This window comes from Kryptolebias marmoratus, linkage group LG10, assembly GCF_001649575.2.
Source record: "Kryptolebias marmoratus isolate JLee-2015 linkage group LG10, ASM164957v2, whole genome shotgun sequence".
Classification (NCBI taxonomy): Eukaryota; Metazoa; Chordata; class Actinopteri; order Cyprinodontiformes; family Rivulidae; genus Kryptolebias; species Kryptolebias marmoratus.
The window spans coordinates 11,129,269-11,201,357 of NC_051439.1; the positions used below are offsets into that span (position 1 = coordinate 11,129,269).

Consider the following 72,089-nt stretch of genomic DNA (forward strand, 5'->3'; position numbering starts at 1 on the left):
GACAACCCCCATCTTACTAACTTCATCCATAGAGTTCAAAGGTCAATCCAGGACTGAGCTAACTGTTTAAAAAATGCAAAAAAAAAACAAAAAAACACTTTAGTCCTATTGAGGGTCCTTAAATCCTCCTCAGCACATTTTGTTATCACGATAAGCACTCAGTTATTCTACAAAGTCTCAATTTCCAAACACTGAACAGGTGTTATTGTTGTCAGCGATGAAAATGTCTCACTGCTGATGTGTGCAGAGGGAAGAGAAGAGAAGTTGGAGATATTTCCCCTGCAGAGCCCCCCAGCTGCAGGCTGCCACCTGAAGCCCCTCCTGCTGCTTTCAGCTGGGGAGATAAACGGGGAGTCGGCGCAGCCCGGTAAGGGAGCTCTGCACCTCTTTCCAGCTCCCCTCAAGCAGTGCAGGTTGGACTGCGATAAAAGTGCTGCAGGATTTTTAAAAAAACATATGATTTCTTTTTCTTTTTACGAGCACGCAGCCTCCCATTGTTCTCCAGATGTGCTCAGTGCGGCAGGTGAATGACTGCATCCTCCACACCAGCGCTTGGAGATGTGTTAACAGCCGGGCATCCAGAGGTTGGAGGTGGTGGATGAGTATAAACCTCCTCTTGGCCTTCATTCACTTATAGATTCAGGCAAATTATGTAAAGTAATAAAAAAAAACACCTCAAATATTTGTTAATGACTCATCTTGTAGGCAGAATTTCATTACAGAGCATGTGTTTATGAGCAGAGTTCATTAAAACTCCTCACTGCAGACACAAACAATGCCTAACATATTGACCAGCTGGGTGATTAATACCTTTTTGCATCTTAAATGTGATGCAACACTTCTTTCATGAGTATTTCACAGGAGGTGTTAGTCTGGGTAATCATTTCTGTCCCCTGTAGTGCAAAAGAAAATGGAAAACAGAACAAAACAGTCGCTCGCCTGCACAAAGTATTAGATACATTTTCTTGCCTCAGTTTCGCTTTCCCATCAGACTATGAAAATATATAACTTTAATAAGGGTGCATCAAATTCCCAAAAGACAGGCTGCAGGATTTGATGTGGGTGCCAACTTAAAAAAAAAAACTACAAATCAAAGCTTTTGCTCATATACTTACAAATGAAACAGTGAAAACAACTACATTTATATCAGTTCAATCCTTCTAAATCTGAGCGAGGACAGAGTGGTAAGGAAAAGGAACATTTTTTCCTCATTTTTATCATAACATTACATTTTGTGGCAGCCTGCGATGTTCCAGATGGCTGCCGGTCTTCTCGGTTTGGAGACACATGTGAGCGAGGCAGGGCAGGTGAGGACGACTCGAAAACAAGTCAACCTTCACTTTCTCAGGGGAAGCAGAGGGCTTTAAGAGAGAGGGGCCGATCCTTCTGATCTCAGTCAGAAAGATTTAATTTTAAGAATGCCTTCTCCATCATATAACATGATCAACCATGAAAATCTAAAGTCCGAGCAATTTATTCTTCTGTTGTGGTGCTGCTTCCTGTTATGAGTTCTTGATACCCATAACATTCCTACTGAATAGACGCATATTGAAGTACTATGATTGATTCTTTAAAGCACAAGTGTTATATAGGGAATTACTTGTATTGTGCTTAAATAATACACAACTAAATTCAGAATTGTTGCCAGTTATTACAAAAGCAATCATCAGCTGCATACAGATACAGTTTCAGATAAATTGCAACAGTAAATTTCTGGTTTTGCATTTAGACTTTACAAAAATATGTACATTTCATTGATAAAACATCCTATTTACATGATGCATTTTATGTTTTGAAGCTTTGGCTCTTTTTTTTTCTTAACTTTTATGTCCCCTCCCCCCAATCTCTTAACTCGCATCACTTTTAATTCAACTGGCCCGATTTGCCTGTATCGAATGGTAGCAAGATCTGCACCGTGTTTTTCGTCCTTAAACAGGAGAAAGCGAGCACAAAGTGATAGAGACACTGGAGTAGAACAAACAGTGCATCATAACTTATTCCTGGAGAGAACAAGGTTAGCAGTTTTAATATAAAAAAGGCACCAAAATCCTTACAAACCAGATTAGCATGAAGCAAACAACCGTTTTGAAAATATCATACCATGCTGGAAATTGACAAAGTTTTAACCTCCTGATACGTGCAGGAAGATAAGAACTTGCCGTTTGTCCTTTTTCATCGTTCACAGATCAATAAAATGTTCTGCCTACATCTGATTGCAGCTGCACAAACACATCTGAGTCTTTACCAGGCTGATGGAGAGCACAACGCGTTTGTCTTTTTATTATCTTGTAACCTTGATATGATCACAATCTTATTAGTTGTTGTAAATCTGGAGGGTCCCTGGGACTAAAAAAAAAAAACAACAACACTTAGATGAGCAAAAACAGTATTCATTATGGTCATTATATATGCATGTCTAAATTAAAGTGTATTAAACCATTTAAATGATAATTCAATTGGTCTTACCTAGTTAATTGAGTAAGCTGGGTTCAACGTTTTAATTGTGCTCGCCAAAAGTGATGCATTAATTAAAAGCAAACCTTCTGATATTTTTCCAGCCACATGCTGTAAGCTTTGCAGGTTTTCAGTTTAATCTTTCATTTTCACAGATTGTGTTACGAGACAAAAGGCTTTAATTAAAACGTGTGTGGAGCGTAAAGGTGGCATGGTTTTGGTCCACTTCAACATCAACACAGTCACTTAAAATTATTTTGACTTTGAGTGATTTCATCTTCCTAAATGATAATGCTGCCATCTGTTGGACAAAAAGAAATTAACAAAAAAAAAAGGTTCATTAAAATAGAAAGAAAAAAAAAATGTTCATATGAATCATGTGCCATAGCCTCAACAATCTTGATCTTAAAATAATATGAGCCATGTTAGCATTTAGATTCATTTAAGTAAATCCTTATAACACCATACAAGTTAGTTTCTTTTTAATCAAGTTGATTTAAACTACTTATCTCAAAAATTGCAAAAGAAAATATTCAAGTTAAGAAAAACAAATGTAAAATATGAAAAGCAGTCAAATGAATTATTTGATTAAGTATCTGTCTTAACTCACTAGAATGTCATGTTGGGTGGAGAAGGAGACGAACCCGGAGCGCAGACTCATTTTCAAAAAGGAAAATACACTAATTTATTCACAATAAACACAAAACAAAGGCTGACGCGGCAGCAAAACTAAACATAACAGACTACAGGAACGAGACGCAAGCAAATCTGAGACTCAAGACGAGAGGGACAACCAGACAGCGCATGCAGCGACAATGAAGCAGCCAGTAAATGGAGGACATGACCGGGTTTTAAAGACTGGAGGTAATTAGGGGAAGTGGGCACAGGTGAGATGATTACAAAACTTTGGGCAGGTGTAGATGTGCGTGGCAGGCAGAGAAGAGAGAGACTGAGGAGAAGTGAATGATGACAGAGAGAACAAGACAAAACGTGAAGACAACAATAAACCCAAACCAAAAGAAACACAATAAAACTGAATCCTGACATAGAATTAATATTTAAGCACATTATTTTAAGTTACATTATGTTACAAAGATGACAAAAAACAATTCACAAATTTAGAGAGAGGGAGTTTAATTTGTTTGCTTGTGTTTATGTCTAAATTTCAGTGCTGTCAAAAGTTTCTGAGTAAAAGTAAATAAAGTAAGAGTTTAGAAAGGTTGTGTAAAACTACCAATACAAAGTCTAAAAACTAATACAATCTTAAACCTACAATCCTGAAGTGAATCTAAATTCAGCCAAAGGTGGTTACTTTCATGAACAGATACAATAAAAGGGAATTGTGTTTGAGGAACCTATGAGTAAAAAGCTGCTGTGAAGAAACTAAAACTGGCAGTAAAATTAGTCCTGAGAGGCAGATGTGTTCAGCAAAAAAAAGTCTCGAGTATCAAATATCATCAGCAGAGTGCTGTTTTGGACCAGGACAACATCAGATAATGACGCTTCCAAACATCCATTAATGCACAATTGAATCTGTCGCCCTCTTGTGTCCAAAACAGAGAACTACAAAAGAATATTTAAAGCGTTGCTGGTAATTAGTTAACTGGAAACAAAACTACTTTGGGTCTAAAAAACACGCAGAAAAAAAAACCTGATTAAATATCTCCAAGCTAGGACCATAATTCCAAATGATTTGAACTAGTTGCATTGTTTTAGGTTTAAATAAAAATGTAAACTATGAAAATTCAATAGATCTGTTGGGTTTGAGAGACACATTCACCGAACTGCAGTTTTTTTCCTGGTATGCTTTTAAAACTAAAACAATCTGACATTAATTAGTCATAAAAAATGGAGAAGCTTTGTGAACTAAATGTGTATTCAAGCCATTTTTTTTTTACTTCATAATTATTTGCACCACTAAATAGGAGCACACAGAGAATGAACAGTAAAAATTAACATTTAGTTATTATTTTTTGATTATTAAAAAGACAAAACAGGAGAAATAAAAGACACTGTGCAACGTCTTTTATTTGCTATTGATGTTTTATTCTGTACAGAGGGACAATTTGTACAAAATTAATCTAGATATATAACACTACATGAAACAAGGTAAATCATATATACAATAATAAATGAATCATATAGTACAGGTCACATACAAAAGGACACTTTTAAGTTAACATGTTTTAGAAATTATATGTTAAAATTAAAAGACCTATAAAGATCTTGTGGTAAGAGAACAAGCCACCAAATTATTTCTAAATCATCTCGTCATGTAACGGATGACTTGTTTTTTTAGCACTAAAAAAACCTCCAACATCTCATAAATTAAATACATTTCTCCCAGCAAGCAGGACTGTTTCATAATCCGACGACCGAGACAACAGAAATCCGTTGGATGGATGGCATTCCTCCAGGGTAAAAGGTACATGTTTAACATGGTAGTCTTAAATTTACATCTTTTTTTGCATTCCAGCAAATACAGTATTAATACAGTTAACAAGCCGAGTCACAATGTCAGTTTAATTTCACATCTGGCATCTTTTTGAGGCCCGTTTTGCACCGGTCCGTTTTCAGTACCGGGGCTTTCTGAGCGGCCACAAAAAACAAAAAAAAACAAATAAAATAAAATAAAATGTCTGTGCTACTAATCAGAGACAAAGAAAAGAAATTCAAAACATCAGATACAAAAAAAATCAAATCAAGCAGACCTTAGTTTAAACAATGGTACTGACTGAAAGAAATAGAGCCTTTGTATGCTTTGAAATTTAGTAATAAATAAATCAATGTTAAATACACAGGCTAGATTAGATTGTTGTTGAAATTATGATGATTTAAAACCTTTTAATCCTGCAACGCTAATATTAAAAAAAAAGGTCACTGTTGGAGTTTCTAATGGATGTAACAGCACAGGGTCTATTCCTCCTCTCCTTAACGCCATAAAAATAACCTTTATTCTATGTACAGAATATAAATTTGCCACTAATCAGAGCAAACTTTAATTTTCCATGGTGCAAAAACACTCACAGCTTCACAGCAAGTACCATTGTTTGAACTGTTTGGGCCCTGCTATGGTCTGGTCTTTGAATGCTGCAGAGCCAAAATATATAAAATAAAAAAAAAGAGTGACATATGGCACAAAACAATAAAATGGAAAGTGTCAAGATGTCCACAGGACAAGCTCCCCTTTCCTCGCCATCTTTCCTGAACAAGGCTAAGAACAGGCCTCAGTTTGGTCTTAAGAGTGCTGGGAAAAAAAAAAAAGAAAAGAAAAGAAACAAGTGACCACAAACAAATGCAGGCGATAACAACATGAATCAAACATAAAGAACACAACAGCCTTGGCACCGACAAAGTGTCTGTACGAGCAAAGAGGACATGAGGTGACAGGGAAGTCGTCTTTTATCTGAACAACCTGCTTCTGTTCCCTTTGAATGAGAAGAAAACCGAGACGAGACCGAGACTCGAGCCTCGGGCGGCCAGTCGGGCCGTTCCTATTTTTCCGTGTCCGGTTTGCTCGCGTGAACAAGCGAACGAAGAACCTGTATTGTGCTGTCTGTACTCCCGGTGTTTCATGTTTACAGCAAGCGCGGGACATGAAGGAGGTGGAAAATGACAAGAAATCACACATTGCATGTCACAGTCATTGTCAATTAAAGGAAAATAAACCTGAGAGAGAGAGAGAGCGAGAGAAAGAGAGAGAATAAAACGGAGTTTCTGCGACGGAGCAGCAGGAATGAAGAAGAACTAAGGAGGAAAACTGATGGTGGGGAGGGGATGAAAAGCCAACATGGTTCACCAGTTTCACCCCGGGCAAAAGATGTCCATAGCTGTCGAGGGTACAGAGGAGNGATCTAGAGCCCATCGTGGGTGGTCAACATTTCTTCAGCTCTACGGTGGGACTCCAAGGCTTTTGTGGTGTAGATATCCTGAGGCAGCTCAGATTTGCGTCTCACCATTTGCCGCTCTTTCCGCTGCTCGTGCTGCAACTGGGAGGCGGAGAAAGAAAAGTTCAGGAGCTCAGCGTTTCCGAGCGGATCGTTCCAGCGAACCGAGAAGAACCAAGATGGAGTCCAAGTTTTAAATACAGGATTAGTAAGACCTTATTAGTCTTTTATTTAGCTGAATCTGACTGATCTATTCAGAAATATTTACCCATGTTTTGTGACTTCTTTAATATAAAGTAAGTTTTTAAGCAGAAAAAAATGTTCTTAATGGCCAGGTTTGTGTCTTATGCTTTTGGGAGTAGTAGAAAATGATGATAATAAAATATATATATATATTTTTACATAAATCATTACAGATTTTATAGCGTCAGCAGCTTGATGGGGAAACTTTGCAAGCTGATCTATCAGTAGACAGAGGAAACAGAGAGAAAGTCAGGTTTACCTGAGTTGCGCCCTCCTCAACTGTCTTTTTTAACCTCTGTACATCTTCTATCAAAGGAACATCCGTCTCCATTGCTACAGGACTATTGAGGTCAGAGGAATGAACATGTGTACAGAACTACGTAGAAAAGAGAGGGTGGAGAAAAGACTTTCAGTTGCATGCAAAGAAGAAGCGACCGAAGAGATCTGATTCTTACTGCAGCTGATGGGCAGAAATGTGACGAACTGACCGTCAAATGACCACTTTTTGACATAAAGTTAAAAAAGTCATCAAGAAATTAATTTCTTTGGTTAGCAATGGGGAGTTTTTTTTTGGTTTTTTTTGCATTGTTGGAGACTAGCTTGGTCATTTTTGTGAGTAAAAGGAAAAATGTCACACGTTAGCTTGGCTCCACTTTAAATATCACAGAAATAAACCCAAAGGTTAAGAAAAGGCAGACTGGAAACATGGAGAATTTAATTACAAGTTACCGGAAGCTCAAGGTTTACAGACAGAAAAGTGGCGTTACTGGTTACGTATAGATCCCTGAATTACCCAGAAGACCACAGCGAGTCTGAATATCAATTTCGGGTAAAGAAAGTTTGTTTCAACACGTTTTCAGCTGTCAACTCAACACCAGCTGCTTCTGTTCGGAGATAATCAGGACAAACAGTCACCAAAACCAAGAAGCTTCAGAGCTGATCGAGTCCAGACAAGATGGAAAGGAAGTAAATCTGATAAGGGAAAAAACTCTTTGTCTAACATAATGATTTAAGAAGTGAAACAAGTTACGGCGTGAATAAAGTCCAACAAACAAAACAGCCTGTGTGATAAACTTGTTTTATCACCTTTAAAAAAAAAAGGATTTATAGGTAACTGATAAACGAGAGGAAGTAAAATCATTAACTTTCATATTTTGTTGAAAACTTATTGGATAAATCTTTAATTAAACTGAAAGTGACTGACTTGAACAGTCAATTTTTTATTTTTCTTTCCATTAAATGGCTTTTTGGTAGCTCTAGCAGCTTGTTTAGCCTATATAGGATGAAAAAAGAAGTGAAATTGTCGTTAAATGTCTGAATCTTTTCTTGTTGTTGTTGTAATAATAATACCTGCCTCGGCCTAAACTTCAGATCACAATCCCCTCTTCTTCTCGATTTCCCTTTTGTCCCCCACATTCTGTTAATTTTCTTCCTTATTAGTCCGCAAACCTTCTATATAGTTCTTTGTTGATAATTTGATTATATCTGAAGCCAAACTGTGGAGAGCCTTCGGACCTGCAGTGGCGTCGTGCAACATTTCTCCTCACGGTGCAAATTTCACTGTCAGTCGTGTTACTTCGCTTAATTACGGCACCTCGTCTTTTGCCGTTTTCACAGCAGGGTGCGACATGCTTGGACATTTATTTAACCTCGTCATCATCGTCCTCACTTTGGGCAAACAACAAAAACAGTGGAAACCTCGACACTCCATCTCTAAAACTTGTGTGAGCTCTTTTCTTCGTAAACAAAAACTAAAAACACGTCACTGCCTCGTAGTCAACTCGGCTTACAGCTAAACCTGATTTATTTGCTATTACTGTCCAATAACTGTCTGTTCTGGATTATGTTGTGGTGGAAAAGCAGAATAAAAATCGACAGAAATCAGTGCAGAAACTGCTCACCTGTGGATTCGATTTGGCGAGGTTCTCGATCTTGATCCAAGCCTCTTCACGTTCTTTAGACTTCACCTTCTCTCTGTTTAACAAAGCGCCACAAATCCTGTCACTTATCTGCTTCACTCTGCTGATTTAAGTGACACTTAAAGACCCATGACTGCATTCATCACTTCATTTATATATAAGAAATAGATTAAGGGAGTGGACTAAAAGTCTTTGCAGCGTACTTGTTTTTCTCCGCTCTGAACTGCTGCGTGCAGTCGTCAAAGAGCTTCTGGTTCATCTCCATGAAAAGCTTCAGAGCGTTGTAGATCAGACCGTGGATGGTCCTGTGGACAAACACGACCAAATGTTGGCAATTCTCAAGTAAAAGGTCTGCAAAGGCTAGTTTTACTTCAAATAAACATTTAAATTAAAATTATAGACCTCAAACTGACAAAATGGTAAGAATATCTGTAGACAATGTATCTGTTGGTGGCAGCATTTTAAAAACATCAGTCTTGTTCGGGTTAGTAGACATAAACAAGTAGAAAAAGACTTCAAAAGACAGATAGGAGGCTATAAAACTGAGACAAGCAGCATATGACCAGCTAAACACAACAGTATGAAACATAAAGTGGACTTAAAACATTTACAGGTTAAAATACCAGATTTCTGAGAAAACTGTAACTTATATCCTTGTACAACTTCAATAAAAATAGTAAAAAAAAAAAATCTGTTGCTGGAAAAATCTGAGAAAAAAAGAAAAAGATGCAATAGGCTGGTTGCATAAGTGTGCACATCCTTAAACTAATGAAATGTTGACGCACACTTAATTTAATCACAGCCTTCAGTCTTGTGTCCTTCAGTGAGGACAATCATCAAAAAGTCCGGAAAATATAGAACATCGGTGGCATCACAGAGAAAATGAATGGAAAAAAAAAAACCTGACAGAATCTGGTCAGGGAGGCTGCAGAGAGGCCTACGGCAACACAGAAGGAGCCGCAGGAATTCCTGACAAGTACTGGACTACATGTGCCAACGATCTCGGGTGTTCCCCGTGTGTCTGAACTACAGGCTGAGGGAAGCCTTTTCTTCAGAAAAAACCCCACAAAAAAACAGCTAAACATCACAGAAATATAGATCAAGTCCTCCAAAAGAATGTGGGAAAACGTGTTATGTTCGGATGAACCAGAAGCAGAACATTTTTAGCCACATGTTTGGTGCGGGAACAAGACACCGTACACACAGTGAAACATAGTGGTGGCAGCTTCATGCTGTGGGGTTGCTTTTCTTCAGCTGCAGCTAGGTTTTAGTCGAGGTGGGTGGAATGATGAACGGTTCCAGACATGCGTTTACCAAATATCACCAAGTCGAAGTGTGGTATGCTGATAGACTCCTTCCTAACGAGGCTGAAGGGTGCAATTAAACCTGGAGGCGCTTCAGCAAGGTATTAATTTAAGGGTGTGCACACTTACGCAACCAGCTTATTGAATCTTTTCATTCCTGTTTTTTTTTTGCTTGTGACAGATTTTTTTCTTTTCCAGTTCAACTGTACAGTACAGCATACGAGATGCAGTAAAGTTGGAAAATCTTTGGAAATGATCAATCAGCGTTTCAAATTTTACGTCCCAAAAACCTGTCATTTTTACAAAGGGGTGTAGATGATGATGATGATGATGATGAACAGCTTCTTATGAACAAACATCTGCTGACAGGACGAGACAGATGAGGACATTCTGTGACTGAGCTCAAATATGTACACACCCCTTTAAAGACTGTGACCCTCCGTTGTTTTTGTTTGCAATGAAACACACACACACACACACTCACACACACTCACACACACACAGAGAGCTTTTACAAAACAGGATCCCAAAGCTGAGCAGCTCACTTGTTCCAGTGCGTCTTCGAGTTGCGGTACAGAGCGGGGAACATGATGGGCAGAATTTTTGCTGCGTTGTCACTGATGAGACTCATGATGTACTCGTTGTTCCAGTAGTACAGCGCTCTCTCTGCCACCTAAAGAAAACATACCATACATCTGTCAGACGTTTGAAGATGACCACGTGACAATCTACATGATGGCAGCCTGGATACAAGCCCTGTCACTCTAAAAATGAATGCTTAACTCAAAATATTCTGCTTTAAATTTAAGTTTAGTTCTTCATCTGTTGTACAAAAACAGGTTCCGCCTTTAAGACGTTAAATAAGCATAACCCTGATTGCTTCACAGCTATCCAAATTATGTTTAATTTAAGTCAGGGGTGTCAAAAGTCATTCCTCGGGGGCCGCTCTCCTGCATGTTTTAGATGTGTTGTTGCTTTAAAACACCTGGTTTAAATGGATGACTTGTTGCCGTGCTCCTGGAGAACCTGATGATTTGGTGAGGAGGTGATTAAATCAGGTGTGTTGGAGCAGAAAAACCTAAAACTTCCAGGACAAGTGGCCCTCGAGGCCTGGAGTTTGACACCCCTGATTTAAGTACTTCAAAAAGGTGGTATCTCACTAGACTGCGACTCTTGGGAGACGAGCTGGAGACTCAAAATTTCAAGAACGATGGGCAAATATTCTGTTTCAGTCTCACTCGATACTGAGGGTTTACAACCCAGCGAGAAGCGAGTGGAGTTGGGTTTTGCGCGGACAGTTTCCGAACGTTTTGAGACATTTCGGCTCCCTCGCGAACGCCAACTAGTCACAGCCCAGTCAGATAGTAGCTTCGGAAACAGACTGTATTTGTATGGGAAATCTGACCCGGTACCTGGAAGTGTGGGCTGGACACGCACTTGGCCAGCTGTCTGAACAGAGGCTCCTGCACCTTAACAAACTCGGAGGGCTCGATGACGTCCAAGATTTCCTCCAGCTCATTGAGGAACATCACCTCCTTGGGACTGTGAGTCTTTGGCCAGTACTTTAGTAGAGCCATAACCACCTGGTGGGACAATAAAAAAAAAAAAAAAGGAGTGATGATGATTATTGATAACAAATCGAGGAGGATTAAGCGACACAGACTTTGGGAAGAGGAGAAACATACCGGCTCAGTTAGAGTGCTGTCCTTTTCCAAAAACTGCACCACGCAGTAGGCCAGCTGCACAACACAAACACAAACACAAACAAGTAAGCAAAGGCAAACTACGAGCGATACTGAAGTGGAGACAAAATGTTTGGAATAAAGATAAATTCTTGTTTTTGACTCAGCTAAAGAGGAGGTTTGGACAAGAATATACAGCACAAAATGCACCTCAGGCTCCAAGTAAAAGGAATAAAAACTCAAATTAAGATTTTTTTTTTCCTTCACTGTAGGGTAAGAAACCTACCTGTGGATGGTAGACACTGAGTGATTTGACTTTGTGCAGAGGCAATAAAACCTTTAACAGGAAAATCTTGTGCTCCTCTTTCAGTGGTAAGGCAAATCCGTTGATTATACTAAACAGAAAAGCGCGCAAAAAATCAGAACATTTGACAGCTGGAAAGATAATTACAGTTGCTCAAATCAGAAAGCTTATTTTTAGGATGTATCAACTAGAAAAATAGTTGTGCAACCTTTGCTTTGCACCTCACCTTCCAAGTATTTCCAGTAGTTCAGCTATTCCATTATGGTGCTCAGTTTCATAGATAAACCTGTGAAAACAAAGACGGTGTCGCTCAGTGGGAACGAACAAAGTCCACATCAACCAAACAGGTGACGTGTGTGTCAGCTGACGTACGTCATGTAAACATGAGTAAAGTGAAGGGCCGGCACTGACCTATAGAAAATGTTATTGATCTGTTTTCGGATGTACGCTCTCAGCCCCAGAAACTTCCCATAGATCCTGTGGAGAGTTGTTTTCAGGAAGTCTCTCTCTCTGGGATCTTCACTGTCGAATAGTTCTAGGAGCTGCAGGCAAGACGTGCAACACAATCACCATGCACATCAGGTCTCATAATTGGACTTTTCTCACTTCACGAGCATTGATGTCCCTCTCATTTTACCTGCATAACGAATTTCTGGTCGATGTATTTCTTTGCTATATTAGGCTGGAAGTCAGGTGATTCTAAAAACCTAAGGAAAAATTCATAGACGAGCTGCAAAAGAGAAAAGAGACAAGGGAAGCAAACGTTAGGGAAGTTAGAGATGCACAAACGCGTGAACAGTTCTTAGACTAGACTTTGTGTTACGGTGGGTTGAAAGGTTAAAACGCCAACCTGGAGGTGGGGCCACGCGGCTTCAAGTGTTGGCTCGTCCTCTTCAGGGTCAAACTCTGCTCCTGTCGGGTTGGACGACGGAGGCAACGTCCTAAACATATTTACAGCAAACTGAAAGAAGACGAACAAAAAGGACACTATGAGCGTTTACTCCATTGGATTTCTTATTAAAGGACAGATCTATTTATTGTTTGGTTCCACTCTGATTTCAGCATGGGTAGAGAGCAGGTTATGGCAATATAAAAGAAAGCTTGACCTCAATATTTTTTTTTCTTTAGGTTGAAGCTAACTTTGTCTTTACTACTAGCCTCCAAAGGTTTGTCCCTTAATAATTTAAGAGTCTTGTGTTTCTGGTGCCTCAGTGTCAACTGACTCCCCCGCGGGCTGCTGTTTTCTACCAGGCAGATCACAGGACGGTGCAGGTGGCCGACTGAAACACTAAAAGCCTTGTTGAAAAAGGATAAAAAAAAAAAAAAGGTAGACAGAAAGATGTGGGCTGCACTGCACTCCAGTCCATTACTTTTTATGAAAATAACTATGCATCGAGCCTACAGCTGGAAATGGAAATGCCATTGCAACGAGTTCAGTCTGAGGTGAAAAGATTAATATTAAAATAAAAGCTTTTTTGTTTCCAAGTTCCCTGATTGTTTTATTTGTGTTGGTGCACACTAATGATAGTGATGAGACAGAAAGTAGGTGTTTCTTAGTCTGATATGCTGTTTTACATGAATTCTCTGGGAAAAAAAACAAATCAGTTTAAAGCAATCTATCTAATATATCTGCTTCTGAATAAACTTCAAAACAAAGAAATAAAGATCTAGCCTTCCTTGAAGGAATGCATATCGCCCACATCACTCCATGCCACAAATCTAAACTAAGATCATGACAAAGATCTCCTGCTCAGAGTATGTGTTGTAAAAGCTGATTAATGAGAACGACTCTCAGCTACAAACACATCAAATTTTAACTTAACATCTGTAAAAATTAACTGAATTACAGCCATTTCTGTGCTTTCTAATGTTACTTAGCTCTGGCAGCCGTCTTGAATTGGGTTAGCTTCAAACATTTATCCAAAAGTTCACTCAATGACATCATTAAAACTCAACTACTGGTTCATGAAATATTTTGCTAACAGAGCTGACGCCATGTGTTGGAGTTCAGTCTGAACTGCTGCCACGTCGATTTTTAACTCGGCATCTATGAAACTGACTGAGTTGCAGCCACTTTTGTGTTTGCTAAGGATGATTAGAGGTGGCGGCCATTTTGAATCAAGTTGGCTCCATGAGTTAATCAGTTGTTTGGGTAAATCCAAAATATGTCCACTGGTTCATGGGTTATTTTGCTGACAGATACAAACACAGGCGAAAAACAACTTGCTCGAGTTCACGGCTACACCTACAGACTTTACTGAAATAAACTATGAATTAGTTTGGCTAGAATTAGTTAAAAATAGCGAACAAGTAAATATGTAAACAAACAAACACATAAAAGTCATGTCTCATTTTTGTCAGTTCTTGGACAAAACTCCCAAAACTTTCAGCTTTTTGAACGTTTTGATGCTATGATGGTAGCATTGTGTTTACCATCATAGAAAAGGAAAAATATTCAGAGATCAAATGTGATTTAACAATAAAGGGGGTGTAGATTTATTAATAGGACAAGTGACCCTTAAAACAGTAACTGGCCCACCCCCACTGTACTGACCATGTGCACCACCTCCGGGTAGATGGGCTCTGTGATGACATTCCTGTTGTGGGTGATGTACTCCACCATTTCGCTCAGGGCCGCCCGCTTTACCTCCTTCCATTTCAGGTCACTCAGCGGGTCGGAGAGGAAGTCGAACAGAACGCAGCACTGCCGCAGCTTCTGGATGAAGAGCTTCTCCTGTTCTGCAGGGGCCACATCTAATCAAAGACAGACACGAGAAAAGAAAGAAAACAGAAGTGAGGTTAGCAGATTTTTAAAAAACGAAGGGGACAAGTGACGGAGAGCTGAAGGTGCAACAATACAGTGCGGAATCTAGAGGATTGCTTCGAAGAGTAAATGTGAGGGAGCTGGAGGATGATGAAAACTGGCAAATGAGGGACGAAGGCTGAGTGCACCGACTGAGAGGCTAAAAAGGTTTAAGAAGATAATGACAGCAGAATTTAGGTGAACAAGAGGGTGCAGAATGAGTTCGCTGGTGTTTGAACCGAGATAAAAGCCGAGCCATTACTCCTACACGGACGATATTTATAAAAAGAAAACATGACCGTTCGCTTTATTTGTCACAACTCCAGGCTGACTTCATTTCCACCGAAAGGCCCACAAACAACCTCTGCCACAGTGAAAACTTCACACATGACAACACAAGAAGAAAACGCCACATTTCTTCCTGCTCGTTGCAGTTTAATGTTTAACGTTGTCCGGTGTTTTCTGTTCGTTGACTCAAAACCAGCGGTCCCAGTCTGAAATGTTTGGTATCACAACAACGACTAGCAACTTTCTTTATTAATTCAGGCTTTCGGCTTCGGGTTGTGCATGCAAACAGCAGCGTTTTGCACAAAATAAACACCAAACGTATTCTAAAAATGGAGGTTATTATTATAATTACAATATGAAGACTAAAGACCATTATTCTGCAGGAAGGGATTTTAAAGCATGTAAATGTCAAAGTTGATATGAGTAAGACATTTAACACTAAATTCAGTGCTTTTTTTTTTAAATTTGCAGCTACACAGAGCTCTTAACCTTCAAGCTCTTTGCATTTAAAAATTCAAATTTGAAAATTCTTCTTATATTTCAAGCTTAGCATGAAACCTTGACTATGCATAACAAGTTTGTGACTTGTGTGTTTCTTTCATCACCCACCAAATAAAACAAACAGAATAAATGTTTCAGAGAAAGAAGGCATAAGAGTTTGCACAAGTGCTTTGTTCAACAATGGTAATAGTGTAGAGCTCAACGGGACAACATACAATATATGATATATTTGTTCAGGAATAAATCAGTTTCATGACATTTGTTTTGACTTGTAAAAGTAAGATAAACACAGGTGAATTAATGAGGACTGCATTCCACAAAAAGAAAGTTCTGCTTCTGTGTATGCACAGGTGCAGAAGTGGTATGCAGCCCACACCTAAACTGGTTCCAATTAGTTGTGACAAAATTCTTAGATTTGTCGAGTTTACTGTTACGGAAACAATCGCTTTAACAATGGTTTCTTAGCTAAACTCAAATCATCATCTTGTATTCATGTGCTGCTTTAATTAAGTCAAGAAATACATGTTGGTATACATTACCACGGAGCTCTAGCTAGTTTTAAAAAGATATAGAAACACCTATATAACTAAAAACCTGATTTAGGCACAATTTGATAAACATTCACAGAAAACCTTCAATAACAGGAAAATGTCTTCAAACAATGAGACTGTTGGTGAACAAGATGAGAAAGTTTTTTTGTTCATATTTAGCTGTGAAAGCATGCAAATAAAACCAGCAATGCGTTTATTCACTAAATCCAGGCGGGACTGAAAGGTACCATCAGGAACAGCTGCACAGGACAAAGCAGAGGTCTGTCAGAACAACGTGCCCTGCTGATTTACCAGACTGAAAACACACCTATGTTTTTCTTATAAAACTTACCGAACCGGCAGAGACGGCATCTGATGGATGATAAGTGAGCTCAGCCACTGACTCTTTCAAGTCAATGGATGTAGAGTCACTGCAGACACACAAGAACTAAGAATATGGCACCCGACACTTTTTCTGGTCTGCAAAAAACCCACAGACCTGTAGCAAAGACATCACCCATCTGTACAAAATTCACATGCATGCCTCTGCATTAGTCATCCCTTTACACAATGCTGAGGCTGCTGAGGCACCCTTTCAAGTTTTGCAAATTTAGCCGATCATATCCTCCATTATCCTTCTCAGCATTGACAGAACATGAACTCATCTAACCACAGAACATGTCCATCATCTCTCTGACCCTCTGACATGAGCCTCCACCCGCAGAAGTCAAGAGTTAAAACTGCTTCCATGTTGCAGACGGTAACAGGTTGCAGCTCTGGATGCAAGAAGCGGAGCTGTGTCGAGCGATGAACTCCAACGTGTCGTGGTATTTATCATGCAGTACCATCTGGAGTTCTGAAAGGTCACCTTCATCCGGCCCTGACCTTTATGCACCGAGATTTCCCCGCAGACTCCCTGAATCTTTACTCAGTATCACACACCCTACATTCAGAAAAACAAAAAGGCATTTCATGTAACTGACCAATCCTGTTTCCTGAGGAGCACAAAGTAGGGAGCCATGTGGAAAAAAAAACATAATCCAGGCTCAAAATGAGAATCTTCTTAAGAGTAAAAGTTTGTTACACTTGTCGACAAAGGAGAGCAAACGCATTGTTCAACAGATTCTTAAAAATCAACACTTTATCTGTCTTATGTTTATCCAAAATTTTCCAAATAAATCAAATAATGTCTCATAAAGGGTAAAGTTGAAGTTTTAAAACCATTCTTTCTCCCTGATGTTATCAAAGTATTGATTTATTTTCATTTTTATTATATTTTACTGTTTGGTTGACTATTTATTATCAAAACTAGGGATTGTTATGGTAAAATAGAATATTCAATGATGTTTGATGCACTTATGTAACCTTTACGAGTGTGTTTATATGTTTTTAAGTAATCTGTATTGACTCAGAGAGAAGTAAAGGCTGCATTTCTCAGGACAGGTCTGTTGGTCAAGGTCACACTGCAGGTCTTAATGCTTAATACCAATTTTTTTGCTCAAACACTATTTTTTTTTTGCATGGTCGTTCACATTACATTTTAAATGCGACCTCTATCAGACTCCAACGTGAACAGTGCTCCCGAAATGACCCGCATGCGCAGAAGAAGATGACATCATCCATCAATACGGACGCTGCGAGTGTCAGCGTGTGTATTGACTTTGAAGTTGCTGTCCAATCGGGGCCAACTGTACATCCAAATGGTAAAAGATAAAATAAGACAGAATAAAAATTTAAAAAATTTCATCCGACGTAAAATGCGACATAGATGTTTGACTTTGAAAAACACTGAATATGTATCCGATTCAGTGCCACATACAGGAAAGACCTGGGTCGGATATGAAAACAAGTGGACTTGGCACGTTCACACTGCTATGAAAAAATCTGATTTGAGTCACATAGGGGCAAAGACATCTGAATCTGCCTGCAGTGTGAACCCGGATAAAACCGGATCCTGTCTCAGGTGTTGCGTCTCGTGGATTAGTCAACCCTGCAGCTACCTGCTCGGATGCAAAGGGGAAGTCCCAGCATCCGATAAATAGACATATTCTGTTAGTTAGAGCACTCAGACTCTCCTTGGTTGACAAATGTAACAAACCTTTCCTCTTAAGAGGATTCTCAGTTTGAGCCTGGATTCATTTTATTCCACAACGAACCACAACCAGATTTGGTGGATGCTGGGGTTTTTTTCCACCCGGTCCTGACATCTTCCCCTGTCACACTTTAATTTGTTAACATTACTGTCCTTCTTTGCTTTTTTCTGGGATCAATGTGTCGACTTTTACATTTTATTAAATACAAGTTATGGTTCAGGCAGGAAGTTTTTCATGCAATCTGCAAAGCTAACTTTTCTGGAAGTGCATCCAATTTTCCTCTAAATGGTGTAACTAACCAATTATGCAATTTAGAGGAAGATTGCATGGATACTTTGACTAAAAAAAACTAAATAGTGGCACTGAGCACATTTATATTACTGTAATTGTTATATAAAAATCGATACAGCAGATGGCATGTTGGATGTGAGGCAGCAGTCCTGGCTCCTTCACATCATACCCAATCATGAAGGGCACTGAGGTGTGGAAACTGCGTGCATGAAATAAGGATATTTATGACATGAGTGACCTGAACGGAATCACGTATCGACATGGAGTAACATCCAGAGGAAAAATTCAATCCTCGGCGGAGAGAACGTGTACAATCACTGAAATATGCAAATATAAATGTTCAAAAAGATGATTTATGACTTTGACTTAGTGATGAGGACAGTAAAGTTAAAAGTCTTTATTTGCCATTTGCATGCAATATCTTGGTCTGGGTATAGAGTAAATACTGTCCCGAGCTTAGAGTCTAGAGAAAACCTAATAATAATATTAAAAAACAAAACAAGTAAGAACAATAAGGAGCAATAAAGAACATTAACTTAAGCAGACAATTGCAAATTTGTTATTAGAACATATAAATATTACTTATTAAGTGAATAATTTGGAGACAAGTTATTTGTGTCAAACTGAAATAAATGAGAAAAATAAAAATAAGCATGCGGGTGAATAACAAAAGATGCTAAAAAAAAGATAAACGAGATGGTTTTGAGTGCAGAACGTCACACAGATCTCAATTTGACTCACCTATTCTCAGCTAGAACATCTCCTATCAAACTGTTTCAACAAGGCAATACGACCCAAGTTTAAATACATTTTAGACTAAAGGATCATTTAGTGTCAGCGACTGCATATGACTTGTCCTAAATTACAACAGATTGGCTTTTCCATAGAGCAAAAACTGGATTTATGAGCAGAAACAGCAGTAAAAGCATCGTGTGCAACAGTAAGTTCAGCTCTTCGTGCCTCATTTGAACAGATTTACAGACAGAACGTCAAAACCCAAGAAATCTAGATAGAGAACGACATGCGTGACATTCTTCCAGCTTCTTAAACTCCAGTTAAAAAGGTCCCGTATTCAAACGAATGGGACTCAACGCACTTCCACACTTCTGCAGCTTTAGTTTATCCCGATGACAGGGCTTATGTTATCTGAAATCTTCTCCAGCGTAAGGTCGGAGTCACAGCGAAACAATGATAATTTGTCCTGGCTGCAGTGGGACACAAGGACAGGCAGGAATGTGGCTCCTCTGACCGTGTCAGACGTAAGTCGCTCCTATTACATAAGTTTACAGCCCGAGTTATAAAGTTGGGGTTTTTTTTGCTTTGTTTTGCTCCAAAAATACCCAGTGGGTTGTTGAGCAACAGATAAAGACCCAGTGTTCTGATGTTTGCCACAATGTGACTTCTATTAATATAATTCATACAAGCCTCAGGTGGGAGTCAGACAGTCTCTCTCTCTTTTTTTTTTTTTTTTTGGTACACAAACTCTAGTGAAGAATAAAGAGGGAGTTATCTTAGTGTTCCCTGTTCCAAACCAAAATAAGTGGAGTCACATTGGGAACAACAGCCTTTTAGTTTTGCTCTCTAAATGGGTCAAACGAACAGCTGATAGTCTGGAGTTGGGACTGGTTTGGCAAGCGGCTTTATCAACAATAAGTCAATCATCACAGTCACCATTGACCGACTACTATTTATAGCCATGGAGAGGAAAAGTCTGTCACCGATTGGAAAGCATGTGAGAAACCAGTTCGGCCACATTGACCGGTAAAAACCTGGCTTTTACATTCATTTTGAGAAGCAGCTGATGATTAAATTTAAGATGAGAGACACATTCATAGCTGCTGTTCCACTGGTCCACGCCAACATGGCTCTGTATGAAAGTAATGACAGGTTGTTCTAAGAAGCAGGTATGTGGTTATGATGAAAAAAGGCCCTCTGGAAAATACTGACGCCTGCTGCTGAAATCAATCTTTGGTGACATGCCGTCTGAAAAAATGGGATAGGATACGAACGCAGATGAAAATATTTGCGCACCCAGAACGTACAGGTGTGAGGAGATCCTAAACCAAAATTAAACACGTGCTTCCGTTGGACGCATTTGTGGGTGCAGGTTTTCAAGTGTATTAGGTCAGGGGTCTGCAACCTTTACAATCAAGAGCCATTTATGCAGCTTTTACCACTGAGTAAACTGGTCCAGAGCTGCTAAACCTACTAAATATTGAAAAAAAGCTAAATATTGCAATACCATAACTCATTATGTGATAAGTTTTATATAAAAAAAATAATAAATATATATATATATATATATATATATATAAATAAACAGCCTGTTACATTCTGAAATTAAAGCACAAACTCTTATGAAACGGGGATAAAATGTAACCACTGGTTTATGGAGGCCTCTGTCAGTCCTTGTTATGGAAAGTTAATAAGTACCCCGCTTTCAAATTATAAAGCACATATTTGCATTCTAGTAAATTATTTGACTTAACATAAAAATTCAGACAGTTTGTTGGATATTTATTTGCCACTCTTAATTTCCTCTCATACCGACCGGCACCTACATTTACATAAACCTTTATTGACCTAAACTTTTAGGTCTTTTTTTCTATTTTTCTCTACTTCTATAATTCTCGTCGTTTCTGCAGAACGCCTGATTTCTGTAACTCAACGGAGTTCACAAAACTGCACTTTGTGTGGGTTTTTTTCCCCTCCGTAACCTGCTGTAAATGTGTATATAAAAAAATAAAAGTTTAATTTTCTAGTGGATTTCAGAGGAAAACCACGCCGTGTGGCTGGAAATTAAATTAATGAGGTGGAAACCTGGCCGACAAACTATCAGGTTTATTAATGTTTGTTTCTAGTCCTTAAAATGGCATTCTGCTACAGAACCTTTATTCACTGGACAAGAGAACTACAACAATTAGCTTTTCCTATTCTGCTTCTAAATATAAGTATTCATTATGATTTTTGGTCAAAGCTACAAAGAGTTGCATGTGGCCCCCGACCCGTAATTTGAACTAATTTTGGAGATGGGGAGAGACTCAGATTGTTCCCAAATCCTACTTGTCATTCCAGGTCTGTACAGCTCAATAAAGTCTAATCAATAATTGCCCGTGGGTTTGTCAATCGCTCAGCTGTACCCAAGTACGGCGGTAACAAGATGGGCCTTTCAGACACGACTGAGGACACCGCGTACACACTTAGAGGCCGAGTCAGATGTTAAGATCCTGAAAGATCTCTGCTCTGCACTGACACACACACAAAAAAAAAAAAAGTGGGGTCACGGAGACACGCACAAGATAAGCTCTGATGAGAAAACTTCTGCAGTTTTTTTTTTGCTCTGAAAACATCTCGAATGTGCCTAAACATGTCACTCACAGGGCGTTAACGAGAAAACAAATAAATAAATAAATTGCAGTGGCGAGAGGAGGGCTGCTGCTTCTGCAGAGAGGTGTCTGTCCTCAGCCTACACACTGTGACCAATTTGTGCTCCGGCGAACTGGAGTGTGACATAAATTCTGGGCTGAGCTGAGCGGCAGGGAGGAAGGTGAAGGCTCACGTCGGGTCCCTCTTCCTCATTGGCTACGACAAATACCTGCACTGTAATAAAAAGGAAACGCTTAATTTCATTGAAAATCACGGAAAACTGAGGAGACCCTTCCCTTTGGCTGTGACCTCACTTCCTTTGACATCACCAGGCGGGGGGGGGATGGGCAGAGAGCAGTTAGCTAGTGAAACCAGATTTTTTATGTAGCTCTTGGTGCTACACACAAATGCCTTACATTTACATTTCAATTTCAAATGCAACAGAGCTGCTCTCCAGACCCAGAAACAGGGACGGTGTACATGAGACGGCTGAGTGCTGACTAACCAATCAGTCACCAGTGGAACAGAAGCACAGGAACACACAGATCTCTCTCTCTCTCTCTCTCTCTCTCTCTCTCTCTCTCTCTCTGGTCTTAATTCTCATGGACGAAACTGGAAGAATAACCACATACCTCTGAAGTGCATAAGAGCCACCGGCTGAAAGGGCCCGTTGGAGTTGGGTGCATCCACAACCATCCTGTCTTCAGATTTATTGCATGTCAACATCTAAACCTCAACCAGGAAGGCGATCCACTCAGGGCGAGAGGCCAGCCTCCATTTTAGCACAAAAGCAGATCAGAAAATGAAGCTCCCTCTGCTGCTGGAGGGAACTGGCTAGTTAGTGATGTAAGCGGCAGAGGAGGCGGCTGATTGGCCGAAATCGTACTGCTCTGGAGCAATGGAGGCACAGACTGCTGTGAGAAAGGAAGAGTGATTGGAAGAGAGAATGAAACAGAGGGGGTGGGGTTTTCACCCAGTTTTTTTTTTTTCTTCTTATTCAGTTCCTCCTTTTCAATCACTACCCTCTGGAGGCGCTCTGCAAGCAAGGCCCTGCTACAGATCCCAGATCAGGTTGACTTAAATCTTTTCCACAGTCTTCACATTAGCTGGGGGGGGTTAGAATAATCAGATTTAGGATAAGCAGCTGGATATAACTTACCGAGCGCGCTCAGAGCGAGAGAGGCCCCGGCTGAATCTTCTTTTATCGTCATCTTTTACTGTTTTATTTTTTTAGTTTAATCAAAGAGAGGTGGAAAAAAGGGGGCTTCAAAGGTATGGATTAAACTAAGAACAGCGACAACATGAACTACATAAGGAAAAAAAAGTGCTAAAGAGTTGAACTCAAGTGGTATCCAGGAAGAAAAAAAGGAATTTAGTCAAAGGTTTGCTTGGATTTTTTACTGCATAACAAAAAAAAAAAAACCTAATGCATAATAAGAATATCTGATCCGGTCTTTTTTGACACTTTGAAATTCAAAGTCTAGCATTCCTCGAAGGAATGCATATCGCCCGCTGATGCATGTGCTGTGAATGACTGCTACACCAAATCTTAGCTCAATATTAGTGACATCCACAGAGTTATAGACAATTTATGTTCAATGAGCTCTAGCAGCAATCTTGAATTGGGTTTACCCCTAAAGTTATTCAGTTGTAGAAGTACATCCAGTGATTACTTTCTGAAAGTTTCATTAACATCTGTTCAGTGGTTCATGAGATATCTTGATGGCCGCGCTCCGAACAAAACGCAGTCACGTTAACCCCCCTCTCTGCGGCGTCGTGAGACGCTTTCGTGACTCATAAATCATTCAGAGCAGCGGTGGAATTTGAAGGCTGATTTTGTTGTTGTAAGTGACGTCGGTGCACCGACAAAAATTAGCTCGAAACAGGAAATGAAAGTGAGTAGACAGAAAATCAAAGAGGCAGCTGCAGCAGCTCGGAGTTGGGCTCGTTTTCGTGTTACGCGTCTGGTTCTGCGTTGGCCGTTTGCAGCTAAATGCAACACTTGAAGACGCCGAGCGATTAAAAAAAAACAAAAGCGTTTCATTGTTGCATAATGATGTAGCTGTGCCTCTTTTCATGTGATTTGTCAAAAGACTTACAGAGCAAAACCATGTTCACGCCGCGAGAACAAAACCCACCTATTATGGCAGAGGCGCTCACAAAACCAGTTTCGCAGTCATTAGGAGGCTGTGCTGCTTTGTTTCAAACAATGGACACAGGCGAACGGTTCATTCAAACCCAACGACGAGCCCAACAAAAAAAGGTTGTGATTAAAAATAATGAAGCAGCTAAAATCACAACCCATCCAGCTCATTATGTACAGGATTATCTGAGAATAAGTTGAACAGCATTAAGATTTATGACCAAAAAACAAAAAATTGTCACCATTTTATTTTCATTTTGCAGTTCGTTCGCTTACTGCTCGCTGTACACAGGCAGTAATGTTTTTGCCTTTTTCAGTCCATGCATCTGTTTGTCTGTTAGCAAAATATCTCATGAACCACTGGACGGATTTTCATGAAACTCCCATGAAGTATTCACTGGATGATCGTCTCCAAATGATTAACTTTTGGAGTCAACCCCATTCAAGATGGCCGCCACGGCTAAATGAACTTAACCAACACAAAAACGTCTGTAGCTCAGTCGGTTTTACAGATATTGAGCTCAAATTTGACGTGGCGGTAGCTGAGAGTCATTCGCAACACACAGTCAGAACACCAACAAATCAGGCGAGACCTCGTGAAATTGTGACATTGTGCATTACGTTATTTTAAAGGTTCGACAAAAATTGCCATACTTGTCATTTCTTAACTCACTGAAGGGTGATCCTATTTTAAAACTCTGGCATGAAGGGCGGGGGATGATACGCATTCTTTTAATGAACGTTAGGCCTCTAATTGTACTGTTTTTAACTTCTGATGACAAAAAAATACACCACACGACACACAGGAAACTGACAAATCAATTAAAGAAACCAAAACAGATTGCACAGCCATGACAACGGGCACAAGCTTACATCTTACTTGAAAATGTATTTAGTACTTCCTTATTAAAAGCTTTTAATCTGTGATATTTGATATTTTGTTGCTGGTGAAATAAATCTTTCTACATGCAAACTTTTCCCACTCATTCCTAATTTTATGACAAATAATAGTTAATACTCGTGGTTGTTTTGCCGTACTTAAGTCAAATGAAAAGTAGGAGGAGATAACGTTGATTTAAATAATAAACAGAAAAATTGCAATACTGTAGTCTACGTGAAGGAAGCTACATCAAATAATAAAATAGATTAAGCCTACAACCAAACGATAGTTCCTGTTTTCAGCCAGCAGGTGGAAGCAAAGGGCCGAGGCCGTTTGAGCGCCGGATATTCTGAAACACAACCCCGTCACTAAATGTTTCACCAACGCCTGACGGAGGAGCACGCAGTTTAATCCTCTTCATCAAACATGCATGAACGTCCCACTGACATTATTTTGTCACGTCAGGCTCGAAACACTCTAAAACTGGAGACACTTGATTTAATTACAGAGGAAGTGGCATCATTCATCCAGACCTGCAGAGCAGATCACTTTCATGCTGAATACTGCAACACTAAAATATCTAATTGAAACGTGAAAGAAAAAAAAACAACTTTAAAGACTACAAACAGAATCCATTTTTGTAGTTTTGTTTGTGGTGACATATTTTCATGTTGCTAACTTGCAGCAAACACAAAAAGGCTGTAACTCAGTCAAATCTACAGATATTGGGCTAAAATCTGATGTGGTAGTAGCTGAGAGTCATCAACAACACATCGTCTGAACACGTCTTGCGAAATGTCACAATTTCACGTGATATTCTGACATTTCGCAAGACGTGTTCAATTTGTGCAGTTGTGTTCTGTCAATCAGCCAGGTGCAGAAGCTCGTTCATCCGCAGACCTTTTTACAGGCTTAGACTTGTGCAGGTATTTCCTTTCAAAATGCAAATTAACCATTTTTTTTCCACTGAGCTAATTCATTTATTTATTTTTGTATTCGTTTGTCCAACATTTGAATAATTAGCTCATCTTTCAGCTCCAGCTCCAGCTCCTACATGCAGAGCAGTTCTTTTTACAAGTTTCAATCATACAAATGGAACATTTTAAGTACTAGAAAGAACTAGCACAGCCACGCTGTGTTATTTATCAGTAACCGAGGTAATGCGTACCTGAAAGCTACCCCTCCAGCTAGCACACCTGCTGCCCTGAGCTCCTCTGACGCTACGAATAGTGTCGCCCAGCAGAACGAAGCTGTGTATAGTTTACAGGAAATCACTTGTGATGCCGAGCGTAAACAGAGGAGGCATGAAAGATTGATGAAAGTGTTCAAACCTCAGCCTCACTGTCTGAACTCAGAAACAGCCTCGGTGTGACACGAAGTGATCAGAGTCCAACAGGACGGTTAACTCAGAGCAACAAACACATCCGGGACGGCTCGGTTCTAACTACAGACATGACGGTTTCAGTGAAACGCTCGGTGCTGAAAGGCTTCACTGACATTTAATGAAAAAGATGAAACTGAGTCGTTAAAGCTAAAAGAAACAGAACAGTAGCAAAAAGCTAGAACCAGCAAAACACTAGCTAAAAGCTAAAATAAGCAAAAGGATAGGAAAGAGTGGCAAAACACTAGCTAAAAGCTAAATTATCAAAGTGCTAGCTAAAAGGGGTAAAACCTTTTGGAATAAATAAAGTTTTTTTAAAAGCTAAAAAGCTACTTTAACTAACAGCTACCTAGCAAAATGCTAACTAAAAGTACCAAAAGGCAGCCTAAAATAAAGTGGCAAAAAGCTAGCTGTAAGCTAAAAGTAGCAGCAGTAGCTAAAATCTAGTAATAGATAAGAAGACAGAAACAGAAATCGAGTTTTAAAAAGGTTGGCTAAAAGTAGCAAAACGCTAACTAAAAGTAGCAAAAGGCAGTCTAAATGCTAAAGTAGCAAAACGTTAACTAAAAGTAACAAAAGGCAGCCTAAAATAAAGTGGCAAAAAGCTAGCTGTAAGCTAAAAGTAGCAGCAGTAGCTAAAAATCTAGAGATGGATAAGACAAAAAAACAGCGATCAAGTTTTAAAAAGTTGGCTAAAAGTAGCAAAAGGCTAGCTAGAAGTTAAAAGTATCAAAGGGCTAGCTGAAATCTACAAGTAACAAAAGGTTACTAAGAGGTAAAAGTAGTAAAAGGCGGTCTAAAAGCTTGAGCCAAGCTAAAAGTAGAACTGGTAGGGAAAAAACTAGAAGTCGCATAAAAAGACAAAAAACATCAAGTTTGCTGAAGCAGGTTTCAAAGAGAACCAGGAACTGAAGAGATCTCAGTGCGTTTCTATGGGGAAAATATTTCTAAATAAAGGTAAATATTTTGACATATCGCTCAAATAGCACAAAGTATGCAGAACTAGTCAGATTGCAAAAAAAAAAACACTGAAAAATAAAACATGCCGACTCAGATTACCAGGATGAAAGAGGTCAGGTCTGTTCGCCGATCGATTCACCAACGGCTGATTTGTGCTGCTGGGAACAGACCGTGTTATAACATCGGCTGTTTGTTTACCTAAGAGGACCGCGGTTCTGTGAGGAGTGTGCCGCCCAGGCTTGATGTGGGGATGCTTTGTGGAGTTATTATTGGATGGCCCAGATTTCCCTACCGCCTTCTGGTCTCCTGTCAATTCAGTGAGTCGGAGAAATCTCTGATGAAAGAGCCGCCTGAGGAGGAGGTGGGTATCTGGTTCTCTCAGGTAAGGATGGAGATGCAGCTGGTTGCACATCATTTGCATTAGAGACCAGGCTGATGGGCAGTTTGTGTTGCTATCAATAATGTAGTGAGCATCCTGAGGTTAAAGGGTGGTTATGAAGATCCACCAAGCCTATGAATTGTTAATGTGACTCCCTTCGTTTCTTCACGCGAGCCAAACGTGGAATATTGGATAAAAATCATCCTACATTATCCAGAGGAGTGACTTCTTAGTTAACACTGATATGCAGATGAGCCACAGTCTGTAAAGGAAGCAGCACTTGGAGAAAAAAAAAAAAAAGAGATCAATAGCTTCTTTTAGCATACCTGCAAGAGCATGAAGTTTCTGCAGCTCTCTGTTAGCGCTGAGAGGAAACGATGAAGTGCTGAACCTCTTCTCCCTCTTCACGGCCGAGTGTGACCCTGGCGGCTTCACCCTCAGCAGCTGAGTGGCAGGGGGCACTTTCTTGCTGGAGGCCTGCAGCAGCACAAATGACAATGGGAGGACTGCTGATTACCGGAGCGAAGTAGGGCAAGGCGGTTCATGCACTCAGGGAAATAACACAGGAAGGGACCTCGAGGAGCGTCGCAACGGAATTTAGGGAAGGAGGTGAAAGAAGAGCGGCGCTCGGGGTCAGGTTCCTTTCCGAATCAGATCGGGTGGTTCTCCGCCAGGCAACACGATCGCAGCCGGAGGTGTACTATACCGCATCTGTTGGACTTCAATGGCCAGAATAAATGAAGACACAGACGGAGCCGATAAAGATGTCACCGGAACAATCAGTGCTCAGGTCAACTGCATGTGATACCCTTACCCTCACCGACGTACACCCATTAGACGTTTCGTAATTTTGGTGGAGGTTTTTTTTTTTAATATATACGTGGCTCTTTCCTTGTTGGCTAAGTCCATTTTTTATACAGAAATAACTCCCACAATGCCAAGCATTATGCTCGGAGAGTGCAGGGCTTTGCAAAGACAATAAAGTCACAAGATCGAGCCACATGTCATATGAGCCACGTTCCCTGTTCTTCATCAAGGGAGACTTAAAAATAAAATAAACATGTGCCAACAAAGAAAAACAGAAGTTAGGTTTGCGTTATGCTGCAGCACAAGCAGCACTGGTTGTGTGAAGATGCAGAAAATGAAGTAAAAACTACTTTATTACCTTGAAAGTAAGAACTGTGTTTCTCAGATTAAAGACCGGTCAACAAATGAGGACTTTTTACATACATTTAAACAAGTGCAATTGAAAACAACAGCATAAAATTACACTAAAATGTACTTATTTCATATAACAACAAAATAAGTACCACAAGATTAGTTTACTTCTATCTTGTGGTACTTATTTGTCTCCCGTTTTTAATAACAAAAACAAGCCATAACACAGAATCATAACCTGAAAAGTTCAACTTACTTCTTGCTCATCTGCAGGCCCATTTTTCCCTCCAGCTTTTTTGGATCTTCCAGATTTGCCGGGCTCCTCCAAAAACAATTCAAGCAAAAAAAAAACAATGAAGTGCAGACGAATTTGAAACTTTTTTTTTTTTTTTTTTTTTGCACATTTACCTTTTCTTTTCCCTTTACCTTTTCCTTTTTGCTCTTGTGGGGCATCCTGGGAGGAGAATCCCCCCCTCGGGAGTCAGCAGGTGGATGGTGACAGGCGGATGATGATGATGATGATGATGCCCGCCCGGCGAGCACGTCTCCTCTCTCTGACGGAGCTCCTCAGCGGCGCTCCATCCGCCCACCATGTGACCGAGCTTCAGCTGCAGGAAGCTGGCATCCGATTTCCGCGCTGCCCGCCCGCCTCGTCCGCTTTCAAACCAAATGGTTCGCAAGTGGAGGAGGAAAGTGGGACAGGAAAAAAAAGGGGGGCGTCCAGTTCCCGCTGTTAAAAATCAACTTACTGCGGCGGCGGCGGCAACTCTTTCTGGGAGCTTCAAGCCGGAGTCACACGGAGCTGCAATACTCGGAGGCTACCACAAGATGGCGACGTTGTCGTAGAAAAGCCTAGCAAAATTAGCACGTTAAATGCTAATTTTGTGCTTACTAACGTAAAGTAAAACATGTAAGTGTGAATTTATCCATAAAGTGTCCAAAACAATAACAAAAATGTGATATAAGGAAGCTCATTCAGCTTCAATATGAGTCCCTTCTTCCTTGCTCTCTGATTGGAGCAAAAGTTTGCTCAGTGTTGCCCCCTGTCGGTAAGAAGCTGTACTGTATGTTCAGCGATGCATAAATTAAATTAGCTGCAATAAAAACTAAATATTTTTTCCCCTGTACTTAACAATTACACTGAACAATTAGATTTTTCTTTTAGTAGCTGTTGAAAGTACAAGAAATCCCTCTAAACAACAATATTAAGTGAGAAAACAACATTAACATGTAAAGTTAGCTTTAATTCTTGACCAAATTACTTTCCCTTGAATTTAAAGCTTTTAGGATATAATTTGTTAGATTGCACCTATTGCGTTTTGTTTAAAATTATTTTTCCTCTTATAATATTGTGAAAAAAGTTTAGCTTTCCTGTTTTATTTAGCAATTCGGGGATGCATGCAGCAGAAATAACACTTGAATTCACTTAGGAAAATTCTTACTAATAAAATGAGTACTTTAATTTTTTTAGGTAAGCCATTATGCTAAAAGCTTCATATTTGCATTTTTTTAAAGTCCTTAAAACAGTTTGTCCTGCATGATTATTACAACAACAAGAAGGAATCACCAACTTCCATGAACTTTTAAAGACACAATTAAACTTTTAACCCCCTACATAATTAATTAAATTTATACTTGTGATATCTACATCCCGTGCCAACAATAGCTGACCAGTTTAAAATAATTACACAACAGTAATATGTTTGATTAAATAATAATAAATTGTGTTTAGTGTCCAATTTTGGCTGCTTTATGTTTCAGCTGTTGTAATTGCTAAATAAAGCCACAGGGTGGCAGTGTTGCATAATTTCTGTATTTAATCCAACATTAATTCGTTTTAATTATAATTTACTTAAAAATAAAGAAGACAAAGTATTTTAACAGTTAGAACGTGATGTAACTTTTTTTGTGTTCAAGAGTTTTTTAATAAATTCAACAATTTTACAGTCTGCTGGTATCCAGTTAATCTTTATTAGTAAAGTGAGATGAAAACAGTACTGCAAATTAAATTTCATCCAGCACCACTGAGAGAAAGATTGTTCCTCTAGCTGATTTTCTCTCTGACCTTTCATGTGTGGGGAAAAAAACAAAACAAAACAAACCAACAAACAGATGAATTCTTATTAAATCTAGAAAGTGATAATAACTCATCTGCGTTGAATCATATCTGTTTCCAACCTGCAGCGAGGACGCACGTTTCATCATGACTGATTGGAGAAGAAAGTACAAATTGACACGGGCAACGACTGCGTGTGTGGGCTGCAAACAGAGTAGGTTTGTTGATGTGGCACTCTGGTGTGTGTATTGATCAGGCTGCGAGAGTGTTCTGCTTTCTGAATCATTGTGTTTGCAACACACCCTATCTATGATCAGAACTCCATCATCCAACTCAGTGTTATTACTGTATGATATGGCTCTCTTCATTTCCTGTCTCACCAACAGCACAGAAATGCAATAGCACAGGGAGGAACTGCTTGGTCTGCTTGCTTTATGTATTTAAATCTCCTGACGTGAAGATAAAATCATAAAAATGTCCACGTCTCTTTTCTTGAATAGTCATTGCACAACTCTTTATGACATTTTTACCTTACATCCTTTTTTTTCCAACCTGTGCTGCAGACTCTGAACCTGTTTCACTCAGGCGCTGTGTGGCACAGTCAGTGAAGCGAGTTGGCAAAACACCGGCTTGTTTTTAGACTAAAAGCTGTGCAGCCAATAGAGGGCTAATGAGTGGGGCAGCTCAACAAGAGCTTGTTTATTTTTCCAGGGGACAGAGATGGGAGGTAGAAATGAACAGCTTGTTAGAATAGAAGAACAAAGGCGAGCTCAGGTGTAAGAATAGCTTGGTTGGCTGTAATCACTGTGGTCTGGCAGGTGCCCGATCACAAATGATAACACCTCAATGTATATGGATTGCGTCACTACTTTCCACGCAGGAGCTGACAATCATGTGTATGTTTACCCTTTTAGAAACGAGAGGTGAGTGCAAAGCAGTCTGTTTCATATAACCTACTTCTTTCTTTAGAAGGATATAATTTTAAATCCTAATAACCAGGTAATAAACGCATTCAAAAAGTCTAAAAAGGATATTAGTTTCATACTGCTCCAGTACTGAGCAGCATTGCTTTAACCAATGATCACTACAGTGTAATCCCAAAGGGGCAATAATCTCTTGTCAAAGTAATGGACTAGTTTTTCCACTTAAAGATTCATAAGTATCCAAATGTAAACAACAATCTGCTCCTCTCAGCTCCATTTTGCTGACCTTTACTAGGAATTGTTTTACACAACGCTAAACAGCTCCTCGGTTTGCAGAAGAGAAGTTGTAAAAGAAAGCTCAAATCCAGTTTTATTTTCTGTACTGCATAGCGAGCTGAGGTGCTGGGCGATCTGGTTTTTATTTCAGGGTTTCCAGTTGATTTTGGCCAGACACAAAAAGCTGCTTTGCTGGAAAAGTTTACTTCTCCTTTCATAATTAATAATTCATTTGCTTTAGAAACACAGATGGGATTATTTTCAGCCATGGATACAAGATTTTCTACAACTGCCATCAGCATATTTATCTCTCTGGAGAATAAACTCCTGTTGGAAGCAGTGAATCCAGTAAAACCAGCCATTTCTAAAAGTATGTTGGCTTCCAGGATGTCTTGTTGTTCCTATTTTCCCTCCACTGTCTGGTTTGTTAGCTGATGAACTCCAGATTAAATAGTTGTGTCTAGCAGCCGTTACACTGAAATAATTTTCTGCTATTGTATTGTGTGGGTTAGGACCAATCAAGTATGGACTCAAATCTATAGGCGAAGTTGTCAAAAACGAGATGCACACAATTATCCATCCATCCGTGTGTCTGTCCATCCATCCGGCATCCTTCATAAGTTTCACTGGCAATATTAAACAGACCTGAAGGACGTAAGCTTGCTTTCTTCCTGGTAATGGGTAAAAAAAAAAAAAAAAGTCCAGTTGTTTGACTCGTGGAGGTCAGCTGGGACAGGAGCAAACTTCTAGCTACAATGTTCTAATATTACCCAACATGATGTACACCACTGCATGTTGACACGTTTATGTTTAACGTGATTAAGTGCTCGCACCGTTTCCTGTCGCCCTTACCTTGCCCCTGGAAAAGCCTTGTTTGATAAGCTTGGGGAAAACATTGCGTTCCACCTGCTTCAGGGTCCTCCTCCTCTGGGACTTAAATTTCCAGTTGCTCCAAGGTGATCTTATAGCTACTCTTTTTTTTTTTTGCCTCTTTTCTGCAGACAGCCTTGCTGTTTTGTGACAACACTATTGAATCTGCAGATCTCCACCTGATTCTCGGCCAACTTCCACCTCTCTTCCGCCCCCCCCGGGGGTGTTGGAGGGCTCCTCCCTGAGCTCTACCCTTGGCTTCTGTTTTCTGCCTTTTACAAAGATGTTTTACTTTCAGACTCCATTTATCCGTCAGCCTGAGAAGTTCACAGACTTGTACATCAAAAGACATTTAGCTTTGAGAGAATAAATGACATCTTGACATCTGCTTTTTAAAACTGGAGTTTTACAAAAATGATTATTTTCCTATATATGTCAGTCAATAGAAAGAAGATGATTTCACTTTCTAACTAATGAAAAAAAGTGAATTCCAGTCAAGGCTTGTCTCTTATATGTAGCTACTACTATCGATGCCTTGATGGCATCAGGAAGGAAAAGCAGAAGGGAACAAGATTTATTTAAAAAATTTTTTTTTTCAATTTTCTCGAATAAAGAAAGTTGCCACTCTGCTGGAGCTGAGCATCCCTCGCCTCATCCCGCTCCGTCGGCTGCAGAAGGGCGCCCAGAAGAGCTTCGCTGTTCCTGGGCTTCTTCATGTGTAGCTGGCTAACTCACACTGGCTTCTTCTGCAAAAGGGGCAGAGGCCAGAGGCAATCAGGTTTGCTGCAACAGCCAGGGGCAGATTAATCAAGTGCTGCCCCAGGAGTGCAGTATCCATTAGATTATATCACAGCCAGGCAGCAGCAGTCACACTGCTGGCCCCCTCTGCTTCACCCAGCGGTGGGTTAGTTCACTTTTTCTTCGCCTGCTCTGCTCTTACTGTCGGGCCAAAAGAGGCAGCAAAGTCCCTGGGCGAAACTGAACTAAAAATGACACACTTGCCGCTTCCATAAGTTATTATTTATTTTAAAAGATTAACTAAATCTGTATCCCAAAACCTCCTCAGACATTTTAGAAAGCAAGACATTGTCAGAAGTATATGAAAAATACGTTTTATTTATTTATTTTTTGCTTTCATTTATCAAGAATAAAGATCACTGTAACTTGCAGATGATATGAACAAATAAACGTAAAAATAATAAACTTTTTCATGCATAAATCAGTGCCAACAATAGTCAAAAAGTTCTGTCGCCTCGAGCCTTTCACGCTGTTTTGGTGCAGAGTTCTGTTTCAACTATTAATAATGTCCATTTAAGGTAACATATCAGTGTAAAAGGGGAATAAATTAGCTTTTTATCAGCTTCAAATTCCTAAAAAGGCATGCTGAAATAAAGCTGTCCTTGGTGGGATTTTCAAGCAAGGCCAGCTGGCTGTTCTGCTTGTAGCATCTCTCAAAAACCTCAGGGCCGATTTTTCATTTGGGATCCAGACTGATCTGTCAAGGAGGAGAGTTTGAAACTACATATTGACACAAAAATATCTCCAAACCTCGTCCCATGGTATGAAGAAGTAATACTGGATTTAATTTAGTTTTTGAGACCTATAGATTTGCCAAAGATTTAAATGAGTGAGGGAATTGGTTGGTGCTTTAAAAAGTCACATTTCTCTGGAGTTTCTTTCTTTCAGGCACCTCATTTCTTTCGAGATAAACTTCTAGTGAAAGGCACGCTCCCAAAATGAAATACCACTCTGTCCTTTAGTCTGTCAGTTGCTGTTCCGAATCTTCGCTTCTGCACCTCTGACTCTCTGAAAGCATCCTTTCCTCTCCCTTTGTCCAATCACATTTCTTCATCCTATCATTTCCCCCCACTGTCCACTGCGTTTCCTTTCAGCCTCTACTCCCTTCCACTCTGCTGTGGAGTTACTCGGGTCAGGAAAGCAGGCCAGCTGCATGCGCTAATCTGGGAGAACAGACGGACGGAGACAGAGGCTGACATAAAGGCCAGGTTTTTCTCAATGATAAAAGACTGCTTCTGCTTCAGATCTGATATCATCCAACTTGACCTATAAATGTACTTGACCGCCACAGAAACAGAAATGCATCCTCGGCGTCTGGAGAGGCTCGCTTGCCAGACGTGGATTTAAATCTCCCTGCAGAAACAGAAATTTAAATTTGACATTAGGTTCACTGAGCGATAGTGCAGAAATTGCCAAATACTTTGTGTTTGTGGATGAAGACTACAAAACATCAGCAGGGGAATAGTATGATTCATTTTTCTTAATCTGCCTGTGAACAAACAGCTTTTTGAATGGATAATTATGCTAATTACTGAATTCAAATGACAGTTTAGTTGGGCTGAAAACCTTTTATCACTGCAGCATTTTGGCTTATTTAAAATGGCAGATATAAAATCGTAAAGTGTAATTTTTTATTTTTTTTTGCTGATGTTGTCCCCTTAAACAAATTTAAAACCAGGGCCATTACTGTAGAGCAATTCAGTAATTTGATTGTCGGGCGGATGGATAAAGTTTGTAGAGTGAAAATCAGCCGTATCCCTGCTTTCTGGAGGAGGAGAAGTCATGAAGTATTTATTGGGGCTGTCACCGGACGGTGTGGGAGGATCACTGTGTCTGCATCATCCTCTCAGCTGTGCAGTTTCAGCCCCACATTACTCTCTGTTCGTGACGTGAACTGAAACTCAAGCAGCCATTACAACAGGCCGACGTTACAAAGAACCTGTTTATGCAAAAATGGGAAAACACGTGTATTGTTCATTCTGCAAATAATAATTATCATGTAAATGGAAGAAAAACAGCACAGAAGAAAATTGCCTCTCGAATTTTCAATCCTTACTCTCCTGGTTGTTTCCTGTTATGTGATTTTCTGAATATTTATATTCATAGATTTTAGGTGTTAGTGTTGTCAAAACTAGCTTTTAATGTGTCCAGTTTCAGAAATAGGGGAGAAATGCAACAAAACTAAAGAGAACAATAGGGTTTTTACATGTTCATATTTTTGCATTAAAAGTCATTTTAGATGAAAATGCGTTTAACTAAAAGACATTAATTGTGACTGAAAATTTTAACCAATTGACAGCTGTAATAAGAGCTCATTAATCATGTTATATATATGTAGATGTGTGTGTGTGAACCTTCTAGGTGGTTTGGATGGGGGATACATCTGAGCTATAAGCCCTGAACGAATAGCAATTTATTCCGCTAGAATTGAGAATTTGAAGGATTAATTTTTGATCTGTAACAAAAAAAAAACTTAAACATTTGCTTTTAGTATTTCTAACAACGGAATATTCCCTGAATAAAGATGATCGCTGTCATTCCATTTGGGTTCAACTGTGGTTCATTGGCTGTAAACTAGATGGATGACTGACTGGAGCAGACAACCCCTGGGCTGTGTGTGTTTCCCTCCCAACGTTCCCTGCCCCCCCNAAAATCTTACATTTTCTCTGCCAGAACCTCCCCAGCATGATGAACGTTGTAGCAGAGTTGTTATGGCAGCCATTTTTCTTTCTTTTTTTCCCCCCCTGTCTGTCTCTGGTTGTATCTGTGCACAGAGGGATTGTGTTGTGGTTAAATATATGTTCGTGCACATTGTGGACAGGCATGTTGGTGTTTTTTTTCCCTAGTGGGAAAAAGTTTTCTTTGGACATTTCTTTTCAGTTACCGTTACAGATTGAACAGGTAATGGGTGGAAAAGAAATTTAAAAGGTTAATATATTCTTTTATAGTGACTGACTGTTTTGTTCATAAAAGGCTGTACTCGCCAGTCAAGGTTTTGCTTATCGCTAAAGCCTTCATGACCAAAAGATTAGGAGAACATGTAACCATCTTTCTTATCCTGACCTTTTCTTGTGCCGCATCTCAAAATTATCCCAAGAGCAGGCTTATTGTGGCATGACAATGCAAAGGCTGCAGGCTCAAACTGCACAGTAAAAATCTAATGGAGCTTCAAGTCTGTGCATCTAAATGCTTTAGAAAATATCTTAAAGTGTATTTTCAACAAAGGTACCCAAAACCGTTGCCTCTGGAGCATGTTTCAGAAAGCTTTCCTTTTATTCCCTGGACTATTTGTTGACAACAAAGGTCCTCCTAAAGGTTCCCACCTTTCCTCAGAAGTCCAGGCTTCATTTATTACATATGGATGCATAAAATGCAGGGATTTCCAGACTGATCAGAAGTGCTTACTATCGCCACGCTGGAAGATAAGAGTACTTTAAAACAAAAGGTTCTCCCCACAGATTTATAGGCTCCTTCACGAAACAGTTCGGCGATGTGGCCCTCTTTAACCTGCTCCTGACAGTTCATAAATCGCCAATTGAGCTGCCCACTCCCCGCAAAGATGTGCTAATTCATTAATGAATTGTGGAACTAGAAGACGCAGTGGTGTTGACATGGAGTGGAGTGCTACACATATAAAGCCTGTCGGACATCAGACCCTCTGAACCAGGGGTGTCCAATCCTGGTCCTCGAGGGCCATCATCCTGCATGTTTTACTTGTTTCTCTGCTCCAACAAACCTGATTTGAATCAATGGGTGATTAACAGGCTTCTGCAGAACATGAAGAGGTAATTTAACCACTGAATCAGGTGTGTTGGGGCAGGGGAACAAGGAAAACATTTGGGATGGTGGCCCTCCAGGACCAGGATTGGCCACCCTTGCTCTAAACGCTGCAGCTAGCTGCTTGCTCAGACCATCTATCATCACCACATCACATCATGGAGCCGGGAAGCTGGTTCCCCGTTTCATTTATTGACTGTTACGACTCTGTTGCTGCCCCACATGGAGGTTTAGGTAATCACACCGAGACAACCAGAATGAGTTTTGTGGAAGAGCCTGAAGTTTAGCTCCTGTTTCATATATTAAAGCAGGAAGGGGGACAGTAAAGGTCCTCCACTGGGCTCCTTTTAAAGGGTTTATAGGATTAAAACCTACCTTTGGTTCTAATGTAACAATATATGCAACCGCTCTTACTGAAGTTTTAACTTTTTCAGAAAAGATGCATCCATCTGCTGACTTGTTATTGCTGTTGTGTCCCTTTCCTACTCTTGGATTCTCTTTACTCTTACCCTTATCTTATCCTAATAAAAAATGCATTACCATCGCAATGTCACCGTGTCTTTGTAAAGAACTCAGGACATAGTACAGGTAGAAGAAAAAAGCAAACAGAAAATTTCCCCATTTAAATAAAAAGGATCGCAAACAAACTGATTTTGGCTCCACAGCTTTTTTTTTATTTTGATTTTTAGTGCTTTATTTTCTCGTCCAGGCAGCAGCTCAGCACTTTTCCCACTAACTCCCTTTTTCCTGCGTGGTTAACCTTTAGTCCAATCTGGAGCTTCGTCAGCAAAAAGTACTTTTTTTTGTAACTCTCTCACAGTATTTTGCCTTAACATCTAAAAAAACTTGAGTTTTAAAGTTAATGTCCCAGTTAATAATGTTTCTGTAACCTGTATACTTGGTGGTATGCATTACACATTCTGCAATGCACTGTGGTCAGCAAAAGGCTCACAGCAGCTTCACACAAATTTTATTTTATTTTTTCTGTTTTGAGTGAAAGAATAATCATCAAAGTGTTGACTGGTGATGATTTTGCAGATTCATCATCCTTTAGTTGCGTTTGAAGAATTTCAGAGTAACTGGAAATCAGGATAATCGCAGTCTTTTAACTAACAGATCACCCATGTTTGTGGCCATGTTTGTGGATGCAGCAGAGGTAGCTCCTTGAGAATATGAATATGAATATTTAGACATGTGGAGATGGTGCTGAAGTGAGACTCATTAGATTCCATATGTGTATGGTAAAATGCCAGCTATGGTTGTGCACGGCACTCTATCTCTAATCTGCATAATTTATGTTCTGAATCGTTTCTCTAACCCTAACCTTTTCTTCACTTTACAGCCCGCTGATACCGTTTTTCTCAGATTTAAGAGCATGAAGAACGGTTATGGGAAACCATATCTCCCACAGAGTGCTGGCACTCGTAGCAGTGGTTAGAAACATAAAATAAAGATGAAACATAAATCATTATATTCTTGTAAATTGCAGTATATTAAACTGAAATATAGGCTTTTTACTTTGAGGAATGACACAACTTTATAAAAAGCATATTTCACAGAGAGGCTTTCACATTTTATGCCTTTTGTAACCTAGTAAAAAAAGATTATCTCGCTTCCATGATGAAGATATGTCTGTTTCAAGGAAAGCTATGAGTTAGTTTCAATGTCAAAACAAATGCCTAATTAAAAATAAAAGTGGGAAAACAATGTTTAGACTCTAAACAAACTCATGTTTTGCTAATATATATGGGAAAGGTCTTACTAAGAGCAGAGTAAGATAGAAATTGTGTTTCATTTGGAGCCATTTTTGGTTACCTGATTACCTGTTTGGGTCTGTGCTCACATCCAGCTGTTTTTGAGCCGACAACTATAAATTAAAGTTCAGTTTTGATTGAATACTCGTCGTCCTCAATGCAAAACACCATCAGCTAACGACTTGCTTGAATTGCAAAACCGTCTCATTACGTGTCCAAATACAACGAAACAGGTAATTACCTGCTAAACATCAGCATATTGTGAGCCTGTTAGCATAATATTGTTTACAGGTACCTCTGAACACTTTTCACAAAGGTTGAAGGCACTCCGTTTTGTTTGCATCAGCAGTTTTTATATGTTTGTTTGGAAACAGGCAGATTTCAAAAGAAAGTTCAGTTTAGAAACAAAAAAAAAAATCAACTTTTTTTCCTCCTTTCCCAAACTATTATTGGAGATAAAACAACTTTTGTGACTAAGCTCTGGCACAGCAGATATGTACCACATGTTCCTGCCAACAGAAGGGGAAAAATCTTCATATATGTTGCATCAGTTGTCCTCATTTATAACAAAAGCATCTCAGCTGTTCATTTCTTCCTTCATTTGTTTTGTTTTTACCATCAAAAATGGTATTTTTAATAAACAGCAGCTTCTCTATTTATTATGGCTGTGCACATCCCCACCTCTGATGACGCAATACAGCTTAATTTATTTGCTCCATTAATAGAACTGTGTTGATAAAAACAAGCAAATTCAAATTAATTACATTTGAAACGTTTGAAATTTTATGATAAATGGAAATATATTGAGTGTATGCAGTAATCTACAGTTACAAAGTGGGTTTTTTTTTCTTTCTTTTGTTAAAGTAAATAAGGGGAATTTTAGACATACTAGACACCTTTTTAGACATAATCTGATGATAAGATATTGTAAATAAAGCTGAGTATGGAAGCTGTCTTTATAAATGGGTTGTGGTAACATTGTGACAACAGCTGATTTGACTAAAGCAGTAAAATTGAATGATAACAGCGTTTTTATTATTATTATATTCTCAACTGACTCCGTTTGATAAAAATAACAACTATATTATTCTTTAGATAAATATACATTTATGACTAGCACATTTTTTTAAAAGAAGCTCAAAAATAAATCCTGGTATTTTCTTTTAGTGATAATGTTACATTCAATGAATTAGATTATTTTCGCTGCCTCAGTAAGGTGCTGTTTAAACTGAAGTAGTACTTTCTTACCTTTTGGCATCACTAAGAGAACATTTTATGTATTTTGTAATTTTGTTTATTTGCAGAAGTGTCACCCACTTAATTTAATTATCCGATTGAAGTTGTTTTCCTGCAGGCCCCCCCTTCTCCTCCCTACTCCTTGCACAAGTCAGGAAGTGACAGTTCCCATCTCACGAGGTTAAGTGCATCCTGACCTTTTGGTTTCTCTGCTCAAGACAGCCTAATGTTACCTGAAGCAAGTTTCCATCTAAGCTAATCTGGAATGACAGGACTGGTTTTGACTGCTCCTGTATGATTTTTAACATGAATTTTAGCCTCTCTCAGACCCAAAGAACAAAAATCCATTAAAGCTAAGCTTTCGTCTGATGCTTTCTTTTGTATCTGATCTTTGCACTGAAATTTATCCACTGTTACATTTCAAATTCCACTCCACGAAATATCTCATTAAGAAACATTTGCAGGCTTTGCTGACTCCCAGAGGCACAAATCAATAGCTGGTGGTGAAAATTAGGTTTTATTTGTCTGAGACTATTAAATGTGAGCCAAATATAAATTTGGAGAGCTCATGTCTTTTCACAGTGCTTGGCACTTTCGCAATGTAATTAATTGGACTATATGAATTAGCCATTAACTCTCATGGCAGTTGATTATCTATTTAAAGCATACTGGGTATGTTAGGAAGAAAATATGAATGAGTTTTTTTATTTTTTTGTCTTCTCTAATTAGTGTTGAGTGTGCCACAGAGCAAAGTTACTCTGTTCACAGCAAGGCGAAAACTTTTTACTGCAATTTCAGTGTATTTCACATTAATTTTTCCCAATACAGGAAGATGACTTTGTTAAAATAAAACCAATAAATCTAAGAACAGTACGTTTCCCAGCCATTCCTCTGCAACACGGTGAAGCAATGGTTCCGCTGCAGAAGTCTGAGAAAATGTAAACACATAAATAACATGAATAATTCATTTGTATTAAGAGGTTAAGCTGCTGGTTCAGCCTAATTGTTCTGACTCTACTATTCAGCATTCATATCCCGACAAGAAACTGCAGCTGCAGTGCCACATTTTGATAAACAAACAAGTAGACAAACACAAAGGAAGAGAATGATCTTTATTTTCTTTTTATTTACTTCAATGTACTTCTGTCCAGTCCCTTCATTGCCTTTTACACACGACATTGAAAAAAATGATTTGGACACACTTTAACAGATATCATTTCACCCTGAATGAAGTCTCTAATGGGTCCTGTACAGTACAGTCCATCACAGCTCTGTTTTTAAGGCTCTCAGAGATACTGTATACCTTTTATATTTATTATCAGTGTGAATTCTTGCAAGTCCATTGCATCTGTTGAAGATGTTTTTTTTAAGGTAACAAACACATTAAATCCCTTCAAATTAATAATTCTCAAATCTGTTATTTACCTTTGTCTTGTCACTGTGTATTGTTTTGTAAAGATTTCAGAGAGAAGTTTTGTTGCTACAACATTTTGTGTTGCTAAATGTTCAGACTGAGAAGTCTGTTCCCATTTCCGCCGCTGAAATGACAGATATGCTTCACCGGAGCGTATCGTGCAGACAACGCTCCCCCCCTCTCGAAATATTAGAGTAACAACATTTACACACACCTCTATTGAGTGTAACTGCTTATGTCTTGAGTTTGTGGACTTCAACATTTAACTGTACCGAGGAGGCGCATGGAAGCATCAGAAAACTAACACACAGAGATCGAGACAACAGACATTTCATGGCTTTGCTTTTCTGCAGGAATACATCCAGTCGCTCTGGGTTTTCAGTCCCCACATGTTTACGATTGTTGCTTCGGTCCAAAAATCAACAGAAACTGTGCCTTAAAATAGGCTTTTGATTTCCGTCCCTTGTAAATGAGTTTTACAAATGACATGATAAAAGTCTTTTGTTTGTTTTTACGAGATGCATGCTCAAGTCTTCATGATGCATCCAACTGCAGTATCTATGCCACAAAGATAAAAAAAAAACACATTGCATTGAACATGTGTTTAGAAGATGAAACCTTTAATTGTATGTTTCTTCTATCATCTCTTATATTTGTGCAAAAGCCAGGTGCTCGTTTTCATTTTCAGAAGCTTGGTCTGCATTTGATGAGCTTTTGGAAAGCCTGCTTGAAATCGTCATTGAATACCGTGTAGATGACAGGATTAATAAGCGAGTTTAGGTATCCCAGCCAGGTGAAGAGATCAAACAGCACTGAACTAAACCAGCACGTTGTGCATATAGCGTTGACGAGCGTACAGACAAAAAATGGGAGCCAGCAGACGATGAACGCACCCAGGATGATGCCCAACGTCTTGGTGGCTTTCCTCTCCCGTGCGGCACACAGACGTTTCCTCTCCAGCACGCTGTCTGCCAGCTTCACTTTCACACTATTCATGAACACGGGCGAGCCTCCTCCTCCTCCACCACCTCCTGCATTGGCAGAGTGTAGGTGTGCATCCTGGTGGGAGGCAGAATTAAGAGAACAGAGAGAGGAGCCTGCAGAGGTCTGGATGAGCTGTGCTGTGGTGAATCTCTTCCCAGACGATGGAGTCTTAAAAATGCGAGATCGTGCGGCGATGTAAATCCGTCCGTAGAGGATGATGAGAAGCACTGTGGGAACGTAGAAGGCGCCGAAGGTGGAATAAAGGGTGTACGAGATCTTTTCTGTATTTACAACACATTCTGTCAGTTCCCCCTGTGCATTGGCCTGCCGCCAGAAAAGTGGAGGCAGAGAAATAGAAATAGAGATCACCCATACCACCCCGACCATCATCCCTGCTCTGCGCATGGTGCGGTGCTTTGAGTACTCCAACGCATCTGTGATGGCCCAGTAACGGTCCAACGCAATAACACACAGGTGCAAAATGGAGGCCGTGCAGAAGGTGATATCAGATGAGAGCCAGATGTCACAAACTATCTGCCCCAGCGACCAAGTTTTGGTTACAGTGTAGACAATGCTTATTGGCATGACGAGAATAGACACTAGCAGGTCTGTGATGGCCAGAGATCCTATCAGGAAGTTGGCGGGTGTGTGGAGCTTCCTGGTCAGAAAGATGGTGGCGATGACAAAAGCGTTGGAGAGAGCAGTAGCCAGAGTGACGACGGCTAACAGGACATACAGGGAGATCTGAAGGCTGAGAAGTGTCCCCTCACTCCAAAGCGGAGCTGAAGTGTTGTTGCCGGTGACGTTGTCCATGATTTTTGTGCTCAGAGATTAGTCAGCTTCAGTCAGTGACTAATCTGACCATTTCACTTCTCCGGTATCAACTAGTTTCATGGGCGTAGTGGCAGAAAAGCCATATCCTAATTCATATTCAGCTCCAGAAATGCAGGCCATCTCTTATTTCACAAAGTGGGGAGCTGCATGTTGGAGGCTGGTGATTTGTTTCTTTCTTGTCTTTCCTGAGGTCCACATGAAGGTTTCAAATTTGAGGTTTACACATCAGCTGTCTGTCAGTGCTGTGAAGCCAAAAAAGCAGAACTACTTGATTAATATTTAATGTAGAATGGTTCTATTTATAGTCTGTTCATCCAATATCTAAACATCTACATTCTTCTCTTTTTTTCTGCAATTATACACAAGTTTTTTGAAATGTGATCATCAGCAAAGGCATTTTAATGAGGTTCTCGGGGCTAAATGTATTTTTCATAACGGCTCCTCTTCTCAGCATTGATTGTCTGTTTCAGCTGTAGCGTCCACAGGGATTACAAGGCTTAGTCAGACTTTAATCCAGCGTCCACTGAGGCATTTTATGTCCTGTGTGAAACAAATCAGAGAGAAAAAACAAGGAGAGGGGGGGGAAAAAAAGTTATTTTTTTAATACCAGTTTCTGCTCCTATATATCTTGCACATGAATACACACACATAAGCAAGCAAACTCCTTGACAAAGCTCTCACGTGTGGGACAATAAATCCACCTGAGTCACTGGTAAAGTAAAATCTGATCTGCAAAGATATGAATTTAAAAATCACGAACACCCACACATGTTCAGATTGTTGTATTTGTTTTTAGAAGCAGAGATGCAAGAAAGGACATTTTGTACTCAAGTCCTCACCTGTTTGCTTTGCTAAATTCTCCAGCTCCTTACTAATGTTTTTTGTAACTGTGGTGTCTGCTTACAAAAGTAAGAACTTTTAAATTCAGATTACTGTGAAACTGAAGCAATAGTAGAGGTATAAAGAGAAATTAACCGGTTTGCTTCCTCTCCAGAACATTATCAGAGGAAGACGAGCTGAAATGCTTCAAAGTACAGTGAAAGAAACTGGAATTAAAATGTCTTATCACCTAGAAAGCTATAGCTCTCCGTCTTTATATGAGGTTTGTTTTAATGTGTCATTAAAAAAAAGATCATGATCCCCGACCACCAAAAAATTACAGCAATGTTCCGCGAAATTTAAAGGAAGGGAAAATGTTTTTATTTTACGTGCGCTGAAAAATAAACAGAACAAAGTTTGACGACTGTAATAAGGTTTTATTGTGCGAGTATTTTACTTTCCACACATCAACATTTTTATGAAGCGATGGGAAGCTGCGAAATAAAACAAACAGTTCTGTTTGCCAGAGTAATTAAAATGTTTCCCTTTTCACATTTAGCGCATCCCTCTGCCAGTGCAACATGGGTGTCACAGCTGATTTCCGAGTGTATTTTTGTTCCTGATAAAACTGCAAATCGCCTCCATTAACTAAACCGTTGAATGACATCTGAGCTTTGGAGAGAGGTTATTGTGTTTTATAACACTTTATTAAGCAATATAAGAAAACAGACTTTTTGCTTTAGTGCGGTAATTTGCAAACACTCTGGTTCACAAATTAATTTTGTTTATGAATTGAAATTTAGCTTTTATTTGGGTATTTTAGTACCATCATTTTAATCATGTCAGTATGAACTTAGACCATATAATCTCTGACCACTGCATTCTCAGTGCTCAACAAACTGGTGAGATATTTTATCTTCCCCAGTGTTTACTCACAAGGAGTTCCTGGCTTTCATGGATGCAGTGTTGAACAAGTCCCAGTTTTTTCATATGTTTCCCGTCAAAGTTTCTTCCCAGTCAATCTCAGCTTCAGTTCCTAAAATCTGGTGCACAACAAGAACGGCTGCATTTGTAGACACAGCATTCAAACTCATCAGTGTCTCAAATCCCCAGAAGAAACATGACAGCACAAACTAAAAGGATGAAGCAGGATGTCAGGAGCTGTGATCATGAAAACATTGCAGTGAATCTGAGAAATAAAACAATATATTCTGATTGTTTCGTAACAGCTGCGCTCTGAAGCTCAAAAGAAAACGCTCTCTGTTTCTAAAAAAATTAATTGCTTTGTTTTGTGTTGAAACTCCTCAGATTTGGAGCAACATGTGGAGATGCTTTAAAAAAGGTTATATGTCATTTGCTGCCTTGTCTTCTGGGGAGTTTAGTTTTGTGTGGAAACAAAGACATTAATAAACCAAAAAAGCTGATGAGTCACTTTGTGACTTAACTGGTTGAACACTTTCACCACTTTATGTCACAGGCATCATCCAATAAGGACTGTGACTGAATCTGAAACAAGTCATTACAATATATTTTTGTATTCATTAAAACGGTAGTGATAAGATCAAAGTAATAAAAACCGAGGATGGCTTAGGCAGAGCTTCTGTACACATGACTGGCTTGCTGCAAGAAGAATTACTGGAAAAGGAAGTGCACTTGTTTGACCTGCTACTCTGCTCTATAACCAATAATTCAGAGGTAACATGTCTAAGTTTTATCAGTTCAGCTTCACCAGAGTTTCTTTTTAACTATCATGGAAATAATAACTTTGACACAATAACTATAATGTGGCTGTAGCTGGACATCTGTTCTGATTCTTTGCCAAAAAAATGTACTGTTAACCACTATAGATAAATTCCTTGGATGTAGAAGTCACCGATTCAAAGTTTCCTCATAAAACAGTATTTTTTTTTCGCCTCTGCTTTGTACTGTTTTTTGCTTACTTTGGCATTTAGGCGGCTACTGGCTCTGTCAGAGATCAGTATGTGCTGTTTGACAGCCAAGATGAGATAATTTTCCAGCCATAAAAGCCATTCAAGCAAATGTGCACTTAACATAAAAAAAAAATCACACAAACTATATTATTGTATATGCAGGTCCTTCTCAACCATTTCAGTCCAAATTTGGCAGTATGCAGAAACCTTTCTAAAGGGAAGATAATAGCATTATTATTTCTTTTCACATAATACTTTACCTCACATAGACACTGGCTGTTGTTTTCCTTCAGTGTTAGCACATGACAGGCACATGAGCAACCATAATGACCTGGGTCAGTAAAAAGATTTGTATGAAAAAGTTTTTTCACCTCATTCATGGATTTCAGAGTCAACCATTTATGTTTGGACGACCGAGTGCGTTCTTATCTTGCACACAGAACATGTGTCGCTGTAGCTTTAGCTGCTGAAGGATGAAGCATCAGCCGGCTCAGGCAGCATGACTTCTAACAGTAACGCTTCATTGCATCAGAAGAGACTGGTAAGTGTCTGTTAAGAGTGCTCAGTGTGGTATTATTGAATTCACCTCACGGTCAGCTACCAATAAGATTGTTGTGGAGAGCACCGACTTGATCTTGTTTCAAGCTGCTATCCTGTAATATGATTCCAGCGTGTAGCATTCTCCGCACGCACACACACGCGTGCATTAGCATGTTTGACGAGTAAACAGATTAAATTGTTTGGCCATCTATCAAACAGGTCAAGACCAAGGCTTATCTCCAAATGGTCTGGTCTACAGTGCAATAAGTTGATGAGATCTGTAATGGATGATCAGGAGGGAAAGATTTATCATTCGAGAACAAACTTTTGCCTAAGATGGTCTGGATGACGTTTGTGTAAAATATATTATAGGTACATCTGGCCTTGAAATTGAAGATCTAATACATGAGGTTCAGACCTCTACAGGGAGATTTATCATTCATTTCTACAGTAGCTCTGGACCACAAGAACAAACATGCACAGCAATATTTGAATTTACTTTAATAAGGGTCTGAAATGGAGCACAAATATCATCCCTGCCCAGTTGGCTCCATTGCTTTACATTCCAGTCAATACAAGTTTAAATGAATCCTTTCAAGCTTGGGCAGCGTCCAACCAGATGCTGTAGCAAGTGCAGCAGCCTGCTTGCTGGTCTGGGTGAAACAGTAATACCCTCTGAAGCCATCAGGCCCCGGCGGAGATAGGATAATTGATTTAGCTTCGAGGAGGCAGAGCCATCCGCTGTCAGCTAATGGCTGGTGTTTACTAAAGTGTGCTGTATATGGTGACATGAACGTGTTCTGTGTTTGTGTGTGTGTGGAAGTTCATGTCTATGGACAAAGAGGTTGATGAAAAGATGAATATTGAGATAAAGTAGCAGGTTGTTGCAGCTAAAAATAGCAACAGCTTAATTTGAGTTCTACCATCTCTTTTAATGTCTCTTATTGTCCTGTCCCCGCAGGGCAGATGACAGATGACCTGAGTTAATAAAAATGTTGATTGGTCCATCTAAGTCGGCTGCAGTTGTAGATGAACTGAAAAACAATCATTTCTGAGTGACAGCCATTGGTTTAAGTGTATCTGGCCTGAAATTAAAATTTGCAGACCTTCCTCCTTGGAGCAAATAATATTTTTTATTGTTGTTTTATTACGTTGATCTTCTTTTTTTGGCTGTTTCCTTTTCAGGAGCATTCACAGTGAGTAATCCTCCATCTAACTGTCCTCTGTTTTCTGTCTAACTCTAACTCCCTCCATGTCCTCTCTAGCAGCATCCATATATCTCCTCTTTGTCTTTGTCCAGGTAGCTGCATCTCTAACATCCTTCTACCAATATACCCACTGTCCCTCCTCTGCACATGTCCAAACCATCTCTGTCTGGCCTCTCTAACTTTATCTCCCAGTCCTTCAACCTGTGCTGTACCTCTGATGATCATTACCATTTCTATTTTTAACAAGCCTGACCTTTCCAGTCTAATCCCTCTTGTCTTACCAGTTGATACAAGTCCTTCTCTCTAAACTCCTCACACCGTTCTTCCTTCCTCAACTTCCACCATTTGGTCCTCTTCTCTGCCTTTACTCTTTTCCTCTTTTTCACCACAACACTCATACTACACACCACCATCCAATGCTTTCTGACAACACTGTCCCCTGTCATGACCTTATAGTCCACAATCTCCCTCAGGTTACCTCTTCTACACAGAATACAGTATACTTGCATACTCCTGTCTCTACTCTTATAGGTCACCCTGTCTTCCTCCCTCATTTGGAAATAGGGGTTGACTACAGCCATTTTCATCCGCTTGGCAAAATCCACCACCATCTCTCCTTCCTGTTTCCTTTCCTTGACATCAAACCTGCCCATCACCTCCTCACCTCCTCTGTTTCCTTCACCAACATGTCCATTCAGATCCGCTCCGATCACCACCCTCTCCTCCCTGGGAATACTCTCTATCTTCATCAAGATCCTTCCAGAATTCCAATTTACATTTTTATTCAATGCTTTCTCATAAACTATACTAGAACTGAAAAGATAACTTCTCTGGGGCATGTTTTGCTTTTACATTGTCGTTATATATGTTATTAGGCTATATTAGAAATGTTTCATCTTAAAATTTACGTGACTAAAAGAAATACACATTCTAAATTTTTTGAAACCCCCTTTTTTTTAAACAAATCCTACAATATTGGCTTCAATTAGTAATTACTGCTGCTTTGCTGAAAGAAGGAAAACTGACAATAAATGGTCTCTTTGCCAAGCAAGCACTGCTAGCTCCTTTGGCTCATTTAGCTTATTTCTAAAGTCAAAATCCAATCCACTCATTGTCTGATTATTTTATTAGAAAAATAATTTCCCCACTTTAAATGATAGATAACTGCACTAGATTGTGTGAATGAAATGGAAACTATGAAAAAGAGATTTGATATAAGATTTTGAATTGATATCCAAGCCTTTAAACACTAATGTACTAACATCAATAACAAAATGGCTTTGTAGAACAAAGGAAAGTTATTTTGAATGCCCTGCGTGTATCATTGGCCAACTGCATTTAGGTCATGCTGCCACAAGGGGAATTGCAAATGAGTTCAAATCAATTTTTATGAGATTTAAAGGTTCCTGAAATCATGTCAAGAAGCTGTTTTTGTCAAGCTACGTAGGCTGCATGTGTGCAGAGGTGTACACAACATGCAGTGTGTGCTGTTTCTGAACCACCTTACACGCTGGAAATGTAAACACAACAATCGATTCTTAACAGGTACGGAAACTTGAGGATGCTAGATGAGGTCCACAGGTTTCAGAGGATTTCTGAAAATTCGTCTCAGTGGTGGAACTTGAACTGCAGTGAGCGTGAAAGGGAGGGAAATTAACCGGTGGTAAAGTGACAGTATTAAAGTCAAACCTCTGGCCTCATTATAAAAGCTGAGAAGGATAATCTCAGCTCTTCTGTAAGCTGATAGGACGGGAACAGATTGTTGAAAACGGGACAGCTTAGCTTCTGAGCAGCAAAATCCAAAACTTTTTGTTAATGAAAGACCACCGTTTGGAAAGAGTTTTCCAGATTATATTACAGCTGTTTAAAACTGAATAAAATTAAATTTTTTGGCATCTTTTTGTGTCTTTATTTCCCAAAAAAAACATACCGTTTACGCTTTATGAAAGCATAAAGATCTTCTGCAGAGAAGGCAGCCTTCTATATTTTTAGGTTTTTTTTTCTAAATTATACACTCCTTGTTGATTAGAAAGTCCAGGACAAATCTTAATCACAAAAAAGGTCCTTTGTGAGACAGTTCAGAGATTATCCACCACAGTCAGCTGTGTGTAAAAGTGTTAGGAGGAGAGAAAAGACTTAGAATAATCCAGGATCTGATTTAAAGCTAGGGTGATGATAAGTTTCTGATCAGGAGACTTTCAGGGCTTGGTAACATAACAAAAAATAAAAATGTGGAAAGATGATTAGAATCTAACATCTGGAAATATATTTTCCCAGAGTATGAGGCTTACAAAAAAATAAAATAAATTCTTACTAGGCTTTGTGTAATTTAAGAGTGAAGTTTTGTTCCAGTGTTTAAACACAGCCAGTGTTGGGCAACATTGTGTTTCAAAAGAGCACGTATAAATTGAAGTTCAGACTAATTAAAATAGTTCACGTTCTTTGTTCACAAGTTAAAGTTCTGTAACTAAAGAGGCAGACACCACCACATGCATGTGGATGAACACACACATACACACTCTCATGCATCATGCATCAGTCTGCAGCAAGAAAATATAAGGACAAGGGAAACAGTCTGACTCACTTGTAGGAACCCATGCTGCTTTTCTAAACCTGAATCCAGTTTATTTAGTCTTTCCATGCAAACTTGTGTTATGTGTCAACTGATTGTTTAATCAGCATTTATTGTATTTGACTCTGAAGAATGTACTTTTCAACTCATTTCTGACCACTTGAAGTGTAAACTAGATTTCATCGGCCCAAACAAAATGACACGATGCGCAGAACTCATTGTCATAGATACACAATGTTTTGGTCTTTGTTTCTTCCCACCATGAGAGCAAAACTGTAACTGTGTGCTTCTTTTCTGTTACTACTAATTATATCAAATATAAGATTATGCAAAAGATAACGCTTTTGATAATGTATGAAAAATGTATAAATATAAATCATTAAGAAGTTTGTGATAAAATGTCACATTTAATCATCACTGAAGACAACAAACTGAAATCAGCTAAAGCAAAATGATCTGGATTAGGTGCACAGTCAGTACTTAATATAATGATTGTAAAAACAAACAAATACATAACATTTGTGTTTTTTTATAATTTTGTCACCAAAATGATTCCTTTATACACAAGTGTAAGGTGCACACATAGATTCAGTGACCTTTTAAATGTGGCAAAGTTAAAAATTAAACCTTTCTTAAATAATTTAGGTATGGCTACTTCATTATTTGCATCTTTTATAGTTGTAAAAAAAAAAAAAACAGGAGAGTCAGAAATGGCATTTTCACCCTTTCTTGCTCGCATAAGGCTTCACTTTTTGCACCATCTTGCCTGCACTGCTCTGTTGAGGCTTATCCACAGACTTCAGTGACTTTTAGGTCAGGATATCAGGCTCAATCCTTTAGCTCGCACCTCTTGAGGTCGACCATTGTGGAATTTGAAATATGTTGAAATTCAGCACTGTGTTAGGGTCATCTTTTTTTATCATTTTAAGCTTTTTACAGACCTTTTCTTTTCCTCAAAACTTTACCTGCATTTAATTTTCAGCAGAAATACTGAGCACATTACCAGAGACAAAAGGCATTTTAATATTAAAAATAGTTCTGAGTGAGTCAGGCGTTTGCAATGTGTTAAGAATTTTAAAAAATGTGTTTCAGTTTAGGCGTTATTTAACAAAGCATTGTAAAATTAGTATCACAGTCAGACAAAAAGCTCAAACAGAGCAGCCAATCAGAGAGATTTCTCTCAAACAAAGCTGGTTGATTCAAGTCATTAAAACTTAAATGTTTAAAAACAATGTTCCATCTTATTTCTGTGGACATAGAGAACAGCTTACACAAAGTGCTTACAATGAGCTTTTCCTTTCAAGGCACCCATACCAACCTTTGTTTTCATATAAGTCTGCAGCATGTTAACCTTTATCTTTGGCCAGATTTAATTGTTAAATAACCTGATAATGTGACATTGGTTACAATAAAACTAGAGGTGTGTGTGCAAGGACGAGACAAAAAGAGAAGAACTGAAGTAAGAACTCAGATAGATGAAGACAAATGCTTTCTTCTTGATCTTGCCTGTTTTGTTGTGTGTATGAGTCATAAAAGTAAAGAGCCAGTGGTTAATCAGATGTTTGGGAGCAACGAGCCATCCAGGAAGTAACTGAGTGTGTTTGACAGGAGCACTGAGGGTAACACAAAGTTTGATTTTGCTGTTTACAAAAACTAGCAATACAAAGAAGGGAAAGAAGTAAAAGGACGTTAAGTTTAATTAAACCCAAAGTTAGTGGTTTAAACCCAAAGAGGGAGCGCTGCAGCTCTGTGAACAGTGTGCAGCCATGGTGAGAAACTGTTCTACAGAAAGAGAAGTTCAGGTGCGACTGGTTTTAACAGAAATGCTGACCACAGAGTAGCTTGTGCAGATGTTATCAAGCCATTGTGTGCTTTATGCTAATTGCACAAAGTTCTTTGGTTTGAAGAAACAATCACATAGCTTTTATGAATATTCGCAAACCAGGCTTAAACTTTTATAAAAAAGGAGTTCAAATGCTGATTAATGAACACTTTGTTGAACTTTTCAGTCATTACTAGACAAATGCTGCATTTGTTTTGGACAAAAATATATATATTTTTGGCACTGCTGGCTTTTTTTTGATAGTTATTTAAATTTGCCTTCAAAAGGATGATGCAATGACCTATTGAATAGCAGCAGGCAGATGTAGCTTTTATAGAAACACTTTAACATAAATGTAGTGCTGCCGAGCATAAAATTGTGCAAAGCTGTTTGTAAATAAGACGAGAAGAAACTGATATCTTGACATCAAATACTAAAAGATGGTGTTGCAAATGACTGTAGCTCTTATTGCCTGAAAAGAGGAAAGCATATACATTTCACACCTTAAAAATGTGTTTTACAAAGTATTGCACACTGCAGATACAACCACTGCAAGCTGGGTGGTTGCACTGGTACCCTGCAGTCTAGTTTTATTCAAAACAAGTCACTGAACGGAACAAATCTATAGGAACCATCCATAAATTAGCAAGAGGATGACATGAACCTGACATGTTGCTAATTGGCCTGTAAAAAGAAATCAAAATGTCTGATTCAGAGTCTGATGTGATTTAGGCGAAAATTCTTTTCATATTATTGATGTTGTAATTTGTAGATGGTCCACATCCCCTTGTCTCACCCGAGGTGTTGTGTTTGTGTCTCTTTCCCCATCTATACCGAAAACATAACTAAACACAACACCTGCTGCACATAAAGACCAATGGGATTGTAAACCCGTGTGTAGGCTTTCCTAAACGGAGTGAAAGAACAACCTGAAATCTTTAGTTTGACTCTTGACCTCTATGAGCTGTTGTGTTTCGCAGAAGTGTAACTAAACAGAAATTAACCTGCAAAGATGACTTTGTTGTCTGTATGAGGCAAAAAATAATACTGTGATTGTTTCAGTAGTGCTATTCTTTTTTGAGCATTAAAAAAGAAGGTTTGCATAACATAATTACAGCTCTTATGCTCTTTCTGATACACAGAGCACTGTTGTATAAAACAAACAAAACAAGAAAATTGCCCACTGAGCCTAAAACTTCTATTTGTCCTTTAAGTGCTGTGTTTTCCAATCCTCTGACATTTTGTCTTTACAGGCTTTCAGGCAGCAAATTACAGCCTCTTGGATAATGTGAGACAACCACCTCCCTCGACTGCCTTTAAGTAATGGAAACACAGGCATCTTTCAGCAGGCAGTCAATCCCTAAATATTGACCACTAATGGCCCGGACAGCTGCGGCTGTGAAAGGGAGGAATACCAGCATGCATAAACTCCGACATGACCCCTGCTGTCACTTTAATTGCCAAATTGTCATGATCCATGATAACAACTTTCATCTGGAGGGCCCATTCTTTGAACAGAGCTCTAATTATATGAACTGCCTGACTGCAGATTACTTAGAGGTTGAGGGACACTGCAAAAAATAAAAAAGAGTTGATATGTTAAAGAGGGAAATTGCAAAAAAAAGGGTGAAGGAAAGTGTTTGGTGAATGGAGGGAGAGAAAAAATGACAAAGGCACGAACAAATCATCCTGAATAACAAACAAAGCATCAATTACCATTGCCACGAGACAACACGATGTGGTGGCTTGTCCCCTCTGGTGGAACAACAGTGTGAAAAATGCTGAATAAAAAGGGAGAAAGGAGAGCTTGACATTGTACTTTGAGAGTGACAAACTGATTTCTCACAGAGAAGCCGATTCCTCGGGAAGATTCCTGTTTTAAATCCAATAACAGGCACACAGATGCTGCCACAGTTTACTAAATTACTCTAATTGCAGTCTCGAGAGAAAGCACAGCAGTAGAAGCACTGTTTATCTGATAAAAGAAGCAAAACACAACCTTCAGACAGAGACGGTTGAAGGAAGGTAACATGAGAATATGTGTGCACATCCATGTGGAGCTAAATCTCTTGCATTATAATTGATTCCTGCAAACAATATTTTATTTTCAGATTTAAAACGGAAGTCCATAATATGCTTTTGGAGTTGTACTTTTTAGTATACACAGCAATTTGGTGCATGCCTTGCACCAAATTGTAAAATCTCCACTGCAGGAGTGATTCTTTCCAGCTAAACATTTCCCAATCACAGAGTGCCAAATACCGCTGCTGCCAGCTGAGAAGAGTTGGATCCAACAGATGGCTTTTGACCAAAGATACTGGAAAACAGCCAAAATCTAACAAAGACCAATAATCACTTTGAACAACCTTGACAGAACGGGGAAAGAGAGAGAGAGAAAGAGTGCACATGCAACACAAATGGTAGTAAATGGTAGTCGATAAAAAATGAAAACTCAAAACTGTAAAGACTAATGAGCATTGATAAGGCCCGAGTGGTAATCAGCAGGCAAAACCGCAAACCCAGGCAGAAATAAAATTAACAATGCAATGCACAATGCAAACGTATTAAAAATTAAAGCAGGAAATGTAAGAGAGCCTAAATGCTGAGCATCAAAAACCGAACTCAACAAAGAAAGTTGCAGCTGAAGTGACTCGTGGCCTTGACACAGATCCACTTAGAGAGACTGGCTCCTCTCGCGTCCCTTTAGCGGTTCAGGTCACAGTTGCTACTACGAACAGTACAAGTCTGTCTCATAGAGAGCTTTGCTGAGAAAGAAGAGAAAAACTCCCATTAAGTCCATGTTTTGAAGTAAAAGCTCAAAGAAAAAAAAAATCCAAGATGCATCTGAACCCAAAGAAGGGGTCACTGCTTCAGGACAAGACTAACATTAGGCTTCTTCTTTTTTTTTTTTTTCGCGAAGTAAAGTTTTAAGTGTTATTTGTACTGCAGAGCTTATTGTTGTTTTCTAAAATAATTCCTTGTTATTTATATCAGCTTTTAATGAATGACAGGTCATAAAAAAGAAGCTCATGGGCGTCCAGATTAGGCTTGTGGCCATGCTTGTTATTCACTGTTTGTTTTAGAGATATAAAGTATGTAAATTCTTCTTTTCTTCTTTGATTAAAGCTATTTTTTGAATCATTTCTATGCTTCCTTTTTATGCGTTTGGAGATTGCCCAGCTATGTTCTGCCAATCTTTGCTTCTCAAAGAATCAGTTTTTGTATCAAATTAAAATTACAGCGATCCACTGACATCCTATTCGAAAGAGCTCCTTTTAAAAAGCCAGTCATTTTCATTGAATATGATATTTGCAAACATCTTTAGAGAATAACAGAATATACAAATTGGAGAGATTTAACACAGCATTTTGCCTGCCATTAATTGTACATTTCAGGTCAAATGAAGCAACCATTTATAGACTGGTTTTAGGTCAAACTTTAGCTCATATAACCACACTGACTTAAACACGTTAGAGTGCTGCAGCACCCATAACGTATGCACACCCAAACTTTGTCAACACTAGCGAAAGCTCTTACTTTAGCCCAAACATCTCCTCATCTCAAGCACTTCTCTGATAAGCTCGTTTCCTGTCTTTTGTTTTCGCTAATATGCTTATGATGCAAAAACAACGGCACAACTTGTGCACACTCGTGGCCATATTTTGAACAGTTTAGAAATAAATGCCTGATAGATAGCACACAGTGTGGTAGATAGATAAATCCTCAAATAAAACACAACAAAATCCACTTGAAGCACACCATTCATCTTAGCAGCTTGAGCTATGAAAGTGGCAATAAGCCCTTAAGGCGGGAATCACAGGGGAGCAAGTGAGTTTGGATTTGGATTCCCCTTCCTGTGCCTTGCAGTTGTTTGGTCACCGGCTGCTATCTCCTCCAGCCAGCACACACAGATCCCAGCAGGAATGTCTTTCCACAGGTTTGTCAGAGCCAGAGCCCAGGGATGCTGCGGCTTTCCAAAGCATAACACAACACAAAGAATGCATATTTCTGCCCTTTGTTTACTTAGTCAAACATGAGACATTTATCATTTTAGCCACAAGGCATTTTCAAAGTACCACTAATGTGCAGCTGAAAAAGAGCAGCTTCACCCTCCATACAAACATGAAGCTTGATTCGAACAGAAAATCATCACAACGCGTTTTCAGCACTTTTGTTTGGTAAGATTACTTGTTAAGTGTGATACCTATTAAAACTGAGTTTTCTGCTTTGCAGTATTTTTTCTTGGAAGGTAAGTTTTAGACTATATGTGGCTTATTGAAATTCTTGTTTCAGATGCTCTATCACCACCTCTAAAGCAAGTGTGTAACGCTAAATATATCTCATGAAAGAAACTCAACAAAAAGACTAAATATGTAAATTTCAAAACATCTACATAAACTTCAACTGACTTTCTTTATTTATTTATTTTCTTATAGGAAAAAAATAACTGTATATGCTTGCTGTTTATGAACTTAGAATCATATATGCTATGCAGTTTTTTTTATTTAGTTTTTTTCAGGCAATAAAACTAAAACTAAAACTAAAACGTTGCTAATAAGTGAAATAAACCAGAAAATAATCAGATTACAAACAATCTCATCAACCCGTGGCATTATTTCTGTCCTTTTACGACTTGAATTTTAACAATTATTGCAAAAAATATGTTTTTATTTATTATTTTAAATTTAATTTTGAATCCTGAAAAATCTCCTCAAAGAAGGACCCAAAACTTAATGACTTCAGGTGTTAATCTGAACTTTGTGAATGAGTGTGCTGAAAAGTTTGGAATTTCTTTTTCTTCTTTTTTTTTGTCTGCCAATAATCAGGTCTTTCTCGTGTCAGCAGTTTAGTCCAAACAAAGGGTAAAGAGAACAGTTTCAGGGTTTATCCTTCTCTTTGTACTTCCAGTTTCTCCAAATCGTTATTGACAGAACTCTGATGGTGGAGCAATCACCGTGTGAATAATGCTTCCTCTGCTCCTTCAAAGAGTTGCTGCATTCTCGGAAAAGAGGGTTTTACAGCTCAACTCATTTTTACAGAAAAAGCCTCTCCGTCTGCTCTGCAGAAGCTGCTATCAGCCAAATCATGAATTGCATGGTAGTGTAAACAGCTGAACGAACAGATGAGCAGAGCGTTAAAGTATCTGTAGCGTTTTTGGTGTCTCTGCTGTATTATATCTTGTTCTGTAAAAGTGACATGCTAGGACAACACAGTTTATGTTAAGTAATGACAAATAATAAATTGTGGAGCAAACCTGCAACTGAGCAACAGATCTGCTTCTTGTTCCCCCAGTTTCCGTCCAACACAAGTTACCTCCACATCTCACACCCATGAAATTCCTGTTGTGAGCTGCCAAATCCAAGCGAACATGCAGTACTTTACGCCGACTGTGTTATTCAAATCTGTCGTCCTGCTTGTGAATTACAGTAGGAGGAGGGACAAGCCGCTCTATTTGATGTTCATGTAAAGTAAGTCCAGATTTGGCTGTTTGTGAAGCCTTGTTGTTTCGCGCTGCTGTTGCTACTCCTTTCGGGGTTTTTTTTTTTCCAAAGCAGGTTTATGCGGAGGCTTCAGTGGCGGCCCGAGCATATTTATCTCTCCAAACTGTCTGTAATTTTAAGCAGGCATTAGATAGGAATCCTTTATTTGCTGCTGGGGGCTGAATTGATTAGCTCAATCGACGCCTCTTGATTTACAATTTACATTTGAAGCTGGCAAATTTTGATTCAGAAATTGAGTTGGCTGTATTATGACTCAGACTAATGCTGTGTTAACTGCAGCATCACTTGTCTGCACCACCTCCCTGTTCCACATTTGACTAATTTAATTTAATCAGTTTTCTGCAATGAGCATTGACTGAATGTCAACTTTCTGCTTCTATTTACCATTTCCATGATCATTTATGGATCAGACGGCAACTTTAAATGCACACTTACTGTCCTGAGTAGTGAATGATAGAACATCAGCATGAGCAAGGAAGAGCCACAAAAGCTAATTTTAACACAAAGAGGGCAAAAAGTGAAAACATGCTTCTGCATTCATTCGGCAGACTTTCTCCACTGAAGCATGAGTAGAGGTCAAATCTGTGGAATAATCTGCTGTGAGCTGCTCTTGTTTGTGTTGGAGATCTTGTTGGTGTGGAACCAAAGGGAAAAAAATAGAAGATAGAAGTCACAAAGAACTTTGCTTTTAAGGTGAAGTTAATCTGTTGAATAATTTTATGATTTTCCTTTCTTGTTTGTGTTTTTTACCCAATCTACTTCACTATAAATAATCTTTTACGCTTCATCCTCTTTGTTACAAAGTCTATTGTTGTTGACCCATTTTGGCTTGTAACCAATCAAATTTTAACCTATGTGCAGCATCATTTTCAATATTTTTGCAGCAATAGCTACTCAGAGGGTTGCATGTAAGTTTGTGTGCTTTGATTGAATACCCATAATTACTCACTCTGCATAGGATCCAGATGGATACTTTAGTTTTAATGTCCCATGTTTTAGAAGAAACTCTTAAACATTTGCCTAGTTTAGAGTGCAGGCAGATATTAATGCAAACTGGTCCCAGCCTCTTTCTCTCCTGCTCAGCTGCAGCATCTTACATCTACTCAGCTCAAGAGTACGAAAAATATTCTCTTACACAACGGCAGCCTGAAATTTTAGGCTTAATCAGCCATACATATAAGAAGTACCGGCTTTTATCAGGATAAATATAAACGATCCTACTAGAACACTGCAGTCATTGATCATTGATCATTCAGTCAGTCACATACAGGTCACTTTTGTTTTAATGTTGCTCACTTTTCATTCAGACATGTTGCAAAACAACAAAACAACAAACATGGTACATGCATGTAACTGGACACTAAATTCAGTTATAAAATAAAACTTTATAGAGTCACAGTTTTCACATATCCTGTTATATTGTTACAGTAATTCATATCAGCATCTTAGCATGCATTATTTTAATAAAACATAATCACAGTGCATGGATGCTGCTGGAACTGTTCATATTTACTGGACAGCCACTGTTAGAATAGCGAGGATTTACTTGCTTGAACGACATCAACTCAAGGAAATGTCAACTTGCCCTTAAATTCCCATCAAGCTTAGAAACAGTGCAACGAGGAGGGTGTGTGTGTGTGTGTACCTGTTAGCATAATATCTTATAAACCACTGGATAGATTTTAATGTAATTCTCAGAAAGTGATTATTGGATGTACGTCTACAACTGACTGACATTGGGAGTCAGCCTGATTCAAGATGACAGCTAATTCACCTTAGCAAACACAGAAATAGCTATCACTTTGAAATTCTACAGGTATTGAGCTACAGCTTGTCTGATGTAGTCATTCCTGGCATGCAATGTGATGGGCAAAATGCATTCCTTCCCTGACTGCTGTTATTTATTTATTTATTTATTAGCACAATCAGTTGGATTCCTGTAAACAGCTGATCATGTATCACACTAACACACTGCAGCTGTGCATAATTGTTTGTTAATGTGACGGCCGGATTGATGGCGATATGTTACTTGGTCTAATCTAGTCAGATTGCCACTGCAACAAGAAAAACCACCAAGCAAATAATTCAGACAAAAGACAAACGCGCTCACAAGCTGTTGAGTCAAAGAGCGGCATTATATGAAGGATTTGTAAAAGAGACGGCAAGAGGGAGGTTTTAAGAATGAGATTTGGGGAGTCCACTGTATCGCTGTTTTATGAAGTCCAGAATCGCTGTGGATCCAACCCATATGTTACTTGTTGTGACTTGTTGGTTTTGCAAATTTTTTTTTATTGTTTTTAAAATATTTGACTTTATTTGCAAACATTTTCCTCAAAGAAATACAGTGAGATCTCCTCACTTCCTTCAAAAACATTGTTCTTTTTTAAATCCGCTTCAGCATCTTGATTTATTTTGGCTTTTTTGACACTTTTAGCTTTTAGTTAGCCTTTTACTATGTTTACCTTTTAGCTAACCTTTTGCTACTTTTAGCTGATATTTGCTACTTTTAGCTAGTCTTCTGCTACTTTTACCTTCTAACTAGTCTTTTGATACTTTTAGCTGGCGTTTTAGCTTGTAGCTAACCTTTTGTTGCTTTTAGCCTTTAGCTTCCCTTTAGGTTCAATTAGCTTTTAGCTAGCAGTTGGGTACTTTTGGCTATTAGCCAGAGTTTTTCCCTTTGTTTAGCTTTTAAGTTCTGCTTGTTTTAGCTTTAATAGCTCAGTTCGAACTTCCTCAGCAAATTTCAGATGTCATCCTATTTCACAATGACTTTTTACAGAAAATGCAATTTCTCTAGTTTTCAATATATTCTAAAGTGGTTTTATTATATAATCCTAATTTTTAACATCACTTCACTAAATAATACCAAGAGAGCTCCAGTATGGAGTAAGGATTCCACATTTATCTTAATACTCTATAAGTCAAAAAATAAAAAATAAAACAGGTTTCAGGCGAGTGACTGGTTGACAGATCCATCTCTCCTCTTTTCATCTCATCTCTTTTCTTTTCCAGCTCTTTGATTCCCCACATGTAAAGGCATATTTTTAGAGTTTATCCTTCTACAACCAGTCAGTAATCTGTACATAATAATAATTAAAACAGAATTTTACACTTTCCACGATTAGCTACAAATAAGTCATTTTCACAATCTGCTCTGTCATGGCCGAGATGAGAGAGAAATCTACAGTATTTCCATATTCGGCTTTATCATAAACGTTAAAATATTGCAGAGTTTTTCATTTAGTATCATTAATAAGCAGGGAGTGGATATGAGCAACATTTCTGTCATGTTAATGAGTCGCCAATTCAATTCCCTTTATACAGATCAATTCTTGTAGCTAAGGTGTGTGTGTGTGTGAGTGTGTGCAGCAGCTGAGTGAGAGAGGACAGCAGAGAAAAGGGCTTCAATGTGAGAGCGAGAGTAGAAAGTCCAAATGCGTGTGAGTCTTACAACCAAATGGAAGGACATTGTGTGCTGAAAGGTGCTTTCCATCAAAGTGCTGTGGGTTCTCCTCATTCATTTTGCTTGATATCTCTCACATCAGTCAGCTACTTAAAGCTAAAACACAGCACTCTCTCGGAGGAGAGACACCAGTGAGGGTTTCTGAAAAGCTTGAGAGCACAGACGACAGAATCATTTTTTTTTTCCCAGCCTGAAATGGACTGCTCACCTCTTCTTTTCAGTAGACAAAAGAAGAATCTTCACATTACACTGAAATATATACCAATTTGATTTTCCAGAGATGCTCTCTACAAATATGCAGTTTTAAGATATTAAAAGTAAAAGGTGTCACGCTGAATAAAGAATGTTCTTTGAATGTCTCCATCCAGCCAAGTGTGTCAGACTCATACAATCAGCCTGCAACTTGTTTCTCCTCCCCTGCATGTGTTTAATGAATTCAGCTGCAGATGATACAGCTGTACTGAAGGTTTCATCTCACCATCTTCTTCACCGCAACCTTTTAAATAAGCCTGTTCTGCTCTGTATTGTTGAATGTAATGATACACAAACCAGACATATTCGAAAGTCTTAAATCTGACCTTTTTTTCTGCTGGAGAAGTTCCTTAATTCTTCCATTAGGTGTGCAAACTTTTCCAAGGTAAATTGCAACCAGGGAACAAACTAGGATTCCTTGTTTTAAAACTTTAAGTCCAGAAATCTTCTCTTTCTACAGCCTTTAAACCAGTTTTGACACATTGACTCACTGAGCAGGTATAAACAACAAGCCTTTCCCCTTTTATTCCCCCCATGTCCCACTCATGTTCTTATATGATGCTGGTTTTTATGTATTTAATATTCTATATGGTGGGTGTAGCCTGTAGTGGGCTTATAAATCCGTGTTTATAACATCTTCTTTCACATAAACCCTGTCACTAAAATGAACCATTTGACACTCAGTGACCCTATCACACTCCATTTCATCCTGTGTGCGCACTTAGTCTTAGAACTCTCTGCAGAGCTGCTTCAGCTTTCTAACAAATTCGAGGTTTGTTGTCTTTTTGAAGCTATGTTTTTGCTTTTATTGATCCTCTCTTGTAAACAAAACGACGAGCCTGTTCTGTTCTGCGCACTCGGTCCATGCGTAATGGTCAGCAGTTTGCGCTTCGTGGATGTGAGGAGAGAAATGAAACGTGTGTTCGACTTACTCTGATTGATTTCCTCGTTTTTGTAGACAATCTTCTCCCCTTCTCCTTCTCCATGATTTAACAAAAACAAAACAAACAAACAAACAAAAAAAAACGGAACTCAAAACAGAGCAGGAATCCATGCAGCGGCGCCCGTTCGTTTACGCACGTCCAGCGCATATAAACGGAATGAATATTTGGTCACATTGAAACCGTAACGGGTTCTGCAGATGTTCCAGCTGTTCTTCAAGTGATCAGATGGCGTCACATCTCATAAAAAAGGGCAGACCAAGTGCTAACACTGTTCTCTCGGACCGCTGAGCAGTTGCCCCGCAAACTTGAGCGAATCGAAAGTCGCAGCTTATTGCAATGCGCCGCTTGTTGTGGGATGTCTCCAGCTGGAACTCCACCCGCGTGGAAGGAACACGAGGCTTTCCCCCCACCCCAGTCCTGATCCACTCTGTGATTTATTAAAGAGACTCGAACAAGAAGCGTTTGGATTTGAGTGTCTGGTTTGGTTTTGGGAACATGACAGATCAAACTCTGCCTGACCGCTCCGCAATTTCCTGAACGCACACAAACATCAGGGAGAATATGGGATGCCTTAAGGTTCAGTGATCCTCGGAGTTTAACACAGTAACACAATCCATTTTCAGTGTTTCTGCACAATCAAATAAAACGTTTAACATCAAAATTAACATTATTTACATTAAGCCATTTATTTTCTGTTAAACATATTCCATACACAAAATGCCAGAACACATTTTTTAATAATAAATGTAAACATAATTGTTGAAAAGTGCTTATATTCAAAAACATAAACTAGTTTTTAAGCACTTTCTAAAAGGACATTTCCCCCTTATATTCTTTCTTCCATATAATAAAACAAAAGTAAATGTTAAATGTATATTTTGGTTTGATTTTGTTGATATTTGATCTTTTTATTTGGTTAATGCTTATATATATTTAGCTTATATGCCATCTTGTCTGGGAACCTGTTTAGGAAGAGAAAATATTCTGTGTGCAATGTCAATAGGAGGGGAAAAAAAAAGATCTGTGAACTGAGCAGTCCAAAACTTTTTCCTTCTGTGATCTGTTTTCTAATCCTTATTCTTTTTATGTTTGCTTTTTTTGGACTAGATTGTATTAGGATAACCAATTCAGTTCCAAAAATACCAATTCATTTAAACAATTTGGAGTTTAATATATATGAATCATACATTTTCTAATAAAAAAACCCACTAATCCTGGAACCAATATGGAGCCCTGGCATGTTGTGAAGATAAAATGCTCAATTCAGTATTTATCCCGCCAGGGTTTCAAATTATAAATAGAAGTTGGAAGAATCTGTTCCCTTAGTTTAATAAACCAAATGGGCATGGATTTGCAAAAACAATAGTGTCTATCGGCAGCAGAGGTTTGGGGTTTTGATGTGGATGGGGAAACTAAAATTAACACAACACAGGAAGTGAAGTGAGGATTTAGGGACCGTCCACAAATTGCAACATCCAGATCTGATTTTCAGTATCATCTATGTGTTGTCACTTAAATCTCATTAGAAATGTACATTTCCTGTTAAAGTCATTCTGACAGGTATATTAGAAATTTTCACATTTGTGTACTTTTAAGATAATGTTTACCCTTGTTTTACTTTAATGATGATTCCCGGGAGCTCATCCAGCTCGGAGTTTGACTTGTTTTGATTAAAATTAGGCTGTAATGTACAGTCTACATTTATGGCATTGAGTTGAGGTGATGTTTGTGGTTTTACGATGGTTGATTTAAAAGTTGTTGGTATTGGAAGTAGGAATTTGCCCAGTTTTTGAACTTTAATGAATCCAAACAATAGTTCATTGCCTGTTCTCGAATGGGACACTGTCTGTTGGTAAATCTGTGCAACTGGATTAACACAAATGAAGGAATTGATTGCAAAACTGGGTGCACCATTCCTGAACTGAAGGGATACAAGCTCCCTTTTTACTTTATGAGTTTTGTAACAACTTATACGCTGGGTTCATATAAAGTTGGCTGAATTCAGAATGAGTGTGACCAAACTCTATGCTCTGTACCAGACCCAGGCTTCTTATGACCCAGTCAGCCCATTAGCTGTCCCAATCTGGCAGTCATGAGATCAACAAATGATCAGAAGTCAAATATAAATCATTCAACAAGCAAATCCAAAACTTTGCTTTCATTTTGAAACTGGGTTTTGCAGGACTTTTAATTTGAGGTGGTGTTTACGTTAGTCTGTGCCCTCCAGCAGCATCAGGAGTCTCTGCCCTGGTAAGTGGAATTTATGAGATTTGAGTCTCTGTGTCAGTACACAGTTATAGGTCTAATATTCATACAGTCTAGTCTTAACAGCTATCTATACTGGCTGGTTTGAATGCTGACCGTGTGTGGAGTTTGCATGGTCTCCTGATGCATTAGTGGGTTTTCTCCAAGTGCTCTAACTTCCTCCCAAAGCCCAAGAACTGCGTGTTAGGTTAATTGGTGATTCTAACTTGCCTCTAGGAATATGCGTGTAGACTGGCAACATGTCCATGATGTACTAGAATATAAAACAGAAATCCCAAAGTCTGTTTTTTTCTGCAGTAAGTATTTCCTAAACCTGTTAATTACCTTTAATAGCTAAAACAAGGCTTTTCTAAAAAATCAGAGCCTAGTTATTAAGTGCTTGTGCATGCACAATTTGTTCAAGCAAACCATTAAAAGCCCATTAGGACATTAAACAGTAATGAATTAAAAGTAGAATAATAATTTAAAATGTTTTGGATGCACCAGAGGTTTTAGCAATAAATTACAAATTCTGATTTTTGTTGAGTTAATTGGAGCAGCACCATAATTAAGTCCCATTAACAGATCACTTTCTCAACAAGTGCACCACTTTCTTCAGGTAAAATTATCCCCCCAGACTAGATGATAAGCTCTTATAAATAAAATGTCTTAAAATTATTTAACATGATCTTTACAAATTCACCCCATTAGTTGTCTTGTTAGCACATTAAATACAGCGATCTACTGTTTCTCTCCCCTCTTCAGTACATTTTATCTGTAATTAAATCAATTCAGCTCCTTGAAAGTTAATTAGTGGGCTCCCCAAGTATGAAAAAAATGATAATAGGGAAACATCTCCTGCACACATATATAGGCACTCAAATATGTGTCATTTTTGCTCATGAAAGTTCCCGAGTGATGTGAGCTTGAAGAATACCACGATAAGAGTTCTTCAGATTTTCTAATTGCAAATGAAAGGTGCCTCATTACTTTTTTGCTTATCTTAATAAGCATATAGAAAACACTGGGTCATCATTTATGAAAGGAAAGAACATAATGCCATCCTGCAGCTGCTTGTGACAGCAAAATTTAAAGTAATACTCACTGTGATGAATTCATGCTATTAATTAGGCAAATAGCTACAAAAAGACAGGAGGGTGAGGGATTTAATAAACATTAGGTTAACCCTGACTTAAACTGTTTGGGTTGTGATTTAAACAAAAAATGACTTGCAAATGTACGTATTCCTGTGGCACGCATATTGCTAGAGATCTCTTTAGATTGCACCATGGCAAAGAAAAAAGGAGAAAAAAACCCTTTCACAGCATCATTATCGAAGTCTGTCATGAAGAGAAGTCTTCACCAGAACAAGGGGGCTCACCATTAGCGGCAAATTATTCATATTCCTGAAAAATCTGATTAGATTTAAACAACTTCAAAGCCCCAGCAGCTCTGAAGCAGCATTCTTTGAACCTACAGTAGATATAAAACATCCACACACACCCATTAAGTGCCAGGTTTTGGGATGTAAAAAAAATGAAATCATGATAAATCCCTTTAAAAACTTTTGCCACCGTTATTGTGACATGTTTATCTTGTACAATTCAGCTGAGAAAAAAAAATTCTGTTACTGGGAAAAATGTGAAAAATAAAAAATTGTTAGAAGCTGGTTGCAAAAGTGTGCACACCCTTAAACTAATAGTTTGTTGAAGCAAATTCTGATTTAATTCCAGCCTTCAGTCTTTGAAGGAACGAGTCTATCAGCATCCTTGATTTGGGGAGATTTGCCCATTCTTCCCTGCAAAACCACAGCTGTTTCTAGGTCACCACAGGGATTTTTTTAGGCCATTCGAAAACTTTAATTTTTTTGTTGTCTTGGATCTATGCTTGGGGTCGCTGCCATTTTGGAAAATTAAATTCAGCTAAAACCTGAAGGCCAAAATCAACTGGTATTCGGAACGGCATCATTCCACCCACCTTGACCAAAAACCCACTTTCAGCTGAAAAAAAGCAACCCCACAGCATGATGCAGCCACCTCCATATTTCACTGTGTGTATGGTGCTATTTTGGTGATACACTGTTCCTTTTTTTTGACATTGTGGCTGAAAACTTCCGCTTCAGGCTTATCAGACCATGACACATTTTCCCACATTCCTTTAGCAGACTTGATATGTATTTTTTGCTCAATATTTATCTGGGTCTGGATATTTTTCTCTGTAAGAAAAGGCTGTCCTGCCCCAGAGTCCAGGCATACGGAGAACACAATCAGTACATTTCAGCAGCCTCCCCCGACCAGTTTCCATTTTGTCTTTCCATCAATTTTGTAGGGATGTCCAGTTCTCAGTCATGTCACTGCTGTTCCATATTTTCTCCACTTCTTGATGACTGCCTTCATTGTGTCCCATGAGATATCTAATGCTGGGGAAATCTTTTGTGCTTTCTCCTTACTGATGTATTTTAACAATAAGATCATTTTGATGCTTTGTGAGCGCCCCTGCAAACTCTGGATGTTGCTGTAGGAAGCTCACATACATCATTTGTCAAAAATAAGCAAATGTAATCCATTAACATGCAGGGCTTCATCTCACAATGAGACACAAATGTTTAATACTGGTGTTGTCAAAAAACAGACGCAGACAGGCGTTTCTGACAGTTTTTTCGAATATACTTTTGTTTCAGTGCAGAATCATCCAAGGTAATAATGAGTCAGTCACCTGATCTCCTCAGTAACGCTGCAAGTGAAATTTAAGACAACTTAAGAAGATTTGGTAGAGCATCACAGTAAAGGAATCATTTTCTTTAGTGGTATCCATATATTTGAGACAGCTCTTACCTTTGAAGAATTCTGGTATTAAAAATAAACACTTTATTTGTGATGGCAATAATTGGCTTTGAACTAAATGGTTGTACAATTCAAACAAGAGGTGTTTCAGAACCGCATGTAAATTAAAAGGAATAACAAGAACTTGGGAGTAAATCTTGTGTCTCATTTTGATCATCAAGCTATATTTACTTTAAATGAAATGTCATTCACATCAGAGCTGGAGGTGATTATCTCTCCCGAGTCTGTAATTCAATACTACAAACAACTCTACTGAGCATAAAAACAACACACACCACTGTCTGGAAACAGAAAATATACAAGCATCGTGTCTGAGAGTAAATGGGTCCTAATTTGCCTTTTAGTGATTCTAATATGTAATAGTAGCTCTTTGTGTTCGGAGAGAGAGTGCAATAAATCATGTCTGTTTTTGACAGAGAGTAATGTGAGTCAGTGAAAGATGAATCAAGACACATTAGTCTTCTGGAGATCTACCAAGGAGGAACCAGATATCTTTATTGCTCTCCAGTTCAAACACATAAAAGATAAAATGACCAGTCCCTCCCTGTTTGTAAAGCACAGAAGAAGATAACTATTGTATTATTACATTTTATCTACATATCAGAAACAGACTCCTGATGGCGAGTTACTAGCAGGCATGTAAATGCTGATATTAAAAACATTGCTACCTGTTGTTTTATAACGAGCGTTTCAAAACTGAAATCGATATTTTAAATGTCGATATCACTGCAGTGGGATTCCACTCTTCATTGTCTAGTTGAACTGGTATAAAGTTCACACCAGTTCACTTTGACACTCATCCAGGCCAAAAGGCCAACTTCGAACTTAAGGCACATTGCCATGAATCTGATGAGCACATCAGTCCTCCCGAGATTGGATTTAACGACCTTAAGGTCAATTTATGCGGCACCTGCTCTCACTAAAACTTTCAGCCTCAAAAGAGAGTTGTTTTCTCATTTAAACTACTTTAGTTCACACAGAGTTTTTTGCAGCTTCTAGCAATAAAATTGTGAGCTTTTTAACTCCTCGCAACAGGTCTATTGTCTGAAAAAACGATCACTTTTGCCTTTGGGAGCTGACAGCAAGTTGAGAACTTAAATAGGAAACTTGTCTTTTGGAAACCAGCTGTAAGATTTTGTGTGATACAAAAGCTCTCATACAGTTTTAGTTTTGTCTTTACCATCCTAAAATGAAAATGCTTTGATATTAGAAAAGTAAAGTACCCATTACTGTCATTAGGTCCAGAAGGTTACAAATAATTAACTTTATAATAATTACTGTAATTAACTTCCCTCAGGGGATCAATGAAGTTTCTTTCTAATCGATCAGATTCTGTTCTACTCTATTCCAAATGCATGCTCGCTCCACCTGGTTTAAGCCAATAGCATCATGTTTTAGCACATAAAACAGAGCGGTTCAAAATGCACAGCAGTGCTGCCAACATAATTACATAATTACAACCGGCTAAATTTTGGCATGAATGAAGTCAAGAGCAAGAAACAAATGTGGTGAACTTAGAGTGTAATGCACTAATTTAAAAAGAGACTGGAGAATATGCACAAAATACCATCTTGTTTCGAGTCTTTGTTTTCTCCACAAACTGGTCGAGTTTTTGCCGTTCTCTTGTGGAAACCCCTTCAGACCAAACAGACTCAACTCCGCTGTCGACGGAAATTTGGTGTCACAAAATCCACCAAGGGACAACAGTGTTGTTGGAGAGAAAGGAGTGCTACACACTCCATCCCCTACTTCCCACATACAGGGCATTTTGGCTCTGTGACTACCTTCAGTGTTGTCTCAGAGGTGCATTGTGTGTTAATATGGGCATATAATTTCACATAATGGAGTCTATCATTAAATAAGTGATTTACTTTCACAGGATTCTTTACCAACCTGTGAATAAGACTTGGGGGAAAGAAAATTGGCACCATTTTAATTTATAAAGTATGAATAATGAGCATTTCCTGCATTTATAATTGATAATTATTAAAGAGACCTGGGGCTAATTAATGTTTATGGTGATCCATCATTTTCACCAGTCTAATGGTGTCATTAAGTGAGGTTTGGTTTCACACTGCACTTAATACAAGCACACTAAACAAATCTGACATAATGCTTCTGTCTGCAAGATCTGGTTACTTTAAACTTGACAATAATTGGTTTAAAGACATGTAGATGACTGTGTCAGTGTGCTAGCAGGTGGTCTATCAGTGTGTGAGTGAAAAAAAAATGTGAATGACAAGGATGCTTTTCCCCCCACTGTAGAAATATTAATTAATTAATTAATTGTATAAGTACTAGTTGTTATCAGTACTAACATTTTACCATAAAAAAGTAAGGAAGTGAAGACTTCAGCCTGCTACTTAGGATCTGCAGACTCTGAATGGTCAGTTTCAGGAGACATCACTAAATGTAACTCAGTTATTTTTCAGAAATTATGTATTCTTTTCCCAAAGGCTATTCAACTCATAAATGATAAATAAATGAATTAATAAATAACTAAATAAAAGCCACGACATCTTGGCCAAAAATCTGAGCCATTTTAGATGCTTTTGCACAATAAAAAACACATTTATTGGTCAATTTCAGCTCAACTTAGACAGTTTGTTTAAAAATGTTTTGATGATTTTGTCTACCAGGTATGAAAATACCTAATGACCAATAATATGAATGTTTGGTTAATTAAAGATCAGTTTTAAACAAGTGGAAGAACGCTACATCTGTTTTGAACTGTTCATCAGTTTGGTTTAAACCATTTTCTTCTTTTTCAGGGGTTTATCGTAAGACCCTTCCCGTCAGATGTGACATCTCGTTGGATGTTGAAAGGACCCTAACTCTCTTTTCACTTCTTCAGTCAGCTCCAGGAATGGTCACGGAGCAAGTTTGTTCATTTCTGCTTCAGCAGATCAAAACTCAAACTCAAGGTTGTGTTTGATGAGCACTTTTTAATTTAAAGGCAGGAAATTATGGGGTTTTTTTCCAAGCACTTTCATTGTCACAAAGAGGAAAACTGGTGGTAATTAGTTTTTTTTAAATCTGTGATGAAAAATTTAGTTTTGTTTAAACATGTACAGTAATGATTCAAACACACACTCACAACAAAGGGGTTCCTTCAAAATCCAAACTCATCAATCTCTTCACTACAATCAATGTGTAGCCCTACTGTCAAAGATAGTGAGAAGGAGATGAGTGATTCACATTTAGCTATTGATTCATGGGCAGGATGAGTGACAAAAAGACTTTTCCTTTTTAAGTGAAAGGTTTCAGTTAAATCATCTTACAGGCATGTTTGACCACAATGACACAACTACCAGTTCTCTGTGTCCTCGTTACTTTACTCTGAAACATATTAAAGTAGCTATTTTTGTCTAATACTGTAAACAGTATAATCTTTCTTTGTATATATTCAGATAAAAGGTCAGGGTATATACGTGAACTGCAGTGATGCTCGGTGGCTGTTCACGTCGTTATGATTTAGTAGTCGCTGATACCAAGTCTTAGCCACTTTCTTCATGTAATAAAATAATAAAATACACATGCATCCATGGACATAAATTGTTAATACACAGCATGTCAATATGTTTTTCTGTGTAAATCTATGCCTCTAAACTGGTATTTCAAGCTAAAATACTGTAGACAGCATTTATGTTCAAAGGCATCTCTGCCTACCTTTCATTTGCTTGCTTTTTTTTCAGTGATTCACAGAAGTTATTTCACAGGTCTGTCTCTAAAAATAGATTTATTTCAGGTCATTTTCAAAATAAAGCTTTGAGCAGTACAGGGCACAACATTCTGCAGAAAAAAGGCCACTGCCATGAAGAGATGCCTTTTCTATGAAGAGATTTACTTGGTCAGCTGAAATATTTAGGTAGATGCTATGTGTCCATGTAACAATCAAATGAATGGCAGGGCCCAATGAAAAATACTGCTCAAAGAATCAAACTTTCCATGGAAACTTGTTTTTTTTTTCTCACTGAGTATCCTGGTGGCATGTCTTCCATTCTCTTCCATTGTTCTGCAGTCCAGTTGTGTTTATTAGTCAGAACAGATCAGATGTTTTCTTAAGCTTTGTGAAATTTAGTGGCTAATTATTGGTTTTAACTTGCTCATTCTCAGATTCTCTTAGACATTTGTTAAATGCAACAAGAGCACTCAGAGGCAAACAGTACAATGTGCTGACATCAGTATGATAACATAAATGGAGCTGCAGTGCTCTGTGACTGCAGGTAGTTGTTGTTGGCTCTGAAAAGCCATTAAAGAGGCTTTTTTTCAAGTGCACAGAGGCAGGCATTTTTCAACGTTAGAAACTTTACTTCAGAGGAGGTTGTGTGCATTTGTCTAAACTCAGGAGAATCTCCTTTTCTTAGTTTTCTGCAGTGCGTTGTTTCCACATGAGTCGTCTGTCTAATACAGTTAGCAATGAGGAGTCCACCACTGCATGTCATTTACCCATGCATATTTA

At 38.7% G+C, this 72,089-nt stretch overlaps 2 protein-coding genes across 6 annotated transcripts; both read right to left on the reverse strand.

The window, feature by feature from the left end:
* Window positions 1–4,464: 4,464 nt before the first annotated feature.
* On the reverse strand, window positions 4,465–29,112 carry ppp2r5ca (protein phosphatase 2, regulatory subunit B', gamma a). 5 transcript variants are annotated; one of them, XM_025005876.2, is made up of 16 exons: window positions 28,993–29,112; window positions 28,823–28,888; window positions 27,735–27,885; window positions 14,348–14,547; window positions 12,644–12,754; window positions 12,431–12,523; window positions 12,205–12,335; window positions 12,020–12,079; window positions 11,776–11,884; window positions 11,493–11,546; window positions 11,220–11,390; window positions 10,353–10,480; window positions 8,707–8,808; window positions 8,486–8,558; window positions 6,844–6,960; window positions 6,307–6,443 (listed from the first exon to the last, which is right to left on the reverse strand). In XM_025005876.2, exons 1-16 carry the CDS (start codon window positions 29,017–29,019, stop codon window positions 6,309–6,311), a joined length of 1,728 nt encoding a protein of 575 aa, XP_024861644.1. In that variant the 5' UTR covers window positions 29,020–29,112; the 3' UTR covers window positions 6,307–6,308. The 5 variants fall into 5 exon arrangements, with proteins under 5 accessions (XP_037833822.1, XP_024861644.1, XP_037833821.1 ...); XM_037977894.1 differs by lacking the exons at window positions 6,307–6,443; window positions 6,844–6,960 and adding an exon at window positions 4,465–5,701 and having other exon boundaries at window positions 28,993–29,102; XM_037977893.1 differs by lacking the exon at window positions 6,844–6,960 and having other exon boundaries at window positions 28,993–29,102.
* A 12,569-nt stretch (window positions 29,113–41,681) lies between these two features.
* Window positions 41,682–62,871, reverse strand: htr1d (5-hydroxytryptamine (serotonin) receptor 1D, G protein-coupled). Its single transcript, XM_017411441.3, has 2 exons — window positions 62,529–62,871; window positions 41,682–44,028 (listed from the first exon to the last, which is right to left on the reverse strand). Exon 2 carries the CDS (start codon window positions 43,465–43,467, stop codon window positions 42,355–42,357), a length of 1,113 nt encoding a protein of 370 aa, XP_017266930.1. The 5' UTR covers window positions 43,468–44,028; window positions 62,529–62,871; the 3' UTR covers window positions 41,682–42,354.
* Window positions 62,872–72,089: the final 9,218 nt, after the last annotated feature.

Bases quoted from the DNA above. Each gene is read 5' to 3' on its own strand.
- ppp2r5ca (XM_025005876.2), bottom strand. From the start codon at position 29,019: ATGCCCCACAAGAGCAAAAAGGAAAAG. The intron at 14,548-27,734 runs GTATGCTAAAAG...GTCTTTGATTAG, and splicing joins GAAACTTCATGCTCTTGCAG to ATGTGGCCCCTGCAGAACAG. The intron at 12,336-12,430 runs GTAAAATGAGAG...TCTTGCCTGCAG, and splicing joins ACCAGAAATTCGTTATGCAG to CTCCTAGAACTATTCGACAG.
- htr1d (XM_017411441.3), bottom strand. From the start codon at position 43,467: ATGGACAACGTCACCGGCAACAACACTTCAGCTCCGCTTTGGAGTGAG.